Source organism: Calidris pugnax, unplaced genomic scaffold (genome assembly GCF_001431845.1).
Source record: "Calidris pugnax isolate Ruff unplaced genomic scaffold, ASM143184v1 scaffold39, whole genome shotgun sequence".
Taxonomy (NCBI): Eukaryota; Metazoa; Chordata; class Aves; order Charadriiformes; family Scolopacidae; genus Calidris; species Calidris pugnax.
The window spans coordinates 10111021-10180554 of record NW_015090828.1 but is presented as its reverse complement, the minus strand read 5'-3'; the positions used below and the strand labels follow the sequence as shown (position 1 = coordinate 10180554).

General features: G+C 43.3%; 2 protein-coding genes across 2 annotated transcripts in view; both read right to left on the bottom strand.

Moving 5' to 3' along the window:
* OIT3 (oncoprotein induced transcript 3) overlaps window positions 1-4648 on the bottom strand; it is a 27291-nt gene extending 22643 nt beyond the window's left edge. The window contains exons 1-2 of the mRNA XM_014940327.1: window positions 4419-4648; window positions 226-600 (exon numbers count right to left, since the gene is read on the bottom strand). Of these exons, the coding sequence (XP_014795813.1) occupies window positions 226-600; window positions 4419-4482 (439 nt within the window). The 5' untranslated portion in view covers window positions 4483-4648. The remainder of the gene's footprint in view (window positions 1-225; window positions 601-4418) is intronic.
* A 6038-nt stretch (window positions 4649-10686) lies between these two features.
* On the bottom strand, window positions 10687-37093 carry MCU (mitochondrial calcium uniporter). Its single transcript, XM_014940359.1, has 9 exons — window positions 37070-37093; window positions 36386-36502; window positions 25695-25764; window positions 21030-21200; window positions 19981-20085; window positions 16824-16984; window positions 16133-16336; window positions 13869-13985; window positions 10687-12640 (listed from the first exon to the last, which is right to left on the bottom strand). Exons 1-9 carry the CDS (start codon window positions 37091-37093, stop codon window positions 12563-12565), a joined length of 1047 nt encoding a protein of 348 aa, XP_014795845.1. The 3' UTR covers window positions 10687-12562.
* Between the last annotated feature and the right edge of the window lie 32441 nt (window positions 37094-69534).

The window sequence follows — 69534 nt, the reverse complement described above, 5'->3', positions numbered from 1 at the left end:
GAGGCCCTGGGCAACCTGGTCTAGTTGGGGGTGTCCCGGCTGACTGCGGGGGGGTCGGACTAGATGGCCTTTGGAGGTCCCTTCCGGCCTGGACCATTCTATGATTCTATGGGTGAGCCAGCCAGGAACCAGTCACCACCTCTCCCAAGTGTATGGCTGCTCCCTGCCTCTCCTGCATCACAGGGACAGAGGGTTTTCAGAAAAGCCATCTCAGCAATTACTTACGCCCACAGTACGCGTGGAAACAAACGCTGGGCTTGGTTAAGTGATACACGTAGTACCCCCCCGGACAGGCCTTGACGTCAATGGTGGTATTCCAAAGGCAGCAGTTCCCATTGAAGCTGGCACAGGCCTGGCGTGGGACGATGCCATCTGACTCTCGCGGGTGGCTGCCGTTCAGCCAGATGGGAGCATGGGTGCCGCAGTGGTTCTCCGGGATGCAGAAGGTAGGCATGGCATCACCAGCCATGCCAGTGAAGCGATACCATTCCCCGTCAATTTGACTGTCGCAGGTTGGCTGGCCATGGGAACCGTTTATCTGATGATCCGTGTTCCTCCAGGGCTCGTTCAGGCTGATGTAGGCAGAGCAGGGGTCCAGGGCTGAGACATGCAGCGAGACACAAGAGAGAACATCTGGTAGATATCAAATCAAGTTGTTGACTGGTAATCGCAAGGAATGCAAGATAATTTCTTTTTCTACCCTATCTGGTAGATATCAAATCAAGTTGTTGACTGATAATTGCAAGGAATGCAAGATAATTTATTTTTCTACTCCTGACTTAACCGAATCATCGTGATAGAGATCCCCAGGGGGAAATGGCGATGCCAGCTAACTAACTGCTTCATGGAAAATTCTGACAGCTCAACTTAAAGGTCTTGAAAGAAAAAGTAAATTAACAGAGCTCTTACAACATTATGCAACAGTCCGACATGCTGTTTAGCTGCTGTAGAGTACAACAGGGGAAAAAAAAGTAATATGAATAAACTTGAGGTCCAGGGAGTGATTTTGCCATAGGAAATACATCCTGGGAGCACTGGATCAAACCCAGGACATCCATCCACCCTTTGGTGATGTGCTAACTGAGCACCTGCAAGCTCCTCCTGAAGTGACCAGTAACCCTCCACGATGTCTTGGGGAAGAGGATCAGACTTCAAACAAGTTAAGCATCCTCTCTAAAAATCCATAGCCCACGTCAGCCCTCGCGGCTGAGTCGCCATAACCACAAGCCAGACATCACCTTGCAAAGCATCAGTTAAAACATGAACTGTAAGATAAGCAACAGAAAAGCTACATTTACAGTGTACAGAAAGAAAAGATTCCACTTCAATTATTAGACCTCTATATAATGGTAATTATAGGGCATAATTTGTCAGTTCCTACTCACTTCAGGATACAAGTTTAAACAGCTAAATATAAGAACTGCTATCCCAAGTCATAATAAAATAGATCTATAGCCCAGCAGGCTGTCTCTAACCAAGAGTGCATGCTTAGAGTGGTGAGAGAGGAGAAAGAGACCCTGCTCTGTTTGCCAGGAGTTTTGTTCTCCACTGGCTCTCCTACAGCTATGTTCATTTATGCCAAGGTGAGTTGAAAGAGCTGTAACTCAAATTCATGCATTCAGTAAAATTCTGTAATGGGGCAAGAGAGAAAGGTGGCAGCCCCTTGTATTTACAGATCTACTCAGACATGCCCTGCTCTCCTTTACAGACTGTCCCTCATCTCCCTCTCTGCCAAATGCTAACCACCTCCACGATTCACAGTATGCATTGTGGTTTTAGGAGACGTTGCCACCTCCGTGCATCTGAAACAGCTTCCTGAAATCTTTTTATTTATTATCTTAAAATCTAGGAGACCTTGGAGGTCGGAATCAGGATGTTCTGGGGAGCAAAACATCCAGTTCTTTACGCAGTCATGTTCCTTGCAAGCCCACAAACCCTCCTGATCTCCACAGGAGATCAGATGTTTGTGAGTGAAGCGAGTGTTTATGAGGGCAAGATATAAACACAAGGACCTCCCGGTATGTGCATGTCTGTTCGTGCAGTGCTCAAAGAGCGTGTCCCTTTTCAGAGGCCTTTCTGAACCCTCTGCAAACAATTAAAACATAAAAATACCACAGGGAGACAAAAAATGAAGAACTGAAGCGTTCATTACATTTTCAGTCTTCTCCTAATTAACCCCAATTTGGCAGCTTCCTCACTAAAAGTCCAGAGGTTTCATTTTCACTTACATCCAATACGTGATTAAGCACCACTTACCCGAGACTAGCTATTCCCTATTAAGCAAAATGAATGCTAATACTGTCCTGAATAAGGAGAATTGATTGCCATTTGCTAGAATTAGGCTAATAAAACCAATCATTCTGATTAAATGCATCTCAGACTGGAATACCCTGTACTTCCTACACAATGTTTTATTTTTATTGAAGTTCTAAAATTACTTTCTCTGTTTATTTTGTTTAAACAATAGACCGATGCAATTTGGATGGGGGGAGATATTATATTGCTTCTATTAGAATGCTCCGGATGCAGACAAACCTTCTCGGTTCATTATTTGGATTTGCTTCACTGCCTTTGAAGTGGGAACTACAAGTGCTTCAGAGAATGGACTTCAAGTCACCCTTATTTAGCTGCAACCTCTGTAAATACCTGTCTCGCTGACATGCTATCTTGTACCTCCTCACAAACACAACAACTCTCTTGACAAACACCCTTGTGACATCCTCAGCCATCGGCATGTTTTGTTTGGTCCCGACTCCAGCATAAAAGGCAGGAGCAGCTGATGTAGTCCTCAGTAAGAGTGCTGCAGAGCTGCAAGCTGGCAGAGGAAGGTCTGGGTTACAAAGGGAATCTCTAGTGCCACAATTCATGAGACAGACAGAGAAGCAGATTCACCCCCCACCACAACAAGCCCTTCATTCTCCTGAGCAGCAGAGGGAAAACCACAGCAGGAAATCTCTGATGAGATTCACCAGATCCCTTGTAAGCTCTCAATTTCACCTGCCTGTCCTTTCCTCCCCTTGCCCACAGACAGCAGCATTGTTAAATCCCATTCTCCAAAAGCTTGGAGGACTTCTTGCAATAGGCAAAGATGGGTCCTGCCTTTATTTTGCACCCAGCTGAAGAGAGCTTCCTCTGGGCTTCCCTTAGTTTAACTCACTCGGTTTCCACAAGATGATTTGGTCTGGCCTTAGGGTGAGTCATTGACTAAGATTAAAAGGTTTTTCTGTTGTTAAAAGCCAAATGAGGCGAAGCGAGGAATGCCCTGTCAGCTTCCCAGCTGGGGAGCACCAAAAATACACACGCTCTCATTAGCTTTCATATAGTATAATTAACTTTATGAAATATCCTTTGTAGACAGACTCTGCAAATGATCATCTAGGGAGATCACATTGTCTCCTAAACATGTAGAAGATAATTTAGAGACACAATTTACAGAGATGAATACGCAGCGTCTCAGAGGGAGCTGGAAGAAGGGGAGCAAGGGAACAGGGCAGCACACCCTCCCACCTTTCAGTTCTCTGAGAGCTTCAGGCAGGAGTGAAGAGGAGGCAGACAAGCAGAAAAACCAGACAGTGCTCCTTCAAACACTGCAGAGCTTCACGGCCACCCTCGGACTGCCAGGGCTGCCCCAAACCAACCTCCCTGCAGACACCAAGCAAGCAGCCTTTGGCAGCACAGTTTACTGAAAACTAATTCAGTTTCTAAGGAAAAAAACATCACAAAAATACAGAAGCAACTAATCAACCTCTCATCTCTTCTCCCCAAACGACCAAAGCATGGGGGTTTTGCACAAGACATATACCTGTCTCCAACTCCCTCTGGTTTTCATTTTTCTTAGCTCAATTTTTTCCTCCCCAACACTTCCTGCATGGCCTGAGCAATTCAGCCTGACAAGCATTAGCTATGAAGTGAAGCTTTTCAATTTGTAATCTTGATGATATCATTAGTTCTCTACCTGCCATGCTAGCATATATATTGGATGACAAATCAGGCTCTAGCGAGCATTCATAAGCCCACCACTCTGCAGAGAGATTAATCCTCTGTGTATTGTGTAACTAGAGGTCTCTGCTGTGGCAGGACTAAGCAATGAAATGAGCAGCACTGCATTATGACACTCAATTCAGTTAGGATTTGTCGAAGAAGCAGGTGAAAAAGTAGCATAATATTTACTCTTAGAGTCTTTCCTCCAAAGGGAGAGGAAAATCTCACAGTGCCTTGGCAGCAGAGATTCTCCCAATGTGGGAGGCTTCACGCTCTGTAACAGAAAGATCTTTCCAATTGGAAAGAATTTCATCCCACCTTCAAAGCAAAAGGGTATTTCTCATGTCTTTCAGTCTTTCACCTAAGAATACCAAGGCTCAGCATGAACCTTAAAGGTAGAAAACAGGAATAAGCTTGAAGTTGATGCCTCTACTCACCCATCGAAGACACTGGCTGCAACTGGATGATGAAGCAGATACAGAAAAACAAGTACTGGAACATTCCACTCAGCCAAGGAACAGTTACCCCTCAAGGAACAGTTACCCCTCAAGGAACAGAGGCCTGAAAGCCCTTGCACACACTGTGGCTCTTGCAGCCTTCCTCTCGGTTGGAGCTTCTGACCTCAAGCTTTCTGAAGAGCAAGTGTGATAGCTCTCCTGGAAGTTTATCAGAGGAAGAAGCTGAAGGGATGTGAGGTACAGCTCCAGCCTTGACCTCCACAGAGCAGTTCTGCCCCTTATTGACAACAGAGATGTACAGACTGATCAATCTTCTTTTTTTGGACTCAACCCGCTATTGTTTTCTGGCCTGACCGCCCCATAGTGACACCTCCACTATCTTATCTGGAGAAGAATTCTAACTAGGGACACCCGGACATCCCGAAGGAATGGAAAAGAAGAACAGATGGGTGCTTGTTGTTATCTCTGCTCCTTCCACAAGTCATATGACTTCATGGCTCCCTACAGGCAGAAAACACCAGCTAGAGCGGCTTAACTGCCGGAAATAGTGGCCAAAGGAAGAGAACCAATCCTTCCGAGCAGAGATTGCAGATGAGTGCGTGGAGCAGAGCTACAATGGGAACATCAGTCAAAGTAAAAGACTGATGATCCACAGGGAAATAAACTATTCCTATGCTACACAAAGACCCTTTCCATTCCTGGTCCCACAACCTGACCATAGCAACGAAATTATCAAACAAGGCAAATAAAGACATTTTTCTGTAGTAGTCTTATCTTTTTTTTTTAAATGCTACACAAAGACCCTTTCCATTCCTGGTCACACAACCTGACCATAGCAGCGAAATTATCAAACGAGGCAAATAAAGACATTTTTCTGCAGTAGTCTTATCTGTCTTTTTTTTTAAAAAAACCCCAAAACCCAAACCCACAACCAAGAAACCCAACAGTACTGAATTAACTTCCATATCAAACTGAGCAATTAGGAACTTCTACCTTACTGTTTCAAACCAAGCTATGTGGAGTTGTGGGTCATAACTACAAGTGCTGACTATAGATGAGATGTAGCACCCTGAATCTCTTCTCTACCAAGCACCATGACAGGCACTGAAAGATATCAAGGACAACATGAATAAGCAGAAAGGGATCTTCCCTCTCATCCCACTAGCCATAGCTCTTATTATAGACAATAGATTTAAAACTCTGGTTTTAACATATACGTACATATACACATCTACAGGTCCCTGCCTGTTTATGAACAACGGTCACACTCCAGGAAATCATCTGGATTTCTGGCAGGCAGAAAACTCTCCATCAGCAAAGCATAGCTCTTATTATAGACAATAGATTTAAAACTCTGGTTTTAACATATACGTACATATACACATCTACAGGTCCCTGCCTGCTTATGAACAACGGTCACACTCCAGGAAATCATCTGGATCACAGAATCATCTAGGTTGGAAGGGACCTTCAAGATCATCTAGTCCAACCATCAACCTAACTGACAAAAAAAACCATCACTAAACCATCAGTAGGAAAAAAGTAGCTATTTTATTTTCACATCCAGTTTGCGTGAGACAAAGGGTTGGGTATTTGCCTGCTTTGTAGAGATGGTACGTTACAGAAAGTTCTCTACAGCCTCTCTGTTGGGGTGTTCCCTTGGCGGTGAAGTGTTGCCCCGTTCCACCCCAACAGAGCAGACATTTTCAGTGGTGAAAACTCTGACCAAAAAACCATCACTAAACCATCACTACAGTAATTGCACAATCAAGCAAATGTAGGCATTTCCCTGTTCCCTCTGCACCCTGCATTTCTGCAGGAGGCTGGCCTGAGGGATAGCATCAAGGTTGATGTGCAAGCTTCAAACCTAGCAGTAGGAAAAAAGTAGCTATTTTATTTTCACATCCAGTTTGCGTGAGACAAAGGGTTGGGTATTTGCCTGCTTTGTAGAGATGGTACGTTACAGAAAGTTCTCTACAGCCTCTCTGTTGGGGTGTTCCCTTGGCGGTGAAGTGTTGCCCCGTTCCACCCCAACAGAGCAGACATTTTCAGTGGTGAATGACTCTAGAGAACAACAAAGGAAGCTTTATAAATGACTATCATTGCTCACACCACCACAAATTAAGAAAAAATATCTTTGTGGCTATGTTGTGCTGACGGCTACACAGTACCAGAAAAGTTTCTTCAACAACAGGAAAAGCTAGCAAGGCAGATAACCCTCAAAAGGTGGTTATGTAAATTCCCTGAAGAGAAACTAAAATTGAACAGAGAATAATACAGCAAGCCACAGGAAGTTATATTGTGCTATTTTCATTGAGAGTTTGATTCATACATAAGATCCTCGGTAAATAAAACCGACGAGCTTCAATTGAATTTTCTATTTGTGTTAGAGGTGTGTATATTTCTCTGAACCATTTCATTACCAACTGCTTTCATTTTTGTAGGTGGTAGATTAGGTCTGACTCTAGTAATGTTTTGACAGTTATATTTAAGTGAGTGACAACTGACAATTAAGGTAAGGAAATAAACTACATCACAGCATTTTTGAGCCTCAAAGGTGTCACAAACAGGCCCTATCAAGTACTCCAAAAGGGATTAAAGCAGGAAATGCCCCAGCATTCCCAGAGATGATGCTATTCCCAAATCCCTGTAACTATCTAGTTCAAAGAAAAGTCTAAAGCTGGAAAAGACTCAGCGTGCTGCCTCTCAACATTTTTGGGATCCAGAGGAAAAGACAGTCTTCCAGAAGAGGCACCAGTAGAAGCAGTTCTTCTGTCAGGACTTTTTGTTTTGCAAGCTATTTTAGGAGACACATAGCTCCAGTTTCCCCACAACCAACCATAGTTTGTATTAGAGTAGGTCACTGCAAATCTATGCCTCAGGGAGGTAAAGTTATTATTCCTGTGAGGGGAAAGGGAGGAAAAAAAAGCCCCAAACCCAAAAACCCCTCCTACAAACAGACCCTCTGGGAGAGAGGCTATAACTCCAATGGAGTACCCTAGATGCTGTAGGGCCTGCACTCTCTAGACAGATCTGATAAATCCATTGTTCCTGACCTCTACTTCCCCAACCCAAAGATGAGCAAGCCCGACTTCCCAAAAAGCAAGAAGAATCAGGAATCAAGTTAATATTTCTTAAAAGTATTCATCAGTATGGGTTAAAAGATACAAAGAGAGAAAGCAATATTAAAATAGAGGGCTGAGATTTTATTTTGGTAACCCAAGAGATGGAATCTTCTAAACTTGCTGTTGTCTAAGTCTAGGTATGTCTGTTCTTAATGCAAAAAAGGAAGGTAAACACCCACACTTCTCTCTCCTTCCAGAGATTTGGAGGGCTTTACCATCCTTACACAAGGAACTCAAATGATGCTTTGGTGTTTGCTGAAGCCGGCCTTGTCTTTGTCAAGAGTCATCTCTCAAGACACACCAACGTCTGATGAAAGTGAGGTGTGTGAAGAACAGCCCTTAGTGCCCAGAAGGAGCAGGAGGAAGAGCTAATCAGCATTTCCTGTCGCTGAGAGAGAGGAGAACCCGACACACGCGACAGGATCCCTGTGTGCAATTGATTTGAGGATGTAGGTTCACAATGAGCCTTGACAGGCTGCTGAGACGGATTGCGTGAATGTCAAGGACTTCGAGATAGGCCTTCTTTCTGTAAACAACTTGTTCCAGGACATGGTGCCAATGGGAAGGGCTGCTGAGATCAGGGAGTGAACACGAGTTTGAAGAATGAGCAATCTCAACACAAGAACAAGTAAAACACCATTTAAATCAGACAAGTATATAATTCCTAGTGAAGTGTACCAGTTATTTCCTTTCCCTTAGTGCAGCCCTGTGATGCAGAATGCGGTGTTTTGAGAGTGTTTTTCCACAGGTCCTCCATAACCCAGTGAATTTTCCATGATCCTCAGTTTCTAGATGGAGGAACTGGGGCACAGACAGCAGACCCACAATTGCAAAACTAGTGAGGGGCAGAAACAGTAGTAGGAACCCTGTTTTACAAGTTCACAGAGCCACAATGAGACAGCATAACACCAGCTTCTCCCATACTTTAAAGCTTGGATACACTGCAAGTTTGATTTTCATTCCTGTATTTTACTTTTTACCCCTCAAATATCAGTATAGAAATGAAATTGATTTTTTTTTTTTTTTTTCAAAGGGAATAATTGGAATCTCTTGGGATAGGTAGAAAAATACTTAAGATATAAAAATCTCCTTCTTAGGTGAAAATCAAGTCATACAATGTGGCACAGAGGAAAGCAGCGAGGAGCATTTACAACTCCACACAAAAAACACAGAGATCAAAGAAATTGTTCCACTGGCTCAGAAAGACAGGGCAACTTGGGCAGCTTCACCTGATTGACACAGTGCCAAGGTCTGACAGCCAGCAGCAGCTTCAGAGCATCACACAAACCCTCTTAGAGACAATGCGGAGGTGTAAGAACTTGCAGCAAGGGGATCATCATCACTGCCTGCAAGGTCGGAATGGTTACAGGGGAAAAGAAAAAGGGTTTCTTCTTTGCCCTTCAGGAAAAAGAAGCCATGAACACCTCCCCCGGAGAGGCTTGCAGGGCAGAGCCTCACAGGTGTAGCAAAAAGGGAACTTAATGCATTTAGAATCATAGAATCGTCCAGGTTGGAAGGGACCTTTAAGATCATCTAATCCAACCATCAACCTAACTCTGATAAAAACCAGCACTAAACCCTGTCTGTAGGCAATTCCTCCAGACATTTCTCCAGCCAATTTTGAATTTGACATGTATTTATTTGAAAGCTCCCTCCCAGCAAAAGGAGGGAACAGAGGTTAACCAAATGAATAATAAATCTGGTAGAAAAAGCAGCATCTGGACACTGCAATGCACACTGTTGTTTATCCTTCATAGGCTCTTAAGAATGCAGTGTTACATTAAGATTCAGGCAGCACTGCCTGCTCCAAAGTGCTGTCAGTGGGACAGGACCCTATTACCTGCCTGGCTCTGAAGCATGAAATAGTCACTGCAAGAGAGTTTGTTGATGTTGATATATAACAGTGTCTATCAGGAGAGCAAACATCACACTTCCCTTCAATATTACCATTCAAGGGCAACAAAAGCAGAGGCACTGAGGAGGTTTGAGGCGTGTTATCCACCCCTGGCAGAGACCGTGTGTGCACTAGTGGTGCAGAGGAGTGAGACAGCCACCTTCTAGAGGTACAGACTAACAAGACCCACCAGACAGCCCATATTTAAGGGTACAATTCTAAACTCTTACTTTACTCCTTTTCCCACATCATCTCTAGAACAATACTAAAGCACGTGCAGGAACAATTTTGCCACACCATTTTCTTCCTTTAAAAAATAGGTGCTAGATGTCAAAGTCTTCATTTCTTCTGGATGTGTCCTTATGCAACTGTTCCAAGCAATGTGCCTAGGGAGGGCAGCAGCTAATCTGTACACAGGGGGAGACCGAGGGCTGCTTGGAAGAAGAGCATCAGCATCACTGAACTAAATTTCAACACTGATTTAAGGTAGGTCAGAACAACTAACAGCCTTCAGCCCCTCTTCTCTGACTTCAAAAAACACAGGAGAGAGTTGGCTGTTTTAAGAACTGGCCAATCATAGATATTTTTTTTAAATATTATTTTTTTTAAAACAAGAAATGGACATGATAAAAATCTTCTGACACTAAACATCTCAACGTAACATCCCATAAAGTTCGGGCAAAGTACGGTCTGCTGATTCCCAAATTTAAGGAACAAATGATACGTCACCACGACAAATCAGACCACAGCCATTCAAGGGCCCAGAAAGAAAGTAACAAAAGCTTAAAGCTTTGGTTTGCCTCTGAAACAGCCCTTGAATGCAATACAGAACTACGCTGACGCCACTTGGTACATTTTAGGTTGCTGGGCGTTACACACCCATATATATTCTTATCCCGCCACACGTCTCCAGGTTTTGTCAGCCTCCACATGGAGCTACTGTGCCAGTCAAACAAAGGCAGATCTTTGTTAGACCAAATGTCTCTACGTCTACCTCACCACCTCAACTGCTCCTGAGATCCCTGTGTTACGCAGCTAGGCATGGCAGCAAGGTCTCCATCCGCGCGTCTTCAGGAAAGCTATTATCTGCATCATCATGGCCTCAGTCATGTAAGGTGAAGAAGAAACCACCTAAACAAAAAGAAATGGAGGAAACTCAGGAGACAGCTGCCACACGTACAATATGCTCTTCTCATATTGGGAAAATAACATTATTCAAGAGCACCGATTCAAAAATTGAATAGTTATTTATTGTTCCAGAAGTACATTGCTCTTTTATACATATTTCATAAATGATACAGGATTTTACACATGTTCAGGTTTTGTTTTTTAAAGAAGGACTTTTCTCCATGCTCCCTCCCTCATCCCAAACACACACCAAGGATTCAGCTACAGGATCGTGTTCATTTTTTTTTCCCTTTAAAACTCACCACACAAACAGGATAAAACAGATAAAAAATAATCACACAATGTAATTAAATTGAAAGACAGAGGAAAAGGGGAAGGGAAAAAAAAAACCAACTTAGAAACATGCACCCATTCGGTCCAACATGCCATTGAGTGAGAAAAGGCAGCAATCCCAGTTGTGTTTTCACATCTGCAAGGCACCTGGCGTCTAGTTAATACTGATTTGTTTTTTTTCTTTCCTTTTTTTTTTAAAACATGGTTCTCCAAAAAAACCCAGAAGCCTCTTTCCAGGACACAGTGAGGAGTAGTAGTGAAACATCAAAAAAAGCAGCCAACCTTTCTGTATATAAAGCTTGGTGCCCTTCTCCCGCCTTCATCCTGTCTCCACAGTATTTATCAGCAGGATGCTAAAGCAGACTGACCTGCTCTGAATGAAGAGATGTTTATCTGCTTAGAAATCAGCCAGCCTTGGGTAGAAGAGGGGGCAATGGGTTGACTTTCCTTCCTCTACTTCTTTTAGCTAAGAACAGGAGATGTCATTAGCCACTCCTACAAATTTCTGACCTGTGGGTGCAAAGTTCACTTAAAGCTACTTAAGTCAGGGAAAGTGCTAGAGAACTGCAGCAGTTCTGTGTCTTGCACTGTGTAAAAGCCCCAGGCTTTCAAAAAGCCTCTGGGGCAAGGAAAATGATTTGACCATAATATGAGACTTTTTATCCCATTACACAAGCAGTCAGATATCAAGTTTAATTATTCCACATTGCAAAACTGTTCATTTAAGCAGGAGTCACGATTCTGCAACAGTTCCATAATCCTTTAAACATTCATAATTTCATAGTCCAGGTGGCTATCAGATTTGGGGTAGGAAGAGGAGAATCTCCCTCCCTTAAGACTGAATATAAAAAAACCTCTCATGCAATGCTGCCATTGATTTCTAGAAGGAGCTCAAGGGCATTGGGACGCAAAGTTTATATAGTTATTATGGAATAATCCAAAATATCAATTATCAAATGTCCAGAAGAAAACTCATTCCTTCTCTCACTTGGCTACAATCAATCTGTGCTACAAATAAGCAAAGGAGGAAGTCAGTGGAGCACATGGGGTGGGCTGGGAAAAGGAAGCTCACGGTTTTCCAGTAGAAAGCAGTCTTGTAGTAACTTTATAAAAGAGACCAGGTCTGATCAGAAGTGTGCGTGTTAATGGCGGTGGAGTGCAAGTTCTGATCACCAGCCATAGCTCCAGGTGGCTTGGATTCTTTGTTCTTTTTTTTTTTTTAATCCTTTTTTTTTTTGAGAGAGAGAGAAAGAGAGAGATCTGAATCAGGTAAAGGAAAATTTAAAAAGCTAAGCAGGCTGCTGGTGTCTTATCGAGAGGCAGACCCTGCAAAGCTGGAAGAAGACACCCCTACACCCCAGCATTACATTCTTTTCATGAACCCCCCAATCCTGTATTTGTACACAATTGCCATTCAGACGGTTTTTAAAGGTGACTATTTGCCAAGCCCTTTTGAGAACTAACATTCCACAATGTCCCATCTTCAGATTTAAGAGATGCCCCCCCCTACAGTCCTTTGTCTTGATTAAAGGTAAAAACCCTCCACCCCCACACCACCTCCCAGCTTCCACCTGCAATGCTTTTATTAAAAAGGCAAGAGCTATGAACAGGTTTTTTGCCGGGGTTCAGAACTTCTTTGCTGATCAGTCCTTTTCATCAATTTGCTGGATGGGCAGGTGAACCTGCAGTGGGTCTCGAAGCCTCTTAAGGTCCAATTCTGCCTAAAAGTAAAAGATACATTATAAAGAACAAGCTCTCAATACGCCTTCATCCAATACAATTCTTTTTCACTGAATGGAAAGCTTTTCCGTATTTCCTTGTTTTTCCTGTCCAGAAGGGAAACGTTCAAAAAGTAAAGCAAAGTCACAGGTTCATCTTTGGGAAAACCATTTTCAGCACTTACTGAAAGACATTTGCTCTGTACTTCTCTAAACTTGTCTACATGCAGACACTTAAAAGGAATACGGTAGGGAAGATTTGATGCCCATAAACTCACTGGAACTTTTTTTTTTTAAAACAAACAAACAAACAAACCAAAACCAACAAAGAACCACAAAACACCAAACAACTAGATTAATGGGAATGGTTGATTCTAGAAGAAAAGCTCCAAGAAAACACAGCTACCCAAGGGTAAGGTATTCAACATGGCATGAGAAAACCCAGAGCTCTTTTTGGGTTTTCTCATGAAGCCAAGAGATCCTAGCCCTGACCTCCCTCTACTCCTTGCGCAGCTCCTTCTCCAAGACAGAGGAAGAACACATCTTGCCCTGGATATCCTACACTCTCATTTCCAGAGCCTAGAAATAAACAGAGAATGATATGGAGCAGTGAAAAAAGAATGTGGTAGCTCTGCTTTTTCTGCTTTTGCCATCCCTCTTCAGAAAGGCTCACAGAAACACGAGGAAAGATCACTACCTGACTCCTTTGTTGAACAAATCCTGCAATGTGGACAGCCTGCCAAAAATGTCCTTCTCCAGAATATGAGAAATCTGCCCCCATTGCCTCTAACAATACAGCTAAATTTTTGGAACATTATTTTCCAGGACTGCAACCCAGTGCACTGAGGTGCTATGTCAGAAAGATATGAACTGAATGGATGCAAGTCTTCATTTCTCACTAAATCCATCTGGTGTGTAGGAGCTGAGAAGAAAGGAAATCTTGAATTAGGCTCCTCTGAGGCATGAAGTGCCTGAAGCAACTCGAGATTTGCCAGCAGTTTCTAAATGGCCCTTACAGACAGATACAGGCAACCATTTCGCGTTGATTTACACATCCAGCAGTTCTATTCCTGGGCATATCAAAACTAATTCAGTGATTGCACTGGGGCTGTGACAAGAAAATGGGCTGAAAACTTAAGATACATCCATTCTTGTTTGAGGTGCATCTATTAATAGCAGCTAAGAACTAGCAAGCAGTAATTTGTCTTATTTCTGGAAAAATTCTTGTTACCTGAGCAATTGCATCCTTGAGTTGATTGTATTTCTCTAGATCAAATCGTGTCTTTTTGGCTCCTTTATGGAAAAATAATAAGTACTGTCTGTCTCTGGCCTCTGGATAAACATATTCCTAAAAAGAAAAAAAAACAAGAGAGAAGATAGGAATAAAGCCACAACAGAATGCAACACAGGACACCATCAGCACAGTATGTAACAGATGTGTTTGGGGAGGATGACTAGTTTCTGTCAGTGAAGGCACAAGACCAGACAGCATTGTCTGAGCTCGCCCAGTGTGGCGGCGTGACCCCAGCCTGTAGCTAAGCCCCCTCCCAGTCAGTCACACTCCCACAGCCAGATGGGGGAAGAGAATCAAAAGGGCAAAACCCAAGAAAAACTTAAGAGTCGAGATAAAGATAGCTTAATAAGTGAAGAAAAAACCCCACAGGAGTGATGCAAAAGCAACCACTCACCACCTCCCACCAGCAGACCAATGCCCAGCCAGTTTCCGAGCAACAGCCACTTTAGAGAAACTTCCCCCCAGTTTATTGCTGAACATGAAGATACATAGTATGGAATATCTCTTTTGGTCAGCTCAGGCCAGTTGTGCCAGCACTTTAGAGAAACTTCCCCCCAGTTTATTGCTGAACATGAAGATACATAGTATGGAATATCTCTTTTGGTCATCTCAGGCCAGTTGTGCCAGCTGTGTCCCCTCACAACACCTCACCCACCCCTCAGCCTATTCCTGGGGGAGCCAGTGGTGAGGGAAGCAATAACAAAGAGAAAAGATCTTGATATTGTTCAGCCATAGCAAAAACATTGGTGTGTTATTTGTGGTCACAAATCCAAAACACACACCATAGCCAGCTGCTATGAGGAACACTGACTCCATCCCAGCCAGACCCAGTACAGTCAGGCATTTGCTTCTCTACCAGTATGTTACACTCCAGCAGTGAGTTACCATCACCCTCCCTCCCCTCCCCAATGTGTGAATCCTTCCGTGCAGGGAGAACAAAACCTAACACATTTCAGAGTTCCAACTTTGTGGGGAGAAAAAACTATAAATATCAGAATAAGCCTTTGTAAGATGGTCCTTATTCTCTTTTTCTTAAGGTCATAAACATGCAATAGTTAATCTTAACGAAGCTAAGCAAGCGACAACAAGAACCCAATACCACAGGTTTTGCCAGGGATAATCTACTGCAAAAAGTCACAGCTTTTTAGAGCGTGCAGAGCTGTTCACACCAAATCCCACACAGCCTCTACAAAGCACAGGTCTGCCTCTGCTGAAGTTAACTCTCCCTTGCACTGGAACATCACACAACCTGCATGTCTGATATGTGTCCAATGATCAGGGCTGTCGGTGGAGAACAGCTGCATCCAGAATCAAGCCAACCCTGAAACACTGAGATTTTAAGGTCTGGCAGAAAAGGTACTAGCTGATACAGATGACAATTAAAGCATCAAATCGGAGTTCAAACATGGCAGAAGTTCCAACTGCACTTGGCAAAAGCTATGGCAGCACATGTGTCTTCAGCCCTTGAAATGATGCAGCTGAAAGACCCCTGGGACAACCACTCTGGAACTCCTGCAGCATCTGTTCTGATGATCTTCTGACAGCAGAGACTCTTTGAGCCCTCTCTCCCTCATTATTTAGGTGGGATTATGAAGTATAAATGGGAGTGATGAGACAAACTGTGCACTAGAAACTCACACAGAGTCTGTCACAACTACTGGGTTCCAGAGAAGGATCTTTCATCTGGATGCGAGGCCAGATCCATGAAACACCTACACAAAATCATTTCCAATGTGATCCCTGCGTGTTTGTCTCTTTAAAAAGGCCACCATCTCATGTCAGAATGTGTTTTTCCTTGGAACTCAGAAGGTACCTCATGCACCCATAGTTTATTTGGGCTGATAAATCACAGCACTTGGAGGCCCCCAGTGCAAGTCAATGTTTATGTGTGTGTGGGTGGGTGCAGAAACCATTACCTGTCAGCAGATGAAACTGTACAGCTAAAGCAGTCAATCATACAACATACATAAGCATTTATAGTAAGACAAGCAGGAAAGCAGCAACGACCACCACCAGAAGAACCCATAATCATAGACCACCATCCTGGACAGCACAAATTAAATCAAGTGGCATCTAGGTTCTGACAGGATAAGGAAGGGGCAAAGAGACTTCATACAGGCACAATTTTCCTATTTTTCTAGGGAGTAGAGCTCAAAGCAAGTCTTCTACTGAAGTGTCAACGTCAGCACAACAAGTCCTACCTGGCGAGTCATTACGAAATAAGCGTACATTGCCATGGCACTACCATAGGTGATGAAATAGGTGACTGGTTCCATAATGTCCCAAGAATACTCCCACCAGGTGAGGCGGGCCAGAATCCCAAACTGAGTGGCCATGTAAGCCAGGCCTCCCCACAACACCAAGGTTGTCCTCTTCTCTGCTTTCCTGCTGAGCTCCATCCTTACCTGCAGGAGACAGAAGTACACAACTTATATTCTCAAAAATAATATGTTAACATAATTATGAGATACGTTAAAATAATACCTTGTATTTATATTAAATCCTAAGTTGTTTTAGACATTTTGATTTGAATCTAGGTTTTGCAAACAAATCCAGACACCTTTTCTATCAGTATCTTGCCATCACCCATATTTTAATCTGAGCATGCTCTGGATACCTTGCAAAGCTGCTTATTTCTCTGTGTTCAGAGATGTTCTGTTGCATTAATCCCAGTCTTTATTTACTACCAAGTTCATTTCCAATTATATAAAGCAAGGAAACAAAATACTTCCATAGAAACCAGAAACAGACACGGCTTGGTAAACACTTACTGCATCTTCTGCTTCAGTGTTCTTAAAACTATTTGAAGCATGCCAGGAACCTAAATAAAACCCTGAAATAAATTAAGGCTGCATTTGGAGGACAGTTAAAACACAATGAGAAACTTCTCACTTTTTCTAGTGGTGCTAGTTGCTCCTTCAATTCCTCTAGTCTCCCTATCAGCTCCTTCTCTTTGTTCAGCTGGTGCTCCTCAATGCACAAGGCGGTGTACAACTGCTGAACCAATGTCTTGACATCATTCAGCGTCGTTGCATTTTCATGGCTTAAGAGCTCTAGGAAAAAAAAGAGACTGTTTTATGTACATTTACCCATGGAACTTCTCATATACTCTTCAGAAACTGCTATTAGTCTACGCAGGAAATGCAGGAAACTATCTTTTCAACAAAGAAGCCTTTGGAAGAGCTCCAGCACTCTAAGACAATACAATTTATTCCAAAGGCTTTATTACAGGATATTCCTAAAATTTGGTAAGAACAAGGAAAAGAGATACATACTATTAGCTTGCCAGATTATCAACAGCTACTTCCGATGCATATTTATATACAAGACTTAACACAGACAAGTAAACAACTGAACTTGTATGATGCATCACACCAGCTGTCAAGGAACAGCCAGAATTCAGACCATCAGTAACCACGGTTACTGATGATGGCGGCTGAAGATCTTGGGATAGTGACCCCAGAACATGCAGTTTTATGGTAATTATTTTGAGTACCAACGCCAGGAATTGTTTCTCTGTGGGTAACCCCATGCTGTGGTGCCTACAGGACAATGACATTCTCCCTCACAGTATATTTAAATAAAGACAGTAACAGGGCCACTAACTGAAACTGCCTTTATTCCTGCATTTCAACACAAAAAGGATTCCTCAAGGAAATCAACTTGTGAAGGAGTTGTGACTTGTGGCATATTACATGCTCCGTACAGAAAAACCACCAAGTTTCAAATTAAAGCAAAAGAATGTGACATTAGCCAAATTATCTAAAAAAAAAAAAATAAAATAAAATTCCTGCATTTCAACACAAAAAGGATTCCTAAAGGAAATCAACTTGTGAAGAAGTTGTGACTTGTGGTATATTACATGCTCCATACAGAAAAACCCCCAAGTTTCAAATTAAAGCAAAAGAACTTGACATTAGCCAAATAATCTAAAAAAAAATATTTTTTTTTGTAGCTTCCTTAGGCTTGGACCTTAGGTTGTCTTATCAAAATATGATTTATCAACATAGAAAACAGATCTAACATGGTAAAGCTGCAGCAATCCTTCTAGACTTGGTCTGCAACTCTCAAATGAGCAACAAGTGAAAGAGTTCGGATTTATAAAAACCTCTGAACAACTGAAGTTTTCATGCTAGCAGCTCAGGGGAAAGAAATGCCTCAGTTGTCTGTGCCAAGGCACACAAAGCACACCATATCCCCCCTCCCAGCTAAAGGGCTGCTTTTCCTCTCTCCCCCCCTCTGTGTTCCTACAGAAGCAACCATCAAAAAGTACTTAGTATTTAAGATTATAGTGTTCTGGCACTTATATTTCAAAATACCCAAGGTGATTTTGTGAAAATGGAAAAAGCAATAGCTGCAAAGTCTAACAGAACTAATCTCAGTGCCTATTTATGGGCACATTCATTTTAATATAAGCTAACTATAGAAATCTCCTCAGCAAATGAATCAGAGGCAGCATTTCACGTAACCTAGGTGATCCCGGAGCTCATGTACCAGCGCACAAAGGGTATATCACACAAGTGAACTAACCAAAACCACATCAACTCACTGGCACAGGTGTTGCTCTCCCAAACATTAGGTAAGTGGAACGCATGGATTGCCTTACCTTGGGACAGCAATTTCTCCAGTGCAGAAACAGACACCGTGCTTGCATTCTCATTTAGTTGTATTAAAAATTACAGACTAGACCAGCTAGCCTTGAGACCATCATACACTCTCAGGGGCTAAGAGTTGGAAGGGATAGCTTGTTAAAATACTCACTCCACTTCTCTGGCTTGCAATATCTTATAGGTGTGTGAAAACACTCCATTCAGGACACACAGCAGGGTGAGAAAGCAGAGAATAACTCTGTGTGTGTGTGAGATATCCAGTGATTTAGATGCCCAGTCTTAACGGAGAGTTTTCCGTCAAGGTGCTCTTAAGGAGACTGGAAAAAACACATTTCTAGTGGAGATCAGTCTAATCCACAAATCAGGGAGAAACAACATCTCATCCAATGTTGCACTCCCAAGTTCCAGACACTCCTGCACGCTACGGACAAGTGGCTGCACAAAGTTCCCCAAGTCAGATACCTTTTTTTTTTTATATTGTGAACAGTAAAAAGCTAGAATACATTTTTATTATTTTCATTGCAAAAATGTCCTTGGAAGCTATCTACATCTACAGAGGAAGATGGCATGTATCAGCAGATCTTCCTAGAAGTCAGCTACCCAGGGTAGGCCAAGACCCAAAAGATATGGTCAGTCTCCTGATTTTTGATAGATCAACTTCCTGCATCATGTTGTCTTACTCAGGCTGCCCAAGATGGTAAAAGGAACATTAACACTTCCTTCACAGATTTCACTTATGAATTATTTTGTTCATGATCTACTGCTTGATGAGAGGCATAAGTGAGGAAGGCCCAAACACTGGGGAAAACATCCAGATAAATAGGGGAAGGTGTTTCTACCATCTAACCTCAACTGGACATGCAAGTCAAGTTATAGATCCTCACTAATTTGTTTTCCTGTCTACAAGGCTAAAAATTCCTTTTAGAAAAATACTGCTTGCAAACTTCATGTCATTGCCCACAGCAATAACAGAACAATAAGGTAGACAAAAATCCCCCACTATCTGTGAGCCAAACAACAAGCAGAGATATGCTTCCAAAACTGGTCCTTTTGTTTAAGTTCTCAGAGGTAAGTATAGGCACATGGGAAGCTGGTGCTTTTATACTGTACTCCTTGAGAATGAGTTAAATCAATTTTTTTTCCACAATTACTGAAAAGTAATCAGAAAAATTTATAAATGAAAAGAAATTACATTTATTTATTTCTTTTATGGCGGGTACTGGCTTTAAGCAGAATGAATGTTTGCTTTTCATCACGGACTACTCTGATTACTTGGATATCACTAAATTAGACTCCAAGGGCAGAGTTAGAAACTACAAGGTTTCCTTTAGAAATAACACTTCATATGGTTGTACAAGTTAATAAAGCATCCTGCAGTTAAACAGGGAACTCAATATTGAAATTTGTTATTGACGTTTGCCAGAACCTGGCTGGTTTACCTCTCTTTGGTGGTCTAACATGATATGTGACATCATTAATGATCAGCTTGAAGTCATCCAGCAGAAGCAAATCTATGCCCGTGGAGGAGGCGACACGCGTGCCATCTGCAAGGCAAACACAGAGGACTCATTAAATAGTAGAAACAAGTACCTAAACATACAGTGGCTAAGTTATAATGCCCTCTCAAATCCAGCTGTTGGACTTCCGCATTTTCCCACAGACAATACTCTTTGTCAAGACAGATCCATAGATTGGGAAACCTTAAATGGCAAATACTATGTCAGCTATGTATGCAGCTGCTTTTCTAAATTTGTAATATTTTGGGTCATCTTACTAAAAACAGTTCACATCATCCCCCCCAGTTTTAATATTTTACTATGTTTTGCAAGACAATCCACTTACGTGACCTTCCTCTCTCCCCACCAGCATTAGAAATGCTTATTTCAATCTCTGGTATCAGACAGCTTTGACATCACTAACCTAGCAAACGCCTCCCTCTCAGACCAACACTTTTAAGGAAATATCTGCTTTGATGGCACTTTCATAAGGCATCCTCACGACGTTTCAGAGCTTTGGTGGCTAGCAGACACGTAGCAACTAAGCAAAACATAGCAAAATGTGACAGTAAGTGAAATATGACTGAGTTTTCCTAGCTAAGCAAGATATTGTTTCACTTGTACTACCTATTACACCCCACTACTTATGAATTGATTAGAATATTTACATAGGTCCATTTTACATGTGCCTTTCATACTAAATAGTGGGAAACTCACCAAAAACATAGACATTAGCCCTAATGGAGGTAAGCTAAACATTATGAATGTTTTCTGCCTCCTCCCCTCTACACTCAGATTTCCTTGGCAGACCTGACTGCCTCCCCGACAGGGACAGCTCACAATATTCTTACTCTAGGAATGGCATTTCTACCTTCTAATTTCTCAGGAACATCCAAGAACTCGCACCATAACGAGCCTTTACTTAGAGAGCAAAACCCTGGATGAAAATAGCTGGCAAGCAAGTAAATCAATCAGTTTGTAAACAATGGTACCTGCTGAGTAGATTGCGACCCGATCAATTCCTCGGTCCTCTGCTTGCAGCTGTTGTAAGAACACACCAACAGAGTCCGAGATGGGTTTCAGCGTGAACTGGCACCGCTCACGCCGGGATGGAAGATTCACAGAAATCACAGGTAACCCGTTTTGGTAAACCACTGTCACTTCTACAAAGACAACAAAAATGCAAGTTCATCATTAAAAATTAACATACCTTCTCTGAGTCCAGCGAAGGGCAACAAAGATGATTCAAGGATTGGAGCATCTCCCTTATGAGGAAAGACTGAGAGAGCTGGGACTCTTTAGTCTGGAGAAGAGAAGGCTGAGGGGAGACCTTATCAATGCCTACAAGTATCTCAAGGGAGGGTTGAAGGAGGAGGGAGCCAGACTCTTTTCAGTGGTTCCCAGTGAGAGGACGAGGGGCAATGGGCACAAGTTGGAACATAAGAGGTTCCACTCAAATATGAGGAAAAACTTCTTCACGGTGAGGGTGGCAGAGCCCTGGAACAGGCTGCCCAGGGAGGGTGTGGAGTCCCCTTCCTTGGAGATTTTCAAGACCCGCCTGGATGCTCCTGAGTAACATGCTCTAGCTCTAGGCAATCCTGCTTCAGCAGGGGAGTTGGACTAGATGATCTCTATGGTCCCTTCCAACTCTAAAATTCAGTGAAATTCAGTAGTAGTTCTGTATTCGTCCCGTGGAGAAAAAAGTAAACATGGTTACAAGCTGAACATGAAAGAGACTTTTAAATCTTTGGTTCATCTTTTATCAAGAGATGTGCCCAGCAAAGAAAAATGTAGAGACAACAGAGGTTTTCACTCCTGTTAACTTGGCAGTATCTGCTAAACTTTCTGGACTTTGTGGAAAAGTGTAAGACATTTAGTCTGAGCACAATCACATTTATACCAAAGGCAACATGATATCTAAAAGCTGCAATATGGCATCACAGTGTGTTTTGATTAGTTTTTGAGAATCAAAGTATTTTGGACTAGAGAAGACAAAACACTGTGCAATTTATCAGGATTTATAGCCCGTAAGACAAAGGCAGACTGTGTATAATAGTAAGCATCAAGGAAGGACCTACTTCAAACCCTTTTATTCTTGTCTATTTCTGGTTTCCTCCTCTTTCTCCTAAGACAACAAATATTTAACAGAGCAGTCAGGAGTATGAGGTTGTAGGAACAACGCTCTGACTTTAAGCTTCAAGGTCATTTCATCTAAAATTCATGGGATCGACACACTTTGTACTTTAGAAGACGAACATCATTATTTAGGTGTAGGTAAAACATTTTCCATTTCTTTAGTGCTGTCAGAAGCTTTTGCAAGAGCATTCTTAAGGATTTCAGTGCACCTCTCTAAAATTTATGGTAGTGACCTGTACGAACTGTTATTATTTTACTGCCAAAAAGACAGCCTTCAAAAAGAAGCCTGTGTGCTTCAAGATACCCATACGCAAAAAAAAAAAAAAGTTAAGAGTTCATATTCCCTAAATCCTCTACTGAGTCACAAACAGTCGAAATTTTCCCCAAGTGCTGGAGTTGCTAAGATATAGCAGCATACCTAAAAATGATTCACTTTGGATTGCTACGTATTTTTCTTATGTAAAAAATGTAAGGTCTTTTTCATCGCACAGAGCATTTGCTGTGTCTGAAGTCACACCCACCCACGCTGCATCTGGCTTGGTATTCCCACCTGTTGTAGCTTTGGCCAACGCTGTGAACCCCACCATCGACTTAAAACTCCTCTAACTCACGTACTGACACGCCAAGTCAATATAAGCAGCTAACATCAAAACTAGCTGGGTCAAAGAAGTCAACACAAGTAGAAATAGAAGCAAATAACGTAATTTTAACCGCTGAAGGAAACTATTTCTCAGCATGCCCCTGTACTTCTCCTTTCAGTGATTTGCTGCCAGATGATGAAATTGTTTATCCCAAGATCATTCGTGTATTAGGACAAGTCTTGGGGCAACATGCCTTCCTGAAAAGGGAGGCTGTTGAGAAAGGATGCACCAAGTACACTTTTATAAAGCCAGAAGAGTTCTCTCGGCCTTTTCAGTTTACTGTCACATGCCTTCATGGATTGAATCAAACATACAAATGTTTTGTCCCCTCTTCCAGGGGATTGCTATCCAGTGCTGACACGGAAATCCTCATGTCATGTTTACAGAGTAGGTGGAAGCGACCAAGTATGGACATCTCAAACAACTACAGCATCCCAAAAAGCCCCAGTATTTAAGAGCCTCTTCTCAAGACTCGGACTCCTGAGAGGATTTTAGGAGCTTTAGTGTTTCGAAGCTTAAAGCTCAGAGACAACAGTCAGATATTTACTGAAAAAAAAAATAAAGCAAACTGTCAATTTATTTGGACAGTTAGACAGAATTTTAACCTCCTTATCAGCAGCTGTTATGACACCAGCTATCAGATTTTTGCATTCTTTCACTCAAGTATTTTAGCAAGAGACTGGTAAGAAATAGATTAGCATTAGCTACACTTGTGATAGCAGGCTCCGATGGAATGATCAACATGTTTTAGAAGCTTAAAATAGCCACTTAAGTATTGAATTCTGTGGTTCTCTGAGCAGCATACACAACATGAACTTGTGTGCTGTCTACATAACCACAAATCATGGAAAACGTTATTTAAAATACCTTGATTACACAGGCAGCAAGCCAGTTTATTGTAGAGCGGAACAGATAACGTTTCCACCAACACTGTCCTGTGTATCCCCATTGGCACAACACAACAAGGACAGCTCTGTGGAGGAAGTGCCCACCAGCACCAGCCCTGCTGCAGTTTCATCCTCCGCTGACCAGAGAGAGACCTCAGTGATAAAACGCAGTCGGTGACACTGCACCAAGAGTCATCAGCATGGGTAGCACACGCAAAAGCTTGCTCAGACTTCCAGCTTAGGTGAAGTGCTAAAGACCAAATTATTTCTCTCGGGGGACAGGCTCAGTAAAGTCTAGAATTACGGCTGCTTTATGTTCTCCTTACAAAAAAAAGCTTGTAGATGTAATTTTCTAGCCTAATTCACTGGTGGGGAAAGTCCATAATTCCAGTTTGATCCTCTCATCACCTCCCACACAAGTAATGTCTGGTCAGATTTTTACTGCATTGGAGAGGGAAGAGCTCAGAGGCAAATAAAAAAAACACACACAAAAAAAAATCTAAAGGACATGTCAGTAACACAAACCTAAGAGACAGCTCCAGTAGAAGTTATTAACAAGACAGTGCGATACAGCTGTCTGCCTTGCTCTCCTCTGCTCTGACAGCCCTGCCTGCACCAAGGCAACTGCAAGTTATTAAGCAGACAAAGCATTTTGGCATTTTACTAATTATAAAGCTAAAATTTTGACTAATCTTCACTGTTAAAATTTTAAGCCAGTGTTTAAATACACAGGACAAGTAAAAGAAAGTAACAGTATACAACGGTATTTCACTTCCATTTACAGGCACCTACAACATGGCCAAGGATGCTGCTAAATAAGACAACTGAGGATTTTAAAAGCTTTACGTGCCACATTAAGCGTGAAGTTGCTTTGAGGTATGAATTGCAACCAAGCACTACAAAGTTTTGACTCAACTCTATGTGCACCAGTAACAGGTCATTAGTATTTCTTTAAAGATTTCTGTTCTTGAATAAGAACAACTTAAAGCAATACATTAGGCCAAAACAGGGTACAGTAAAATAAGGGTGTGGCCAAAGAAGTCATGGTTGAACATTTACTGCTGGTAAAGGTGAAGTTACTGGAAGAAATAACAAGAGAAATATTCAGGCATAATACAAGGAGAGCTAAAAATCAGCTACACACTTAAATTATCCTCTCAACCTTTCATTTGTCCTCTACACTTCTGCCTATTTAAGCCTTCACGTTTTTATTTTGAGTTCTTCACTGCAGTCACGTTCTCTTTGTGTTTGTACACATTTGCCGTCCTGGCAGGGGAAGCAAATGTGCCAGAACCCTTTATTTGATTAGCTTTGAGGCTTTATTAACGAGCCTTAATGGGGAGAGGACCCACTAACTGCTCGTGTCAGTCAGCATTAAGTGCTCTAGTCTTCGTGCATGACATGCAGATGTTAAGCAGGCAGCGATCTCAGCTGCTTGTTTCATCTTTGCATGGTAGCATAACTGAGATTTTTTAAGTTCCATTAGGGCATTCTATTGCTTTATGTTATGACCACCTTATTAAAAAAGCTTAATGTCTGAGCTGTCCCAGCGTTTAAATAAAAGAATAAAATTGCCTTGGCTGCACAACTTATTCACTGCAGCAAACAGTACTTTTTAACTGCTTGAGCAAGTGGCTGGTGTGAACCGCACTGTCGTTACGTAAATTGAACAGGCACAGGGTACACCGAAAGGCAGGCATCACACAAGTCCCACAGCCACATCAGGAAAAAAGTCTGACAAAAAAAAAAAATATTGGACATTTGCACGCAATCTTTCTTTATAAAGCCCGTCTGAATTTTTAAGGACAGTTATTAGAAAAGTCGAGCGTTTCCTTAATTTATCTTGACTGACTTTGTTCTCTGTCACTTCCTTAGCTCAAAACTGGATTACCTCCTAGCCAAAAAAAGCCTCAACCAGAAAAGGGGTCAGTGAACATGATTTAAGTTAGTGAAGTGAGAAGTGAGCCAAGAGTTTCTGCACGTCGGTACTCACCATCAGAGGGCACTACCGTACTGCAATAGACCACTCTCACACTCTGCCAAGGAGAAAGCCTCTGATGCACCTAGAAAACACAAGCACAGCAAAAAGGACAAATGTTCAGTGCCGCTCAACAGTCTGGCAGAATCGCACCCCAGTGCCACCTCCTGTCCCCCCCTCTCGCCATCACCAACCCCAATGCCCGTGCCAGGCATTGCCTCCCATCCGCCGCAGGGGTACCCACAAACCAGGAGCGCCTGTCAAGAACAGCCTCTTCTCTTACCATCTGCCACCCAGCAGGGTTTCCCCCCTCAGCCAAGTTCACCTCTACACACCTCGCTCTCAACGTACATAGTTTAAAGTGAGAATGTATACATGAACAGCTGTGATTTCTTTTTTTTCCCTTAATGTAAAAATGTATTTTTAAAGCCACATCAAGTTAATCAGTTTTAAGAAATCAGTGTCGATTACTACACAGACATGGAAAGTACAAATCACAGAAATCACGAATCAGTCTTGAAAGGTTTTCTAAAAAACAAGTTTTAGCATAATAGTGGGGAAGTTAGGGAATTGTGGATAAAGATGTTCATTCTCGTAGGTTGTTTTCTCTGCTCACATGTACTTTTTTCCTTGCCTTACAAAGGGAAGCCAAACTCTAAGATAAAAGTAGTAAACACGCCTGTTCATAGAAGAACAAATTGTTCAAGATGAAAACAAGAATTGTGATACTGAGCTACATGAAAAAAAAGTCTAATCGGAGAAGAAAGCTCATGAATAGTTCGTACGTTCTGCAGCCTTTGCAAGGGACTAATGTGTTCATGAAAAACGAGAATCAGACTGATTTAAAGTCCATCTTCTAGAATAAGTTATACTAGCTATATACTAATCCTCCCCCTACACTGACATTACAGTACCAGCACAAAAGAACCCAATTTTTAAAAAGAACCAGGTACAACACCAGGTCTCATCTGGCTACGGTGGTATGTATTTCAGTGACCAGCACTCAGATTTTTTTCAACAGTTGCAATCCAATATGGGCCTTCCTATGGTCTGGGATTTTTTTGTCTGTTTGTTTGTTGATTTCTAAAATACAGCTGCCAAACCTGCACTTCTATAAAGGTATCTCACAGGTAGGGTTTGATTTTTAAGTAAATTTCTAACACAAGTTTGCAAACAAAACACAGGCTGTTGATTGTTTCTCTGCCAAATTGCCCCGGCCTCCATATTTTGCGAGGTTGCTTTCAATAATCAACTTTAAATAGCATTATCTGCTATTTCACTTTTCTTCTGAAGCCTGCTATGCAAATAGAGAATAGTTTCAACTACACTAGTCTTTCTTGAGAGCAGGACCTATGGCCCAGGAGGTCAGTGAACTAACAGCTCTGGAAATTCACTCTCATTTATGCTGTATTTACACTCCATTTTTCTCGGTCTTGAGAAATGAAAAATCAGTCAAGTCATTTTCTATTTTCCACCTTGCAATTGCATTTCCAGCTTCCCACAGCCCGGCCAAACAGGCAACTAACAGCAAAAGAGAAGTGGGCATTAAACAACTGTAGCTGAACTGAAATGGGAAATTACATGTTTTGGCAAAAGTAACATTAATAAAACCCACCACACTCCTATGTGTTGGGAACCAAAGGGCAAATTTGCCTTTTTACATTTGAAAATAGCAAGTTGTCTGGACTGACAAACACCCACGTGTTACTGGTGAACAACCAGGAACCCCCTCCCCCAAACAAAAACAGTTTTAAAATTCAAAAAATAACCCAAGTGAAATGCAGATACAGCTTCACATCCCAGACAAAAGAAGATCTGCTGTCTTGGAATCACTACTGTATTATGAAAAAGTCAGAAGCTTCAATGATCAGAAGTCGCACCACATGTAAGCAAGTTTTCAGAAACAAATTTGACCTAAGGAGGTAAAGACCCTATGGGAAATTAAGAAAAAACAACAAAACACCTTTTCCTATTTTAATCCTTCTAAAAATACAACAATAGGTGGGCAGAATTTATACAGTTAGACACAAAACCACCTTGTCAGAGAGTACTGCACAAAGCGCTGTTTATATACTTATTTTACCTGACCCCATGGCAGAGCTGGCACTTTCAGAGACATGCTTTTCACTGCTTTACTCTTTTCTTTTACATATCATTAATCATCTATTTTTGAAATTCTGCACATCAAGAGCATGCCCTTCTATCAGATTTGCACGACAGCCGAAAAATTTAGTAGCAGTTTTCAGAAAATCCTAAAACCTACTAAACCCAGTGTTATCCCATTGCAAAATAGCTACATAACCGAAAGATATTATCAGTTAAGCATTTGCAAAGACTTTACCTTAAGGCCATAAGTATTTGACAGGTATAAGCTAGCTCCAGAAGTTTCCTGCCCTCATACAAGAGAGGCAAGGCAAGGGGGAAAAGGCAAAACAGGTTGAAAAACTGGTCATGTTAGGTGACTCATCAAAAAGCTGAGGTGTCCCGGGATTTAAGCTCTTTGACAATTCTTTTACCTTGATTCAGGTCTCCGAAACAACTCTGTTTCATTAACCCCAGATCAGTATGCTGCCGTTTTGTTTTTACAGAAAGAGACACTGGTTACACTACACATATCTCTCACTCCTGCAGTCCTGAACTGCGCCTTGCGATACAGGCTGCCGTTAGAAATTCCGTATCTAAGAAAACAGTCTCTACCGGTTAAGAAAAAAAAGGAACAAATGAACTCCAAGGTCAGCAGAGACCTAAATGCCATCTCCCATCATCTGAGGTTAGTGAGAGCTTAAGGAGTCATCAATCATTTTTATTCCTGAAGGGTGGCTGTAGTTTTAAAATTGAGATGGGTAGGAACGTCTGAACCCTTTATCACGCATCTGCAATTCAACAGTTCTAGACAGAAACGTGCCAGAAGGCTGAAGCTCGGGACTGAAGCAGTGCGGGATGGAGAAGAGGAACTTGTTTCAGGCTTTGCCGACCAGATCTCACGACTGTTTGCCTGCAGACAGCTCACCACTTCAGCAACAAGATGCAGAATAACTACATCCAGGTTTCAGTTAAGACAGACTTGTCCCCCACTTCAAAAAATAAGCAGTATGCGAAGTATGAAAAACACCGAATCCAGACCACCAAAATCAGAAGCTTTAAACACCAGAACACTTTCTGGGTCTAGAGAGAACAGACGCAGGAATTCACTTTTCACATCCATTTGCTTCTGTCTTATCTGCAGTAAGATGCATGTTAAGAGGCTTGGGTTACGCAGCAGCTTTGCTCCCAGAATGATTAAGGGAGCAAGAGGGGGAAAAAAAAAAAATCCCAGTCCTTTGTCTAAAACTAATACTTCCTCCAGCCTTGTCTATACTGGACAATCCAAAGGTAAAAATAACAGCATCTCTATAGGTTCCAATGTAGCTATCTTAATTCTATGTGGGTAACAAAGTTAATCAAAGCCCTATTGGAAAAAACAGCCTTTGAGCTATCAGTGAGTGCTCTCTGATGGGACAAAAGGGAGCAATCTGGCAGAGCTCCTCTTCTGCATTTTATGGAATTATTAAAGATAGAGAGGTAACAACAACTTTGGGGCACCAATTCTCCAAACCCTAATTAAAATCAGAAAAGAAATTATCCAGAAAAAAAAAACCCCACAGCTCAAGCACCGAAAAGGTGAATATCTTAATCTAGAAGACAGGTAAAACATTCTGCTCACTCGTTACCTGGAATATCCTGGAGTTCTCAGTTTAAAAATTTCTTACCATTAGTGAAATCTTCAAAAGACACATTTGAAAGTGCCACCTGCAGCACTTAATTTTCCAATGTATGAAGGGACTCCTTTAAATGAGGCTGCCTTAAGTCAGAGTGAAGCAGCTCACCTTTTCCAACAAGCAACAGCTATTTTCCTCTCCATTCCAACCCTCACAGCATGAAAAACTGAATGTCTTTCCTGGCTCCAGCAGCAGTTATCCTAAAACCTTCTGGCCAGCATCTCAGTGACAAAAATTGCTGCGAGCTTCCCTGTGCAATCACAGTAACCCAAACCACCCACCTCAAAAGTGCCGAAGAGCTCAATTTATCGATCTTTTCCCTCACTTCAGGGCTCCAGCTACTTCTGCTCCTGTACTCAGCCTCACATTTTGATCTCTCTGAAATGGTACTTTCATCTAAGTCGTTGGATCCCCTTTTGTCCTCCCATTTTGCTTCCCCTCACACCAACTGTGTTTGCCAAGCAGAGGAGACACAGAGCAAAACCCTGTTCTGACCAGAAATCTGCTGCCCAAGCTCCACGACATATAACTTATCATAACTACTAATATTTTTTGCACCACTAGGTAAGCTTCTACCACTGGTTACACTACACATATCTCTCACTCCTGCAGTCCTGAACTGCGCCTTGCGATACAGGCTGCCGTTAGAAATTCCGTATCTAAGAAAACAGTCTCTACCGGTTAAGAAAAAAAAGGAACAAATGAACTCCAAGGTCAGCAGAGACCTAAATGCCATCTCCCATCATCTGAGGTTAGTGAGAGCTTAAGGAGTCATCAATCATTTTTATTCCTGAAGGGTGGCTGTAGTTTTAAAATTGAGATGGGTAGGAACGTCTGAACCCTTTATCACGCATCTGCAATTCAACAGTTCTAGACAGAAACGTGCCAGAAGGCTGAAGCTCGGGACTGAAGCAGTGCGGGATGGAGAAGAGGAACTTGTTTCAAGCTTTGCCGACCAGATCTCACGACTGTTTGCCTGCAGACAGCTCACCACTTCAGCAACAAGATGCAGAATAACTACATCCAGGTTTCAGTTAAGACAGACTTGTCCCCCACTTCAAAAATAAGCAGTATGTGGAGTATGAAAAGCACCAAATCCAGACCACCGAAATCAGAAGCTTTAAACACCAGAACACTTTCTGGGTCTAGAGAGAACAGACGCAGGAATTCACTTTTCACATCCATTTGCTTCTGTCTTATCTGCAGTAAGATGCATGTTAAGAGGCTTGGGTTACGCAGCAGCTTTGCTCCCAGAATGATTAAGGGAGCAAGAGGGGGAAAAAAAAAAAATCCCAGTCCTTTGTCTAAAACTAATACTTCCTCCAGCCTTGTCTATACTGGACAATCCAAAGGTAAAAATAACAGCATCTCTATAGGTTCCAATGTAGCTATCTTAATTCTATGTGGGTAACAAAGTTAATCAAAGCCCTATTGGAAAAAACAGCCTTTGAGCTATCAGTGAGTGCTCTCTGATGGGACAAAAGGGAGCAATCTGGCAGAGCTCCTCTTCTGCATTTTATGGAATTATTAAAGATAGAGAGGTAACAACAACTTTGGGGCACCGAGTCTCCAAACCCTAATTAAAATCAGAAAAGAAATTATCCAGAAAAAAAAAACCCCACAGCTCAAGCACCGAAAAGGTGAATATCTTAATCTAGAAGACAGGTAAAACATTCTGCTCACTCGTTACCTGGAATATCCTGGAGTTCTCAGTTTAAAAATTTCTTACCATTAGTGAAATCTTCAAAAGACACATTTGAAAGTGCCACCTGCAGCACTTAATTTTCCAATGTATGAAGGGACTCCTTTAAATGAGGCTGCCTTAAGTCAGAGTGAAGCAGCTCACCTTTTCCAACAAGCAACAGCTATTTTCCTCTCCATTCCAACCCTCACAGCATGAAAAACTGAATGTCTTTCCTGGCTCCAGCAGCAGTTATCCTAAAACCTTCTGGCCAGCATCTCAGTGACAAAAATTGCTGCGAGCTTCCCTGTGCAATCACAGTAACCCAAACCACCCACCTCAAAAGTGCCGAAGAGCTCAATTTATCGATCTTTTCCCTCACTTCAGGGCTCCAGCTACTTCTGCTCCTGTACTCAGCCTCACATTTTGATCTCTCTGAAATGGTACTTTCATCTAAGTCGTTGGATCCCCTTTTGTCCTCCCATTTTGCTTCCCCTCACACCAACTGTGTTTGCCAAGCAGAGGAGACACAGAGCAAAACCCTGTTCTGACCAGAAATCTGCTGCCCAAGCTCCACGACATATAACTTATCATAACTACTAATATTTTTTGCACCACTAGGTAAGCTTCTACTGGATTTAAGTACATATAACTGTGGTGGATTGACTGTAGCCAGCTGCTCTGTCCTCCATCTCCTCAAGAGGAGGGAGGACGAAAAGATGGGTCAGGGAAGATCACTCACCAATCACCACCACCACTGGCATAAAAATCTCCACTAGGGAAAAGCTGATTTACAGGTGATTAATGTAAATAATAGCAAGAAAGAGACAGAAATTGGCACACCTTTCCCCCCACCCGACCCCTTCATTGCCAACTCCTTCCCCTGCCTTGAGGGGTGCTGGGGAATAGCGGTTCCTTCTGGAAACATCCGCATAGCAGCCCATGGAGGACCCTACCTCCCTTCCTCCTCCCACCTAACTGCTCACAGGGCTGTTCCTCACACTTTTTTCCTCATTCCTCTCCTTCTTCCAGCATTTCCCCCCTTATTTTACCTCAAATTCCCCAAGGCACCACCATCGGGGCTGAGGAGCTGGGCTGTACGTGGCTGTGGAAGGAGGACCCCACCTCCATTCCTCCTCCCGCCTAACTGCTCACAGGGCTGTTCCTCACACTTTTTTCCTCATTCATGTCTTTTTTCCAGCATTTTCCGCCTTTTTTTACCTCAGACTCCTCAAGGCACCGCCATCGGGGCTGAGGGGCCGAGCCGCGCGTGGCTGTGGAACTGGCCTGAGGCAACCCCAGCCTCTCCTCACAGAGACCCCTCAGCCCTCGAATACCCAACACAGCAACGATTAAAGCAAAGGTTGCCAAGTCCTTCTCTTACGAACCAATGCACGACTCCAAGCACAGACAAGACCCTTCTAGTCCTCAGATGAAAAGGATACCTAAAGCAGTCCCTCACGTGGGGCCTGAGGACAGCATGGGGACAGGGAGAAGACATGGGCCCTGTGTGGACATCTTGGCCTGCTTCCATGATTTCCCTTTGAAAAAAAAATATCTTAATCTTCAACATCCGCATAGCAGCCCATGGAGGACCCTACCTCCCTTCCTCCTCCCACCTAACTGCTCACAGGGCTGTTCCTCACACTTTTTTCCTCATTCCTCTCCTTCTTCCAGCATTTCCCCCCTTATTTTACCTCAAATTCCCCAAGGCACCACCATCGGGGCTGAGGAGCTGGGCTGTACGTGGCTGTGGAAGGAGGACCCCACCTCCACAGCCCCAGAGCACCCAACACAGCAACGATTAAAGCAAAGGTTGCAAAATCCTTCTCTTACGAACCAACGCATGACTCCAAGCACAGACAAGACCCTTCCAGTCCTCAGATGAAGAGGACACCTAAAGCAGTCCCTCATGTGGGGTCTGAGGACAGCATGGGGACAGGGAGAAGACATGGGCCCTGTGTGGACATCTTGGCCTGCTTCCATGATTTCCCTTTGAAAAAAAAATATCTTAATCTTCTCCTGAAACTGAGACCAACTTTGCCAGGGTAAATCTCCTCCAACCTTTTACTATGGCCTCTGGATATGTTCGCATAGTAAATATTACGTGAAGTACTTCCTTCGAGGCACACACAATGTTTCCTTTTGAGAGCTTGGTATGCAATAAAATAGCACAGGCAGCACTCGCACCACACCACTTGGCTGCCCTGTGGCAAACGGGCATGCAAAAACCCCAAAGATTTGGCCAGAGAGAGGAGGGAACATGGCATGGAGATCCCTTGTACCTGCAGCATGGCTGCAGGCCCACACCCCAGCACCATTTTCTCCCCCCATTTCCAACAAGTCCAAACTGATGCCTTTTATTTTTTTTTAAAACCATACACCTCGTCTCCCAGGACCCAAGCACTTGCCTGATTAAATCCCACTGTCTTGAACTCATTTTTCTTGTTCTTTTTGCCAGTACGCCCACTCGAGAGGTCAGATTTTGCCCCTAAAAGAACATTTCGCACCCGCTGCCTCCGTAGGGCAATGTTTCTGCGGATGAAGGTCAAGCAAACGAGAACCCATCTGAACTGCAGAGCTGTTTCTCTTTGTTTTTTGTTTTAAAAATCAGGCTCAGGAGACGGACACAAAAAAGGCAATGCCAGTAAGATGTGGGAAGTGTTAATCTTTGCATGTGGAAGCACTTTGCAGGGACCTACACATTAGCAAATGGTCTTCATTTGCCACACTTCTCGTTCCTGCCTGAATTTTCTCTTCTTCCATCTTTAGTACAGAGCCTCATCACATCTGCTAGGAAAGGAACATAAACAGGGGGTGAGCTATAAATATTCCCTTCTCATCCTGCTTCCTTTGCCCATCTGCCTAAAGAGAAACAGGTAATCCACAGTGTCCAGGAAGAGGTGGGGGGAGGAGGAAGGAGATTCATTCTTTGCAGAAAAGGGGGGGGAAAAAAAAAGAAAAAAAGAAAAAAAAGGAGAGATAAAGGAACTGCCCATTGTTCTTTATTGTGCCTGGAAGAAAGGTGTTACTGGTGCTGTGGAGATGCTGCAACCATGAGTCTTGTAAATTACTGCATTTCATGGCTTTGATAGAGACGCTTAAAGGCAAGAGAGGGAAAAGGAGGTAATGAAAGGGAAACAGTTTAACAGACACGTTAAGTACATTAATCAAGCAGTCTTTACTGCTTTTAACATGTGCTTCCCTTGCCACCATCCACACTTTTCCCTCAAACAACAAACCAAACCCCCCCCCCCAAAAAAAAACTTCTCTCAGTCTATATTCTTAGTTTTATTGCAAATGTCAACAACTTCCCGAGACTTACACTATTCCTCCTTTACTTGAAACATATGACAGCCATGGTACACCAGCCCACTGTACTCCCTCTTTCACCTGAACTTCGCACAATCCTTCCTACCTGTATAGCAGGCAACCCAAAGTGGGGCTAGAACCTCTCCCTTGCAGTTTGTGACACCAGATCATGGTTTCGCTGTTAAAATATTTTTGTTTTACTGGAGTAGGATGGTTTGAATTCCATTTCTTTAATATAGCCCCCATGGTTACTGGGGAAAAAAAAAAAAAAAAAAAAAAGGCTGAGAATTTTAATTCCCTTGCATTCTGAAGGCTCGAAACACAGAAACCAAACAAAATACCATGATACATTTAAGGCTGTGTTAGCTTTGAAACCTGAGCACAAAGACAAGGCAGAGCTGAATTCCTTTCCCTAGTCTCTAGATTCATTACTTGAATCTTCCTGTACTGAAAAGGACAGTACCTCCTTTCTCGTATTAAAAGGGCTCCCAACCCTGGTTTAAAAAGCAGTTTGAAGCATTTAGTGAATTTCAATCCCACTGATTTCAGGGTGCATGGTTTTGTTTCCCTCAGCCACTCACAGCCGAAGATTGTATAACCAGAGAAAGAGAAGGTATCAGATGGATTACCCTCAGCAGTTCCCCCAGGGCAGCTGACTGTTGCTTTGCTGTTTGGTTTTTACTGTTTGTTTTTCTGCCTCTAGCACTTATCAACCCCATTAGGCAATTCCTTTTTGTCTTGGTTATAGCCAGTTTAGAAGAAGTCCCTCTTACCCCTCTTCTCCCACCTTGCTGTCATACTGCATAAAGAGGAAACAGCAGCCGACTGACACATCCCTGGCACGTAAAACATCAAGAATGAAACAACCAGCAGAGTTATGAAGTGAGATTTCCACAAGCTCAAGGAAATTCCTTCTGCCTTGGTGCATGCTGGGGAGCAGCCAACTCGCACTGGTTTTCCAGGGAAATAAACTCAGAAAGGAGGAAACCTTGCTTTCAGCTTTTGAAAAGAAACAGCAGGCTCTTGCAGACTTTGGAGTCGGCGCCAGTGTACGTACAGCTTCAGAGAAGCAGCATGGTTTGAAATATAGAGAGGTACAACATTCTGCAAGCCACGGCAGCCCAGTACGTCCCAGTACTGTGGGGAATCCCACACCATCAATCCCCAGCTGATTTTCATGCAGGAAAGAAAAACACACACACAAAAAATTCAGCTCTCCATCTAACCTTAACCGGGTTCAGTCCAAAAAGGGAACCAGTGGAGCAGAAATGTCAGTAACCTCTGCTGAGGTCACTCCTCTCTGCCAGATGATGAGCTTTACAGGGTAAGTTTGGAGACCCAATTAGCTTTAGGACTGAATTCTTTATGAGGCACTTCGTCAGGGAGTTTTGCTAGAAGCGTCAGATAAATTTTACAGATACTCTCGCATTCATTTCAGGTCATAAAACAAAAACCATAGGTTTGGTAAATGGCTACAAACACCTGTGGTCAATTAGCATTGACTGGGTTTCTTCTGTAAGAAATACCAAAGCATAGGACGTTCAACTCAGCGTGCTTCATCTGCATTCAGTTTGCATCAGCTCACTACCAGGTGTGATTAGAACGGCAAAAATCAATCCTTTTGCTAGTCCCGCACACATCTTATCATGAAGCCCTAGAAAAATCTTCAATTTGATTAAGAGTGGATGCCAGACATTTTTCCCCTAGACGTGCTATCTGCCACGAGGATTGGTGCTGTGCAACCCTGACTTTTACATTACTTATGGTCCCTGGCAAGTTGTCATAGGAGAGCAACAGAAGAAAATGAAAAAAATTCCAACAAAAATATATGAATATTTTAAAGCCATCAAAGACCACTGTTTCATTGTGCTACCAGACCACAGATCAAGGAAGCTTATATGCAAACTTAATATCCCTATATGTTAATGTTTAATATCCTTTAGTTAATGATGTACCTTGTACCTGACTACATGATGTACCTTGCTCTCTCCAACTCCCTGAAAGGAGGGTGTAGAGAGGCGGTGGTCGGTCTCTTCTCCCAAGTTCCAGGCGACGGGACAAGAGGAAATAGTCTCAAGTTGTGCCAGGGGAGGTTCAGATTGGAGAGTAGGAAAAATGTTGACAAGGAAAGGGTTCTGAAGCCTTGGACTGGGCTGCCCAGGGAAGGGGTTGAGGCCCCATCCCTGGAGGTCTTTAAAAGCCAGGTTGCCATAATGCTTAGAGACATGGTTTAGTGATGGGGTTTTATCAGAGTTAGGGTGATGGTTGAACTAGATGATCTGAAAGGTCCCTTCCAACCTGGACAATTCTATGATTCTATGGCTATTACACAGGATGGCCTCCCACCTCCACCCTGAGAGAGGAAATGCGGAATGCTCACCTGTGATGAGCACCATAGGTACGTGCCTAGAGAAGACAACTTAGTAGAAGTTAAACACAAGCAAAACACAGTGCTCTGCAGAGGCAGATCTTGATTGGCATACTAATGAAGTGCAGTAAGAACAGAAACACGCTTATTTTGAACCCGATGTTTAAATAGCATGTTAAATTCAATTTTGAGGGTTTCCTAGCTAGGCTTTTGTCAGCTCATCTCACCTGGCCTCTCTGTGAGGAGATAAGAAACTGGGGTTCACCCGTACGTACAGCACAAGGAACAGCCACATGATACCCTATAGCATTCTGTGCATGATTTCAGAAACACAAACTTGGCAGTATTTCCCAAGCTCCTTAAGGCTGGTGTGTTACAGTTCCAGCCTGGCCAGGGAACGCACAGAAGAACCTCTTGGGTCTTGTTCCTCCAGAGGAGGCAAAAGCATGTATCATCTGTGGGACTGCTGCCCCAAACCCCCTGTTCCCAACCTCGGCAGCCAGTGGGTCTGACTGGAACTACAGTGCCTGCACCGACTACTTCATCATCACTCACCTCTGGGAAAATTCCTTATTTGAGACCCAGAAATCAAAAGGTTTTTATTTATTTGACCACTGATAAAGGAAACGACTGTAACACCATCTCCTAGTAGCTGTCACTACCTTCTGCACTGAATAACATAATTACACTTAAACACGTGAAAGCACGACAGAGACACTAACAGCTAAACAAAGTTTCAGGAAAGCTAGTAACAAAAGTCAATCGTTTCATTGCAAGCTTGGTCATGTCCATCCCTCCCACAGGCTGAGTGTGGTGGGACAAGGGGCTGAACCTCTGCTTCTCCCCATTAGGTGCCACCACAGAGCCTGCGGGCAGGTCCTCATCAGCACCAATTAATTCTGTCACTTCCTGGACCTCCCTCCTCTGTCTTTCAGAAACTAGTTTTATGGGCACATGCACTATGCACAAACACACCTTTCGTTTGTATAATGATTAAGTCAATTCATCTCAGTTAAATCACTAGTTAAAGAGCCTTAAAGTAAAACAAACCAACAACTTTCCTACACGTTTTGAATGCTCATCAAGTTATCCATTGTCAGCGTATGTGATAAACCAGGATTAGAAGGGAGCATTATGAAAGGAGTTCTCAAACATTTGGTTCTGTTTTGGGTTTCGGTTCAAAAATACTGTTTTATACTAGTTCTGTATCATCCAGATCAGAAGGATTGTGTCAGTAGGAATTTAATTGAAATTTTTCAGGTTGTTTCAGCTCAAGTACTTTTGTTTTAAAATTGTTCCACATCTTCTGTGTTTATACCTCTAACCATCTAAAGATTTTTCCCTCAGAAACTGTTGCAGCTTCATCCAAATAGTAAGACATGAGGAAGAGCCAACACCAAACAAAACAGTTTTCAACAGCCAGTCCTGAAAAGCTAATTTGAACTACTTGCCCAATTATAATCTGTAAACCACACATCAGGGATACGCATGGTACAAAGGGGACTGCAGTCCACACTTCTTTCCAATGTGAACACTGAGGCTTGATTCATATTAAGAGACTGAGAAGCCTTGGAAACAAACCACAAGAAAAATGACCATTTTCCTAGTCATTAAGACCATTTAAGACTCAACAGCCCTGGGAAGAGAGATTATCCTAGGAGAAGGGGATTTGGAATGGAAAGTAATGGGAGATCTTTGGCTAGGTCACTTCCTTAAAGCTTTTCCAAATCAATTAAACCGGGTTTAATATATTGTGATAGGTGTTCAGTGGCCTAGAAGGCAGCAATTTACAATTTGGCTCTGAATTATACAATCTGTCAGAGACACCTTTCCAGTTTATGTTTTCATTGACAGTCTCAGCTAGTTAATAAAAACTGAATCATTGTTCTCAGCAAAATTAAAAACACACGTGAAACTGAGCAATAAGAGCCTCCCTGGAAAAAAAATATGAAGGGACAGGCATCAAGGCAAGGACTTCAGAAGATTTCCTTTCAATCCAAGCAAGGAGGCTCAGCTCATGCAGAATAGGTTATTTTCCACACTTCTTTTTCCAAGAACCTTTTTAATGCTTTATCACTAGAGTAAACAGGCCTGGGAACCAGGACTTTCCCTTTCATCCAATGCTAATAATTACTTAAAGCTCTTTCAACCTTGAATCCCAGGTTTCTTCTCTACAGGGATAGTCTTAAGAGGCCAGAAAACCCCATCTGCCTTTCTACTCGGAAGACCATCACCAATTACAAGTTTGCCACAAGCCCCTGCTCACACCAAGGGGCTGCCACCTTCACCTACTTCATTAAAAAAAAAAAAAAAAAAGAGTATTTAAATATTTAAAGTAACAGCCACAACAAAGAGATGAAGTGACAGTTTTACAGGCTAGAACTTAGTGTGTTAGTGGTCACTGGTTTGGAAACATTTGTAAGTGAAACATGTTCTATTTCTCCTGGTAGGTACAATTTGTTATTAATATATACAGCATATTTAATAATAGAGAAGCAAAAAAAAAGAGTATTTAAATATTTAAAGTAACAGCCACAACAAAGAGATGAAGTGACAGTTTTACAGGCTAGAACTTAGTGTGTTAGCGGTCATTGGTTTGGAAACATTTGTAAGTGAAACGCGTTCTATTTCTCCTGGTAGGTACGATTTGTTATTAATATATACAGCATATTTAATAATAGAGAAGCAAGTTTGTCATACCAAGTCTGATCAGTAATAACTGCTGTCCTTGTCTTCTTCCTTGCCTATTGCAGGCAGGGAAGATGCATTAAATTTAATGAGTTTGACACTACGACTCTTTGGATTACAAAAAGCTTACCAGATCTCCGTAGAAGCAAGTTTATCATACCAAGTCTGATCAGTAATAACTGCTGTCCTTGTCTTCTTCCTTGCCTATTGCAGGCAGGGAAGATGCATTAAATTTAATGAGTTTGACACTACGACTCTTTGGATTACAAAAACCTTACTCTCCATCCTCCAGACCACTGAAAAATTCAGAAGCACCATCTCTGAGACCACTGAACAACCACCACCTTTTTGGTTTTGGGAAAAACCCATTGACAAGTTTTTAAGAAAGGATGTGGCAGATGAGAGGACTTCTTCTGGGAGTTTTCCCATGCATGCTTATTACTCTTAACTCAACTAATTTGAAAATCCTGCCTTGGAATTCTGCATCTTCCAGACAAAGTTCTTGCCTAAAGGATAGAGGACAAGTAAATACCTCGTTTCACCAAAGGAGCAAGATCTCTAGGAAAGCATCCTGTCCAAATCACTCCTCCTCCCCAAGTGTCAGTTGTGTACGTAATTTTCCTGGATTTCTACGGCAGCTTCTACGATGTTTAAACCCCCTGAACCTCCCCAGAAATCGCAGCAGGAAGTCAGAGCACTCCCTGTCCCTGCTGGCTGCAGGCCATGAGCACGCAAAGCCAACTGGGCTTCACGCTGTGGTGCTGTTACTTCACCGATGGAGGGTACAGATAGCATTGGCATCGCGGTCCCTTGCTGCGTACCAGGAAGTTGGTATTAGCTGCAGGAGCCCCTGTGGACTTTTTATTTTTTCTCTACCAAGTCACAAACAAGCCCCTGCAATTTTGTAAAGGTCTATCTTATACCCTTATACGACTGCCCCCCGCTCAAAAGAACCGAACGGGAGAATTGATACCTCTGACGCTTGCTAGTCTTGGTGGTGGCTTCGTTGTGGGCAAGAAAAACAAGTACACGTAGACTTCCTATATGAGGAAGTTAGAAAGATAAACAGAAATAAAGCCTGCATAGCCCAAACCAGACTTCAATAAGCTTTCCCACACCATTTTCAGCCCAGCAAGAGGCTTAAAATGCTCTTTCTGATCTGCCTAGAGGTAACTCACACAAGTGTCAGGCTCACCTTAACAGGGTGACACAAACTTCCTTTTATGCCCCAAACGTTCCTTGAATTGCATTTAAATGCAATCTATTTCCCTGCTTCCCTCCTCCCCCCACCAGCCAGGATTTCTTTGATTCTCAATGTAATTAGGAGATAATTTTAACTCTGTCACTAGATTGATTGCACTGGTGCTTAACTGCGCTATTAAGCAAATCATTAGCTGACATGTGGTATCTTTTCCATCTGACAGAGCAATGCTCAACGTTAGCAGAGAAACAGCCAGCTCTGATCCTTCCACTGTACGGGCATACGGCTGCAGCTGGGGAAGCGCTGCTTGGGGAACCATACACACTTTATCCTTAACAACAGAGGCAAGACAAGCAGCTGTACCTTCAGCCCAACCTGCATCCACGGTGACCTGTAAAGGACAACACAACAGCTAGATGTTGGAACCATCACTGGGTAACTTCAACAGACCTACTTAGATGTATGAGCTGTAAAAGCTGAGCAGAAGACTATCAATTTTCTGTAATTGAGCACCGACTGTACAAAGAGCCTTCCTACTTCATTTTTACAGTCCTGAAGTCTGAAACTTTCTGTGGCATGTCCTAGCAAAGGGTATTAGAGCCCATCGGCTCCAGCTTTATCTGTTTATCCACCTATTCTCCCTGGTGATTTCTTCAAGGATCCTAAATTAAGTTAACAATAAGAAATCATTTAACAAGTCATTGTGCACAAATCAATTGTCAGAACATCAAGGAGTCATAAACATAAAGTTCAAAATGGCTGTTTCCCCTTCTAGGAAAACCTTCTGTCCAAATAGACTTTGCAGGGAGGAACCATTTGGCCAGCCTGTGACACCAAGGCCTTCTGCTGGAGCAGCCACAGCTACCGCCTTTGCCAACTACCTGCTCAGCAACTCATTCCCCCCCGTGCCTTCTGAACCACCAGGTCTTCCTTCTTTGTCAGGGCGAGAGTCAAAGGCCGTTACAAAGTCCGGATTTTGTTGCAGTGGATTTGTAACCACAACAGCAAACGTCTTGCGGCCTGGCCCGTAACCGAACCACAGCTGAAATTATAATGTTATTTCTGAGCTGTGAACCTTTCTGCAATCGGATCCTGTTTGCTCAGCTGAGCTTCCTCAAAATTCACGTCTACTTCGCTCTGTATCAGATATCACCTAGTTATTTGGTTGGAGTCTCACCAGATAACGTTGCAACCTCAGCCTCACGCTATACAGAAAGAGCAGATGTGCAAGGCCCCCCCTCCAAAGAAAGATGGGCTCGTGACGTTCCTGTCAATGGCAACCCAAGCTGCACCAAACACGGGCACCCGCGTAGCGTTTGTACAGCAGCAGGGCTAACCAGCTTTTCTGGCTTTACAAACTACCAGACTGACACCAACTTTCTCTGTAGCAGCAGACCACATGAAGAGCTTGGGACCATCAGTTTGCTCAAGGGGACACGTGTCCCCAATGAGCTGCCTTCTGTGCAGTAACTGGCTTTGTCTGGACACTGGGAATGGTAAGAAAAAGCAAAGAGCTTGCTTGTAGTGAGGATTGAGATAATAATGGAGGTTTTAAACTAGTGTCAGTGGTTCCTCTTCACAGAAGGAATATTTCACAACAGCTATTTGGGTGACAAGCACCTTTGCTTTTCCTCTCTTATGCGCTATAGCACCTGGGAACAAGAGAAGTCTGGTGGGAGACCAAAGATATTCCTTAGCCCTTAAAAGGAATCTCGCATGATAGAAATCACTGAAGAATTAGCACAATGAATGTTTCTCATACTATTTTACCACATTGCAAGAAGAAAAATCCAAGTCCTCTCAGCAAGCCGATGATGGGAATCCCTTCTTCCCCTGCTTTTTGTCACAACAGCAGAGTTTACAACCCCAGGCCCTGGAGAAGCAGCTAACCTGGCACAGCTGGGGAACCAAATAAAATTCCAGATAGGCTTCTAAAGCTCTCCTTTACTGGCTTGACTTTAAAATACAACTTTCAAATACAATGCCAGCACTTTGGGCATAGAGACCACAAAATGATAGTTTTCTGGTTGACAGGAGTCCCTTGGGAGGCAGTTCTGAAGGGCAAAGGAGTCCAGGAAGGCTGAACAGAAGGGAATCCTCAAGGTGCAGGAGCTGGCTGTTCCCATGTGCCAGAAGACATGCTGGCATGGAAGAATACCAGCCTGGCTGAACAGAAAGCTTTGGCTGGAACTGTGGGGGAAAAAAAGTGATTTTCTGAAGGGCAAAGGAGTCCAGGAAGGCTGAACAGAAGGGAATCCTCAAGGTGCAGGAGCTGGCTGTTCCCATGTGCCAGAAGACATGCTGGCATGGAAGAATACCAGCCTGGCTGAACAGAAAGCTTTGGCTGGAACTGTGGGGGAAAAAAAGTGATTTTTATGACCTTTAGAAGAAGGGGCAGGCAACTCAGGAAGACTACGAGGACATTGTGAGGTTATACAGGGAGAAAATTAAATTCTAGTTGGGCTTTGGCCCTCCTAATCTGGCCACTGCCATAAAAGACAAAAAAAGTTTCTATGAATACCTTAACAACAAAAGGAGGGCTACAGAGAATCTCCATCCTCTGTGGGATGGGGGGGAACATCGTGACAAAGGATGAGGAAAAGGCTGATTACTTCTCTGCCTCAGTCTTTAATAGTAAGACTGGTTATTCTCCGGATGCCCAGCCCCCCAGAGCTGGAAGACACGGAGCTGAATGAAGCCACCATAATCCAAGCAGAAATCATTAGCAACCTGCTACACCACTGAGACACACACAAGTCTATGGGCCCAGATGGGATCCACCCGAGGGCACTGAGGGAGCTGGTGGAAGTGCTCACTGAGCCACTCTCCATCATTTACCAGCAGTCCTGGCAAACTGGGGAGGTCTCACCTGACTGGCCTCTAGTAAATGTGACACCCATCCACAAGAAGGGCCGGAAGGAGGATCCAGGGAATTACAGGCCTGTCAGTCTGACCTCAGTGCCTGGGAAGGCCATGGAACAGACCATCCTGAAGGCCCTTATAAGGCACATGGACACCCAGGCCATCAGCCCAGCCAGCACGGGTTCATAAGTTTGCAGAGGACACCAAGTTGGGTGGGAGTGTTGATCTTCTGGAGGGCAGAAAGGATTTGCAGAGGGATCTCGACAGGCTGGATGGATGGGCCGAGGCCAATGGGGTGAGGTTCAAGAAGGCCAAGTGCTGGGTCCTGCCCTTGGGTCCCACCAACGGGGCCCCTGCAGCGCTCCAGGCTGGGGGCAGAGTGGCTGGAGCTGCCTGGCAGAAAAGGCCCTGGGGGTGTTGGTGGCCTGTGGGCTGAACAGGAGCCAGCAGTGTGCCCAGGTGGCCAAGAAGGCCACCAGCATCCTGGCCTGTGTCAGGAACAGGGAGGGGAGGAGGACTCAGGAGGTGATCATCCTCCCCTGTCCTTGGCACTGGTGAGGCCCCACCTCAAGGGCTGCATGCAGTTTTGGGCCCCTTCCCACAAAAAAGACACTGTGGGGCTGGAGCGGGTGCACAGTTTTGGGCCCCTTCCCACAAAAAAAGATATGGAGGAGCTGGAGTGGGTCCAGAGAAGGGCAACGGAGCTGGTGAGGGGTCTGGAGAACAAGTCTCCTGAGGAGAGGCTGAGGGAGCAGGGAGCGTTTAGCCTGGAGAAAAGGAGGCTGAGGGGAGACCTTCTGGCTCTCTCCAACTCCCTGAAAGGAGGGTGTAGAGAGGTGGGGGTTGGTCTCTTCTCTCAAGTAACAAACAATAGGGCAAGAGGAAATGGCTTGAAGTTGTCCCAGGGGAGGTTTAGATGAGATATTAGGACAAATTTCTTCACCAAAAGGGTTGCCAGGTTGCCCAGGGAAGTGGTGGAGTGGCCATCCCTGGAGCTATTTAAAAGACACGAAGATGTGGTGCTGAGGGACATGGGTTAGTGGTCAACTTGGCAGTGCCAGGTTAATGGTTAGACTTGATGATATTAAAGGTCTTTTCCAACCTAAATGAGTCTATAATTCTATTTGCCTTAACATGTCAGCCAAGTACAGCTGGAACTTCTCTCTGTAGAAGTCACCATGACCATCTTAGCAGTGACCACTTACAGCCATGGAACAAACTGCACCAAGAGGAGAAAGCATGCGGTCAGCTGCCTCATTCTAAAACAGTTGCTAATAGCACATATGATTTGTGGAGCTACAACTAATCCCTGTTGTAAGAGTTGTGGTGTCTCAAGCTTCTGCCACCATCATTTCTGCAGCCATCATCTAGTGGCAGCTTTAATAGCTATAAACAAGAACAAGACGAATAGCAAATTCATGAGCTATCAAAGATGATACTATTAGGGCAGCTTATAGATGTCCATGCTGCTAAAACACAACCAGTTCTGTAAAACCCTCCACAAGCTGAAAGAGCAGAGAATTTAATTTTTTTTTTTTAATTATGAGAGAGAAAATTAGGGGCTTTGAGGAAACCGCAAAGTGTTACAAACATCAGTACACCAAAACCAAAAAACCCAAAGGTGAGTGACAGGACTACTATACTATGAGTTTGTTTTTCTGAACCAGTGCATTTATACTCCTGATTTTTTGTTTCCCCTTAAGGAGTTTCAGTTTACTGCATGTGGCAAACAACTAATACAAGTCATGCACACGTACAGGAGAAGGGAGATTTTATTCAACCAGTTCATATATATTTCAGATAGCATTTTTCTAGTTTGTTTGGGGTTTTGTTTGTTTTTTTAAATGCAGCTTGTAAACAAGCAGCAAGGTCTTCAGTACAAGTTACACAAATCTTTACAGTCCGTGTGGCATCCACACCTGACACACGAGAAGGTGCCTAAAGCAACAGTCACACTGCAGTTCTGGACAACAGGCTCATCAGTGACCAACGTGAAGCGAGGGGTAACTAGACCTTCAGATCAGTGCAAACAGAAGAGGGACAAGCACCTCCAAAGCACCCACACAGTTTCTACAAGCACCAGAGCTGTTGTCATCCTCAACACAGAATCATAGGATGGTTAGAGTTGGAAGGGACCTTAAAGATCATCCAGTTCCAACCCCCCTGCCCTGGGCAGGGACACCTCCCACCAGACCAGGTTGCTCCAAGCCCCATCCAGCCTGGCCTTGAACCCCTCCAGGGATGGGGCAGCCACAGCTTCTCTGGGCAACCTGGGCCAGGCTCTCACCACCCTCACAGCAAAGAATTCCTTCCTAACATCTAGTCTGAATCTCCCCTTTTTCAGTTTAAAACCATTACCCCTCATCCTAGGGCTCCCCTCCCTGATCCAGAGTCCCTCCCATCTCTCCTGTAGCCCCTTTAGTGACTGGAAGGGGCTCTAAGGTCTACTGGAGCTTTCTCTTCTCCAGGCTGAACACCCCCAGCTCTCTCAGCCTGTCCTCACAGCAGAGGGGCTCCAGCCCTCTGAGCATCTTTGTGGCCTCCTCTGGACCCATTTTCCACGAGCTCTCCCTAGACAAACCAAGCTGAAAGCAAAGATCTTTACAGAGCATTTCCATTCCATCACAAAACCCCAGCTGAGTCCTTAATCCCAAAGATATAATCGATTTCAAAAGGCAGTGAGCAAGCATGTCTCAAACTGGACTAATAAAGCAGAGTCATCTGGATTTATTCATAAAATCTTTTCAGAGCAAACTGAAAATACAAGAAGTGATACACAGTCAGGCTATGCCACATATTGGGCAACCTCCTGTGTGACATTTGCAGCTGTTTCATCAGCTGTCACCAGTCATCTGGCACTTCTCATGTACAAGAGAGGCTGCCCTTGCCCTGTTTACAGTGTCTGCCACCACGCTTGTGACCTCAGCATCTTCAAAACATAGTTTGTGACACCATACACTATACATATCCTTCCTAGCATAAGCACTTCATTTACTCCTCCATACAGAGAGGGAGGAATAAAAAAAAAAAGCAAAAAGCTTTCTCTTCATAACCGCATGACTAGTCAAGGGTTACAGGATTAGTGTCAAAGTGGAAAAACCATGTAGTTTTACCAAAGACTACCAGTTTGGGCTTAAAATTTGAGTGGAACACGCCTCTGCTCACCAGCAGTTTACCCAATAACATATATAAGAGCTCAAATCATATTGCATAAGGAAAACAAACTCTGCATTTCTGGAAGAGAAAGAAGATCGAAGAGGAAGGGAGGATATTTATATGCAGAAATACTAAGTCGCTTTGAAGCAAAGGGTTCAGGTACTTCATTTTGGGGAATTTGGGTGGGGTTTTGGTAGTTTGCTTTTGTTTCTTTTAAAGCTGTGCTGTTAGAAGAATAAAACAGTGGAAAAGAATTTTCCATGCTGCTCTGTCAGAGATAGTGGCGCAGCTGCGGTTCTTCAGGAGCACATTTATGGTGAGGAAGCGTGCAGAAGGAAGGAGATGCACATCATCGGGCTCATGAAGTGAGTAGGAGAGACAAGGATCAAAAGCCAGCTCAAAAAGGAATCAGTTACTAAGTGCCAGGTACAAACTCAAAGCCTGTTTCTACGTGGCACTGAAAAAGATTCATTTGACCCTTACCACACCTTATTTTGGGGCTTTTCAACAAGTCACAAGGAAGATGTGCAAATGTCACCCCCATCCCCTTGCACTGAGCACACCCCCTGAACGTTTGAGAGTGCACCAACTCAACCTGGAACCCATCCCTCGGGAGCAGAGGACACATCCCCAAAAGCAGCCTCAGCGTTTCTTTTTCACCAGCGCATCCGCACGTGCTCAGCAAGCCAAAACCCTCCTCTTCCTACAGCCTGCCTTCTGCAGCCTCGCCAGTTCTTTTATTCTTGTTAAGCTTTTACTTTTCCCAGATAACCAGCTTTAAAGTATTTATCATTTCAGAACTGCAAGGCAAATTTGCAGATATCTGGACCGTTCCGTGTCGTTATCAGCCCAGTACATCCCACAGCAAAGCACCAAATCCCAGTACTGCACACAGCGTGATGCTCTCGACAGGCTTTCATAACATCCACCCTCTTCAGGTGTCCTTGTCTCCCGTCATTAGACCACTCATTGCTCTTTAGGACAACCCAGGGAAACTTCTACAAATATTTCCCTACAGCAGCGAGGCTGAGAACAATATTTTGCTGAACTGCGTAACCTTCATTAGCTTCTTGGCTCACCGACATCAGGAAAGTTATCACTGGCTCATACAAAGATATCCAAGGATATTTAATGCAGTTAAAATATTTCTGGCATGGAAACAAGCAAAAAAAAAAAAAAAAAATGAAGTGTTTCAATGCTTGGCTACATTTGCTACAATAGTCGAAAAAGCACTTTCTAAGCGAGTTTATCCATGAGATCATTGCGTTGTGATGTACATCAGCAGTTCGATTAATCACAAAACTATTTCCAAGGACTTGCCAGAAAAGGAGAAATAATAGAACAGACACGGCAGAACAGTTCCCTAACGCAGGCACACGTGTGTGGACACACGCACTCTCACTCTTTATCCTCCTGCGTAAGGAGCCATTCAAGAGTCAACTCTGAATTGAAAACAGTTGGGTTTTTTCCCCGTTTAAAGTAACTAGTGAGTGTAAACTGGCCGTGCCACTACTCAAGTGGTCACTGACTCACTCTACAACCCTGTTTGCGCAGCACTTCAACCGTTCATTCGATTCTTTCAAATGAATAATTTCGTGTGGAAAAGCACCAAGAGAGGTAATTCAGGTACACAGCGTGTGATTTATCACTGTACCTGCACACAGAAAGTGTTCTTCCTCCAGTCAATAAACTTGATTTCTCCTTAGGAAGGATTTGACACTGACATCAAGCAGAGATAGACCATCCAACTCTGAAAGCGGGAAGTTCACAGGTCAAGATACACTACCCAGCTCCAAATAACCACTTTTATGTTCGTCTTGCTCCCTGTAAAATAAACTTCTATTTTATACTGGAGGTGAATTCTCAGTAATACCGGCCCTTACTTTATTCCCCCAAACTCCTCATTCACCCTCAGCCATCTGTACAACCACACGCTGCTGCCAGGACATTGCTATTACTGAAACCCTCCAGTCTTTACGTGTGCTGTTCTATATGATTTAGGTTGAACCTCTATATGTGGCATTCCTCGGAGCACAGCCCCTCAAGCTGTTGCACAGGGCACATGCATTGCCCAGGAGTCACACAGTCGCTGTGCTAAGCAGGATAAACTGCAGGGACAAACTTCTTAAAACAGATATACTGTGCTTTTTGGCACTAGACAACTTCTGGTATTAGGCAGACTTATAGAATCAAGGAGTATTCATCAGTATTCAAAGATGATTCATCAGGGTAAGATTAAAAGGAACTAGTTTTTAAATATTGCCAGTAAAAAACCCATTGGTTTGTAGAAAAGACAACATATAATCCTCAAATATAAGTCCTTCTTGCTCCGCTTTACCCTCAAATGGGTGCTGTCATTTTGATGCATCAGTGGATGTTGGATCAATGCAATTTTACACTTTGTGTCTTCAAGAAGTTATCTTCCCAATCTGTCTCGGAATTGTTTAAATATTACACAGGCTGAAGAAAGAATAAATCAAACCTAACTATTGAAAACAGAGGTCATTTATCTCCCAAGATGAGAACAGAGACAATAGGCTATGAATAATGCAAAAGAGGTAAAATACAAAATATTCAGTTCAGTCTATTACCTGCAGCCTGAAGTGGGTATAAAATAGTTGATTAAATTGGAGAGCAAAAGCTGCTCAACCCAATTACTGAATAAATATTTCAGCGCAATTTTCCTGTTAAACATTTGGAATTCATCTACTAGCCTGCATTTTGCCCAAGGACACTAGGGGAGGGCAGGAGGCCAGAAGCTCGGGCTCGCCTTAGAGAAAGGCTAAACTGAAGGATGCGTTGAGTGAAGGCTTCTAGAGGAACGTCTGCCCTTTCCAAGGGTGGCCCGCGAGGGCGCGCGGGGTGAGGAGGGGTGAGCATTCACAGGATACACTGGCAGGCTGCTGCTCGGGCTTCAGACAGTTGCTATGAGGCCAAAGATTCCAGCCAAAGCACTCAGACCCAAAGTAAAAAGCCAAAGCTCATTATTTTTTTTGTCTAACCACGACTTCCATATCTATTTGCTGCCCCTCTGTGCCGCACGCTGCATCTTGGCACTGCATTTCAGAGTTATCTGCCTACCAGAGCTGAGAGACATGCTCTAAGAGCTGATGGGAATCTTCCACTCACTCCCCCTGACCAGTTCCCTCTTTGCTGAGGCCATAACCCCCACCTTCAACCACAGCATCACCACACCTTGCTGTCTTCACCAATACAGCCTTACTAAAAACCTCCTTAAAATCGGTACGCCATTTAGCAAGTTCCTTTCTTACCCGTGGCTTCAGGCATCTGTTAAGGAGAAAACCTCAAGTTAATCATTCTGCTTGTGAACACACCATTTCAGGTGCTGCTTTGGGAAAGCATCATCCTCCTCCTTGCCCTGTTTTAGCTGTTGAATGAAATTAGAGCCCGGAGAATAGATACCACAGATCATTTAATCTACATTTGCCCACTTCATTTAATCTAAACACCGCGCTATCCAGTGGTTACAGGGATAATAACGAGTACCATAACAAAATTGCCCCCTAATAATGCCAAGGTAAATCACTTAAACCAGTTATGATCCATGTTATTTCCATCCAATTTGTTTCAGAGAAGGACCGGGCACGTAGTTAGCTGAGCAACTCGAAATTCTGGAAGACTATTCTTAATTGGCACTTCAGCTGTAAGGGAAGTATTTCTCAGTGCCCACAGGAGAAAAATAACTGGTGCAAAGACAGAAGCAACCTGAAGCCCAGGATGTAATTAATTCTAGTATCAAGACTTCAGGCATTTTTCCCCAAAAGACCTATACACCTGTGAGGAACTTCACGGTAACTTTCAGCCTGCATTTGGGAAGGGGAGGGAAAGAAAAACGCTCCCTACAGCTAATCTAACAAAAAAGTAAGTTTCAAATTATGACTTCTTAGCCTCACCTTCCCCCCTAGTCCCCAGTATTTAGGAGCAGCAAAGATATGGAAAAAAAAAAACTCCAGTCTACGTGAACCCATTTGCCTTCAAAGGCACAACCATGGCAAAGCATGAGGAGCACGGAAGGGAAAAGGGATAAAGCTTCAGTGTTGGGTCAAAATTTTAGTTGAAGATCTTAAAGATCAAACACTCAAGAGCAGAAAGGTTAGTAACACCCACTTTTAACTAAGTTAAAAAATAAATGTTACTGCATTTCATCAAGCCTAGCAAAACCCGCGTACCTATTCTTTGTGGTTGGTTTAGCAGTACTGCAACACAAAAATTAGTTTGGGGATACATGACTTCAAAACCAAGCGATTTCAAGAATCTCTAATTTCAGTAAGTCAAGTCATCGAGTGGGAAAACTCATTTTAAATAGTCAACCCTAAATACAGTCTGCTTTATTTTCCTGAAACGCTGTTCATGTCCAGTGACATGATGTGTACCTACACTCAGGTGCACTGATCAGACCGAGTAATCATTGCTCCCAGTTTAGTACTATGCTTATTATCTCAGAAAATACACAGCATGCAAATAGCTAGGCAGTTATTAAACTTTTGGATACATTTAAGCCAAAGATATTTACTAAATAAGATATGTTTATGACATTCAAATTGAAGTTGAAATACAAATATTCAAGTCACACTCTAAACAAACATTATTCAGAGCATTTAGGTTAGGAAATATGAAGCAACTGTTAACTGTAATAATAAATACACCGAAAAATTTAGCATACTCCAGCTAAAAAACCCACAACCAGATACTTTTGAAACTTCCAGAATAAATATGGCAGGTGTGATGTCTGACTTCCACAGAAATTGAAAAGGAGCACAAATGAACAGAAATAAACCTATTCGCCTTTTAGATGCCCAAACACCTAAGAATCTAGTCCAATATGCTCCCTGATTTTTAAAGGGAGATTAACCTGTTTCTTATTAAGTTTTTTCATACACCAGGAAAAAAAGAAAAAGCGCACCCAAAACACCCCCACGGAGTTAAAGAATCAGGAAAGCTTTCTTGTACAAGACAAGTGAAAAGTACAAATGCCTGGGAAAAAGTGGACTACCTGCATTTCCTGCTGCAGGTCCAAAAGGGATATTTAACCTGGTATATGCCATTCTGACTTTTTGCAGACTGGAAGGTGATCTTCACAATGAGATATAACACCTTCTCCCAGCCTGAATTTACAAAGCAGCTCCCCTTCAAAACATGAACATTCCAAGGTTTACGAGAATATAGTAATTAAAATACTTGGCCCATACTTAAGACTTTTTCTGCTTATTTTCCACCAAGAAATAAGCCTGATAAAGTTAATGTGCACAGAGAGACACCTTTAGGCATCCCTATCATGAAATATTCAAAGCCTAAGACCCGATTTCTGATTTTGACAGTCAATAACTTGCATTTGGCTTTACATGCCTTGTGATCAAAAAAATAGAGCTGTAACTGCCCGAGACTAAAGAAATAGAAAGATGCTTCACTGTGGCAGAGGAAAACTCATGCAAGAAAGAAAAATAATAGTCATTGACATTTAATTCCACAGAAACCAGCTCCTCCTATTTGGTATCTCCCGAATTTTAATAAATAAGCCAATATCTTTCAGCAGACCCATCACCCCATCCATCCCACGCTTCAGACAGTGACTTTAAATCTGTCTGCAAAATTTGTCCAAAATGATTGTGCTAAAAGGATGATTTAGAGGCTGTTACTGTGCTAACTGCATCAGCACTGAATGCTATGAAAAAGCCAACTGCCCCATTCATGCTTTGCTGGGAGCGAGCTGTGTCTCTCTCCCTGTGCCCAGTGCTTTCTCCTCCTGGTTGCTTTCAGCAGCGCTTGAGCTCTATAAATAAATAAAGAGCAGGGAATCCCAGTAATGCTCAGGGCTCTGATTGCTTTTTCTGCCAGCGAGGCTGATAACCAGAACTAATGTTTTCAAGTCAAGGCTACCTCCTCTCCCTCCTACCAGCCCGGGGAGAGCTAACAAGCAGGAGAAACCCGAAAGGAATACACTTTATTTCTGTGTTAGGATTTTTGAGCAAAGTCTTTTTCTCGGGGAATGACTCACCGCTCAGATTTCATTCATATCGAATGCCCATCACTGGTTTTATTTTGGCAAGGACGAGCAGTGCACGCTCAAGGGAGGAGGCTTCCTCCACCTTTAAGCTGTGCCACCTGGGGAAGATGTTGTCCAAAATGTTTGGGGAGAGCATCTGCCTGCGCTAGCAGCATCGAGAGGAGCTTGTGTGCTGCCAGCCAGCTCAGCAGCCCTGCTCACCCAGGCAATGCTGACCCATCCGTTAAGGCTACTCAAATAACTCCTTTTCCTCCCAACTTGGCACTGAACTGACAAATCCATTAAAATAGTTTTGAACCCTGTCAAGAGATGCCACTTGAAAAGCGTTACTGTAGTTACCGTGGTCCGTGGGTACAGAGATCCTGGTGAAGGCACTGAGAAACAAGCAAGGCTTAGGGTTTGTTTTTTCAAAGTATTAGTTGTCTAATAGCGATTCTCGAGATCAGATCTCATCTTTTTTAAATTTCAACATAGAACAGCCTTAGAGATGCAGAAATTTCTACACGGGCCAGCTTCACGAACAAGAGGCACAGCTCAGAGAAAATCATGACCTGTCCTTACACCAGAAGGGCAAGGACCCCAGTGACAAGGACAGACCTGTCCCTGCCTGCTCCAATGAGTGTCCCACTTACAGCACAGGTGGTTTTAAGAGAGACTGAATAAATCCTACAGCATGAGAACAGACTGAATAAACCCTACAGCATGAGAGCTCAGGCTTTCACCATAAGACAAATGTGTTTAGATCCCATTTGTGAACAAGCTGAAACGCCTTAGGGTTTTCCTTGTGTTGTTTTTTTTGTTCTTGTCGTTTGTTTCTGTGTTTGTTTTTTTAAAAACACAGGTGTCTTGCATCCTGAAAATTAATCCACCTGCTACATTACAGAAAACTCAAGTACAAGATTGCCTCAGTCACTCCAAAAGGCTCAAAGCACCGAACATGAACTGCTGCAGTGAAGCATTTCTTCTGAGTATTCCCTGAACTAAGCCAGCTCTGTCAACAAGTTGGCAACTTTTTTTTTTCCAAATAAACATTGTTTCCCAAAGAAACCACCGCCAAGAGGTGCAAGGATCAGAACTAGACTCCCACCATCAAGATCCCTTCATCCCAAGTCCTACTTTTTGCCCATATTAAGAAATGGAGCAACCACAGCTCCACAGTTAAGAGACATCACAAAGCTTTCCTAACGCTGCTGATGGGTGGCAGTTACACCAGCAGCACTGGTATTGCCTGGCAAGGGTTTTTTGGACCTTCCAGATATTAGTTTGAAGTCAGTTTTGAAATCTTTTAAAAAGTCAGTGTGAAGTTTGAGGCTTTGAGTCCAAAACGTCAGACTGTGCAATGTCACTAAACTCTGCCTTTGAGAAATACTCCTCATTTGGTACCTTTAATATTCCATCTGATACATCAGCATCATTTTGACCTTTACTTGCTTAAACTTCCTTACTGTTGGAAGGGCTCCAGAGGAGGGCCATGAAGATGATCAGAGGGATGGAGCATCTCTCTGCTGTGAAGACAGGCTGAGGGAGCTGGGATTGTTCAGCCTGGAGAAGAGAAGGCTCCGGGGAGACCTTAGAGCCCCTTCCAATATCTGAAGGGGCTACAGGAGAGCTGGGGAGGGACTCTTTGTCAGGAAGTGTAGTGACAGAACAAGGGGGAATGGTTTTAAATTGGAAGAGGGGAGATTTAGTTTAAATATTGGGAAGAAATTCTTTGCTGTGAGGGTGGTGAGAGCCTGGCCCAGGTTGCCCAGAGAAGCTGTGGCTGCCCCATCCCTGGAGGGGTTCAAGGCCAGGCTGGATGGGGCTTGGAGCAACCTGGTCTGGTGGGAGGTGTCCCTGCCCAGGGCAGGGGGTTGGAACTCAATGATCTTTAAGGTCCCTTCCAACTCTAACCGTTCTATGATTCTATGGAATCTCTCACAACCCAACAGTTCTTCCCCCTCCACATTAATTTTCAAGACATTTACTTGGTGTTCTGTGAAATCAGCACATTTGACCCAGAATCATGCCCAGCAGTGCAGCAGATAGGAAATCCTGAGAATCACCACATCACCTCCCTCCCGGGTCTGCATTTTAAACAAGGCTGAGCTCTGGCATCCCTCTCTGAGTCCCCGCTGCCTGCTTGCCAGCACATTCCCCACAGGCTGTCAGCATGCTCCATCCATCTCACACCGCTCTTCAGCATCTGCAGAGCATTTTACCTTCAGGGTAAGAAGAAGATTCAGGGAACAAGTTTCCCTGGACCAGTCAATGCTAACACAATCATGGATTTTGCGAATCCTGAGTGTTGTTCCTCTAAAATATACCTCAATTTACTATTTGGATGAAGCCTGGTGGCTACCAGAGAGCAATCTGTTGCATTACCTTAATTAAGGAGACGCCAGGCTGTGGAGCTGCTGGAAGGGGCTGCCTTCCCAGCTCCTGCCCGTGACGGTACTCTGATGTCCTCTTGTGCACTCAAGCTCAACCATTTTTTCCTTGGGGACAGCTATCAGCTGGATAAGACAATCCATACATCTTGCTGCCCAGCCATGCAACTGCTGGTTTTCCAGCTTGGGCCACTTGCAACTGGAAGATGAAAAATACCCCACCGTCCTTGCTCGCTTCTGGGGCTGACATTTTATTTCTAAAGAGAAATTAAGGCTTGCATTAGGGGAAGTTTATAACCTTATTAAGCACCATGCCACTCGCTGGCAGATCTTTGTTTGCATTCATCCTAGTTCCCCAGTGAAAACCACATTAGCGCTGCCAAAAGCAGTGGCTGAAGCTTTGATGGCTTCAACTGAATAAAGCTAAGAAAAACTGAAGCCCTGAATATTACGTTAACTGTTCAGAAGTACTCTGTTTTCCACGACAGGAGGACATGAATTCCTCAAGATGGATTTTCTTATTTTGCTTCCATAAAAGCACAGTGGTGACATTCAGCCCTCACAAGGACAATGCCACATGGCTGGGTCAGACCTTTGTTTTCTCATCACTTAGAGAAGACCACTGTATTCATGAAATATAAACATTCATTTCAGTCAAATTTGGGGGGTTTAAACTCCCTCCAGGCAATTTAATAGCGCTGTAAGAAACACATAGAAAAGCTTGTTTCTCACCAACCGCAACATCACACTGTAATAAACCCAAGCCTGCAGCCAAACTCAGCTTTCTTCAGAAATGTGCACGCGTTTTGGGTGAGCATCTAACTATCCTTCCCTCAGGCAGAAGGAGGCTTGTCAATGCTGCAATCATCTAATCTGAATAAAATCCATATTGAGCAACCCCTTGAGCTTGCTTCCCTATTGAAGTTCAGGGTTACCTTTACCCACAATTAACCCCAAACCCTTCCCCCAGTCCAATTTCTCACAGTTCAGTGGGCAGGAAACACAAAACACCTGCCCAACCCAAGCACTGTTATCTGAAAGAGCTTCTGAATTTCTGCTGAAGAGATCGGTTCTATCCCATTTCAGCTGTCTCCTAAGGCTCACCTCACCCTCAGCCAACATCACGGTTATGTGCTTTATAACTATATAACTTTATAACTATATTTATGTGCCCTTGTGGCCAAGTAGGCCAATGGCATCCTGGGGTGCATCAAGAAGAGTGTGACCAGCAGGTGGAGGGAGGTCATCCTGCTGGGTCATCAACTGGGCTCCCCAGTTCCAGAAGGACAGGGAACTGCTGGAGAGGGGACAGCAGAGGGATACAAAGATGATGAGGGACCTGGAGCATCTCTCTGATGAGGAAAGGCTGAGGGACTTGGGTCTTTTTAGTCTGGAGACGAGAAGGCTGAGGGGGGATCTGATGAACACCTATAAATACTTCAAGGGTGGGTGTCAGGAGGATGGGGCCAGTCTTTTTTCAGTGGTGCCCAGGGACAGGACAAGAGAATATGGGCACAAACTGGAACATGAGAAGTTCCATCTGGGAGGATGGGGGGAGGAACATCTTCACTTTGAAGGTGGCAGAGCCCTGGAAGAGGCTGCCCAGAGAGGTGGTGGAGTCTCCTTCTCTGGAGACATTCCAAACCCCACCTGGACATGTTCCTGTGCAACTTGCTCTGGGTGGACCTGCTTTGGCAGGGGGTTGGACTGGGATCTCCAGAGGTCCCTCCCGACCCTGTAGCATTCTCTGATTCTGTGAACAGGACCTTTCTTAGATTTCCAGCTGCAGAGAACCGAAAGTTCAAACTGGTGATGAGTTCCTCCCTCCTTCCAAGAACTAACAGAGAACCAGCATCACACCACCTCACTCTGCACCCTTGCTGTGTGACCATACCGTGGTTTCACCACCAAATCTCACAGTGTTTAACCCATAGACTATGACTAGGGTTCTCTTCCACGTATGGGGCCAGCATCCTCGCTAGGCTTAACAATCTCACAGTGTTTAACCCATAGACTATGATTAGGGTTCTCTTCCACATATGGGGCCAGCATCCTCGCTATGTTTAACTATGTCCCTTGCCACCAATATCTGTTCCTGGGCTCAGCACATTGCATATTGCAAGTCCCTACACGTACACTTAAACTTGAATATTCTAACAGGGGTTTTGCTGATTAACCTGCACCTCATATGCAAGAAATTTTGGCAATAGCGCGTAGAAATACGTAGCACATTTCATAGAAACTTATATCCTCAAGTGCACATGTTAACACGTTCATATTGCAAGTCCCTACACGTACACTTCAACTTCCAGCATAAGCTTTTCATCCATGGTTGAGAACACAACCAGAAGACTCCCTACCCAAGTTGAGCATTTTTTTCTTTAAAAATCAGATTTCCTAGTTTTAAAGTGTTGAAAGTATACGTAACTTCCAGTGCTCTCATACTGAACTCGCTCTAGACTAGATAAAAATAGATTTTTATATTATTTTTTTTTTGTACACCAATGCCTTCACCAAAGCCAGTGCCAAACCACACAGGTATTGATGAAGATGGGAGCTGTCAAGAGGCGAGTCTGAAAGCAGCAGGGCTTGGCAGAGTCACCAGGACCTGGGCTATAGTCACACCACCTGAGAATCCACATGCAGAGAAACTGTATTGAAATCCCAGTATATTCTACACAACAAGGCCAGTTTGTAAACACTCTCACACTAATTCTGACATTTCTAGAGTAATTTTTCAGTGCAGATGCTGTAATTTAGTGTCTGCGTGATACTGGTTTATTCCTACAACATCTGTTTGATGCTCAGATTTGTTATTTCAGGTAGTCTAAAATTATGTACAAATTATGTACAAAAATCTTACTTTGTCTGCAGAGAACAGAACTGAAGTCTAGCTAAGCCAAGGGCTACAGAAATACTATCTAATCTCTACTACACAGTATCAGTAATGCACAGGACAAGAGCTGAGACTGTGACGTTAACATGCAAATAGGCAATAATCTAATTAGCACTGACCTTTTTGGTTTTTTCCTCTGGCATCGCCTAGGGGTCAAAATGTTTGAGTGGCTTTGAAAAGCAAGACAACGACAAAAATGGCTGTTCTGGGAAAGCCCTACATGCAATAATTGTTTTAACCAGCCAAGTCACACAGCAAGGTTCACGTCTCCAAATGAAGAACACTTGACTGGTGCAGTGAATACAAACAAAGGGATTTCCACTTAATGTGCACCGCACGGGAAGCGAGTTCTTCATGATTAAATACCTCCCTTCTCTCCCCGCTCCACGGACTCCCGGGATAATTAATGCTCTGGGACGAGAACACTCAAATCACATCGTTTCTAAATTCACTGATCACACCAAACACACTGAGACCATCTGTTTCAGCCTCCTTATCACGTATGTGTTTCCCTCTTTTAAGAAAGGAAAGCTACTTGTTAGCAGGAGGCTTTCTAGTACCAATTTTGCTACTCCAGCAGCAACGTTTTCTACAGAGTTCTCTGAAAGGAAAGTGCAATCCTCTTTTTTTATATTATTTTAAACTGGGGGTGGGGGGGCTTGCTTTATAGACCAAGAGCCTTCCAAAGAAACCCGACATGGGGAATTTAAGTTATAGTTTTCAGCCCATAGGAGCATCAACCTTGCTGCAGGAGCGTGAAGGTTATCAGCAGAGCATCATCAGAGCATCATCAGCAGGGGCAGCCCGTGGCCAGGGAGCGTGGGAGGGAGGTGGGAGAGGGGAGACACCCTTTGATGCAGCTCTCCCCGCACGCAGAGCGATGCGATACAAGGAATCCCAGCTCCCCTGGCAACAAGGTGTCTTTGCTGAACCCATTTCAATAAGGTGTAATGAAGGAAGGCTTCGAAATTAAATTAAACCCCATCTCCCATCTCTTCTCTTTTCCTTCCTTCTCCCCTGGCAACGAGGTGTCTTTGCTGAACCCATTTCAATAAGGTGTAACGAAAAAAAGGCTTCGAAATTAAATTAAACCCAATCTCCCATCTCTTCTCTTTTCCTTCCTTCTCTCTCACGCTGGCAGCAACCCCTGCTTTGGGGAATTACCTTTGCTGCAGGGAACTCCCCCGCTCGGCATGGGAGGCGCAAGGCAGTTCCGCAGTCTCATTTTCCGCTGGCTGCGTGTGTTGGGGGTTCCCTCACTGCTCTGAAATCAGAGCCCGAGCTCTGCATTGCATTTACAAGCAACCACAGGGAGGTAGGGATGCACGAGAACACACCAGAATATTTTTGTTATCAACTCCCTCAGTTCTTAGCGTACTACACCATGCGATAGCAGATATATTAATACTTCTTTTTTTACACTCCTACCTCATCAATTTTCTGTTTGGAAATTATTTGCTCCCAGAAGTAATTACACTGCTTTAAAAACAAAAGCAGGAAAATCCACAGAATACCAGAAAAAATCAGCGTATAGAAGAGATGGTGGTGAAAAAGCAGTCGAGCGATTTGAGACTGCAACAAATTACCCTCCCAAAACGACGCAGAAATTCTGCACATAGAAATAATTTGCATATTTATATAGCACAGATGGACTTTGTAAAACTAGCTTTAAAATATTAACTCTTTAAGATCCTTTGCATTCACCCGTCCTGCTAAAGAAAGAATAATTTTTCTCTGAAAATCACGTTTACCTAAGTGTGAGCATAACCCAGAGATGCATTAAATAATTCTGTTCTTATACTACAGCTAAATGCTTCTACTGTAGCTATCACTGCAGAATCAAGTCTGTAATATGCTATAGTATCTGCTAAAACTGAGAAATAATTCTTTTCATAGCCTGGTGCACCTATCAATGTAACATCTTCTATCCACGTGTAACGCTAAGCAGCAGAACTAATTACAGCGACTGCATTAAAGAACCAACACAGAGAGGGGGGTGGGATGTGCTTCTGTTCCAACAGATGTCTTTTCCTTCCAAAAATTAAAATAATCAAGATTGAGAAATGGACAGTATTTTTAACTGCATCCAGAAATTGGTGGGCAGAGTGCCTTAATTCTGAGACACCGTCAGGGATTTTAACTAGAAAAAAAATAAATATATAAACTTGCACACCGCAACCTTTACACTAAACAGGAAGTTCCTGGAAATTTTACTTTCTCTTGAACATTCATACTCCCCTCAGAAGCCCACTTCTCCAACAGAACAGTTCCTTCTCCTACAGCTGCTGTTTCACCAGCCCCAAAAGTGCCCGAGACCTTCACCAAAATCCCCCGGGCAGGGAAAGAGACGTGTCCCAGATCCCAGACCGTGTGCTGGGCTCCAGGGCTCCCTCGTGCAGGACACCACAAGTCCTGGGGTTGCATCAACAGCTGTGTCCTGTGTAGTAACATGTTGCGCTCTGCAATTAATTCATTATGTATCCCTGCTTTTAATTATATTGTATTTGATAGAAGTATCTGTTTAGGGGCCTGCAGCATCTCTCTGATGAGGAGAGGCTGAGGGACTTGGGACTTTTTAGTCTGGAGAAAAGAAGACCGAGGGGGGATCTGATCAACACCTATAAATACTCAAAGGGTGGGTGTCAGGAGGATGGGGCCAGTCTTTTTTCAGTGGTGCCCAGGGACAGGACAAGAGGAAATGGGCACAAAGTTGAACATAAGAAGTTCCACCTAAACATGAGGAGCCCTGGAAGAGGCTGTCCAGAGAAGTGGTGGAGTCTCCTTCTCTGGAGACATTCAAACCCCACCTGGACACGTTCCTGTGGGACCTGCTCGGGGTGGACCTGCTTTGGCAGGGGGTTGGACTAGATGATCTCCAGAGGTCCCTTCCAACTCCATATCATTCTGAGATCCTGTGATTCTATTTAAATGTTCATGGTGTAAGATATTGAGCAAATGCAAACTGAGAAGTCAAGACTTCTCACTCCTGCACACCACTTCCTTTTGAAAAAAATTTAAGCAGATGAATATTCTTAATATGAGGAGCTTGGTTCCACTTCTTAAGCCCAGAGGAACTTCACACTCTGCCCATCAGCAGCTACGTGATGCCAGGCATCAAAGCTCGCCCACTGAACTTGGTAAGGCTGGAGCATTTGTTGCAGATGTACCCCAGGACTGTGGGATGGAGCCAGGGTGTCTGCACCCAAACCCCACAGCTCCGAGCCCCTCTCAGGACGCTGTGCAGGAAGGCAGTGGTGATGGGGAACCCCAGCGGTTAAAGGGAAGGGAACCAAGAACGCCACTTCTCATCCTTATCCCGGCCACAGCAGAGGTCTACAGGAAGGGCAGGGGTGAAATCAGACCTTATGTGAAGATGCAACATCAGCCATTTGGACTAGACATTATTTCAATAAGCTTATCTGGAAAATCAGCCTCCCGTGCTTCACGTCTATTGGAAGCCAGGAGGAATGCAGCCTTGCAGCCCCACGATGCAAGACCATGCGATGCAGTCAAGAAGGTCACTGCATTTCATAGACTCATAGAATGGTCCAGGCTGGAAGGAACCTCCAAAGGTCATCTAGTCTGACCCCCTCGCAGCCAGCAGGGACACCCCCAACTAGACCAGGTTGCCCAGGGCATTGTCGAGCCTCTCCTTGAATATCTCCAGGGAAGGGGCCTCAACCACCTCCCTGGGCAACCTGTTCCAGTGCTCCACCACCCTCACAGTGAAGAACCCTCTCCTAATTTAAAAAGTGCTTTTCCCCTCCAGGTCAGAATCCTAGTCTTCAAAGAGAAGAAAAACATCCTTTTTGCTTGCTGCACTGAGGACAGAAAAGGCTCAAGAAGGGACAAGCTTGAAGACCCCCACAGAGCCTGTGTGTACAACAAAGAGCCCATGGGGCCACCACCCACACAAAAACACCAAGGGCACGAACCCATAGGGACTGTCTGGATCTAGAACTCATCCTCCCCTAAAGCCCTCAACTCCTTTAACTAAAGTACAGCTTCTTGGACAACAAGCACCGATGTTAAGAATTAAACAATTTATCACAGTTAACACCTCTCCCTATGCAAAACAAGAAAAATGGAGGCAATAAAACACAGTGTGTTACGATGCACAAAATTTCCACCTGCAAGCAATAAGCAGCATCTCTCTACGTGGATGCTCAACACCTCAGAGACAAGAACAGGAGAACACGAAAGGAAAAGCTGCAGACAAACCACAAAACTACATTTTAAAACTTAAAATTGGTTGCTTATTGGGTTCAGGAACATTCTGCTCAGTGAATTTATCCAATATCCTGTTATATAGCTAGTTTTCTGAACACTCAGGGAGAATGGCAGCATGACACTGACAGATATCAGCCACGTTTTGGATACCACGTATTCAAAAAACAACTTGGGAAAAAGCAAAAAAAAGTAGAGTATTTCTAATTTTGCTTATTGGGTTCAGGAACATTCTGCTCAGTGAATTTATCCAGTATCCTGTTATATAGCTAGTTTTCTGAACACTCAGGGAGAATGGCAGCATGACACTGACAGATATCAGCCACGTTTTGGATACCACGTATTCAAAAAACAACTTGGGAAACAGCAAAAAAAGTAGAGTATTTCTAATTATTCTTCACAAGAAATAATGTGTCTCTTTAGCCAGCTGTAGTACCTCTTACAAAGAGTGAAAAATTCATTTTCACAGTATCAATGAGTTTAAGAAAAACGCATATGGTGCACGATGAGATCGTTTCTGTCTATGTAAGGTAATTTTATAGATCAGAGGGAAAGTAAACACAAGTGTTGCCCTCACTCTTTCTTCCAAAGCTCTGCTACACCATTTCCCCAAAGACAACAGCTCGCAGGGTATGATGTAGCTGGGGGAGCACGTTTGCAATGACACGTTCTGTGTCAGAGTGACATTAATACCATGCAAGTCAAGGGAAAAACTCATGTCTTTTAGTCTGAAGGTTGCACGAGAGGCACGTTATATCTTCCTGGCTCTGTAGCCTTGCTTACAAACTGTCTTCACCACTCTTGCACGTTCACAAGAGCAACACCACGGAGCTTTCTAGCATGTAGGGAGCACAGAGAGATCTGCTGCCAGCCTCGTGTTCACAATCTCACTCCCGTTTTGCTAGCAGCAAGCCATGGTTTTGGTTGATGGAGGTGGCAGGGCTCGTAAGTGCAGACAAAAATAAACTCATATTCACAAGCTCATAGCAACCAGCAATGCAAAAGTTTTATTGAAGCTGCTCTCAAAACATTCAGTCCTACGCAGCCTGTGAATGAAAACACAGCCCCTCAAGAATAGCACAGCAAGAAAATCGAGACTCCCCAGCCTTGGGACAAGACACTTCAGTTTGCAGATGTGTGAAAGTGGGAAATACAAGCTACGGTCTCTCACGGCATCTAATAAAATAGTTTCTTCCTCATTTCTCCAACATCATTTACGAAGGAGAAATTGATTCCAAGAGTCACTTCTTCAGCTACTTACTTTGATGTGCATTTACAAAACCTGTGCCAGTACTGAACAGCCTCAACCACCACCATCCCTTCACTTAGCAAACACAGCCGTAGAACCTGCAGCACAATGCTGGTTTATTAACTTAACAGAGCCAACTCTAAAACGCTCCTCTTCCACCCCCAGAGGCTTTTCCACAGTCCACCAGGCAGAAAACACCAGACTTTCCATCCAGCCTCAGGGAGAAGAAAAGCCACTTTCATTACTCCGGGTCTACATCACTCTTGCTGTAATTACCTCTGAAGTTGACAATTACATGCCACTGTTTTGATCTTCTTTTTATCCTCAAGTTACAGATTTTCAGGAGTGACATGCAGATAGAAGTATAATGGAGAACAAGGATGAGGAGACACCCCCCTGACACCTACCCTGCCCTACCCTAGACTCCCACACACCAGGTAACATACCTCAAGGCTGTTCTGCTCCTTGTCCCACAGGCAAGTTGAGATGAGATCAGTTTAACTCCACCAGCACTAGAAGAAAAGCATTTGCCCTGAACAAGTAGGGCTGAACGGACAGTGCCACTGGAGAAAGATTTCAAACACACTGAAGGGCTAAAAAAAGCCCCAGCCAACATATTCACTAGAGATCTTGCAGGTTTTTGCAAGTGCTTCATGTTTGGTGTGTGGTTTTTTTTCCAACTTCAAACTCTGATGAGCAGGCAGAAAGACATCTCCTCTTTGTTCCCATCTCCTATGACTATTTTTACATCACACGACTTCCTATCTTTGCTGTACCAGAAAGCTCGCACTGTTTTATTATCCCTGGCATCTCTATTTATTATCAGGGAATCTGTACTTCAGACAGACAAGAAACAGTCTCTGAATTTATCTCCCTCCCTGTTGCGAGGCTTAACTATCCTCAGTTCCTTCACATCAGGCACAAGAGGCATCAAAACATCACTTCTGAAATGACAGTGATTTTTTCTACAATAAAATGAGGGGGTAGACATGTTTTCCACTTAAAGTGATGCTCTCCACTGCAATAGGCACCTGCTTTGACAATGAAGGGTGCTAAGAGAAAGTCCCAACCAATTCTCACCAATTAATTTCCATGTTTGAGACCTCAGACAACAGCTGTCCCTACCGTTAAATAAGTGAAGCCCTACTATCATGAGAGCCACCCAAGGCTAATCTCCAGTCAACCCAGCTGTGGTTCCAGGTATTAGACTAAGAAAAGTTTCTCGAGGCATTTCGTTAATCAAAGGTTGTTTTATCTTCTCCAGGAAAGCATCTAAAATGCGACATAAACCCCTCTTGTGGGAAGGAGCAGGGGGAATGCAGGTATTTATTTCCAGAGTACCCAGAGCCACCTTCAGGGCTTACTTTACCCGAGTGAGTATATTTAAATGCCACCTGGTCATCCCTTAGTGTTTATAAGACGACTTCTGCTCTTGAGGAGATTGTGATTTTTGTGTTACGGTTGGACAAGATGATCTTTAAGGTCCCTTCCAACCTAGAAGATTCTGTGATTTCCCAACAGATACTCCCGTTGCAAGGTGACAACCTTTTGAGACAAAAGTATGGGGCACAGGGGGAAATGGAGGTGGGGACCCCCCCAAACAACACACACAGCAGCAGTTTCCTCACCTTCCTGTGCGAGTGCAGCCATCTCAACCACAAACTTCCTATCAACAGAATTCAAAACTCCGTCACCAGAAAAAAAAAAAATATAAAAAGAGTCAAGAATTTTGATTTTTCCATCTTTAAAACAGCCTCAAAAGGGCCATTTGGTCAAAGACCACGTAATCAGGATAATAGGAACAAGATGATTATGAGATATCTCTTAGGACTATAAACTGCCAGCCTTTTCATAACTCCTTCAACAGTCACTATCGCCTGGAGCTGCCACTGTTCCTTCAATCAAATCCAAGGCAGCTATAGCTCTGAAGCTCTCTTGGGTAGGCAGTTAAGAAAAAAAAACAAACCAAGGAACAAGCTGCTTTTTTTTCCAGCATTATTTCTAGCATCTTTTTACTAGGGCTTTAAATGGAATATCAAAGATACCGAAATATTTCATTCAATAGATGTGAAAAAGAACACAGCATTCTGCAATACGGCTAAAAGGGAAGAACAAAAGCATTAATTTCTTTGAAAATATTTACAAGAGAAGTCTGTCCAAATAGATCTCCGCATGGGTAAGTATTCCAGGCAATTAAACCTTCTTGTTAACAAAATAATTTAACTTGGGCAACACTGTTACAAAGCTTGATTGTACGATGGTTTTTAGCATCCATCGTTAGAGAGCCTATTTGTATCTAAGTGTCTTTTGCAGGATGCTCTTCAATTTGACTTCCCAACAGGCAGGCAAGGCAAACCAGGGGCATTTCACACAAATTCACGCAGCTGCTGTCAGCTGCCTTACACAGATGCTTTAAATGAAACCATTTCCGTTGCCTTATCACCTTCTAGACATTCCTAGCTGCCTATAGGAAGGGCTAAGTTTAATACTGTGCATTAAGAATATAACCATCTCCATGTGAGATTTTGCTTTCATTTATAGATGGCTTAACAGTTCTGCAGCTAAGAGATGATAGAGAAAAAAATAATGGCTATTTTATAGCTTTTATAGCTGTAGTCTCTCATTTCAGCCAAAATGAAAGGATCAGCTCCAGAGAAGAAAAATAAATAAATAAATAATGGTGTTCAGCAGCTTTCCTCTTGCATACATCCGCAGTTGTCCATACCACACTGCCTTTATCCTTCTGGGAAGGGTCACCCCCATCCACTTCACGTGTTCCAAATGACTTGAACGTGTCCCAGAAGTGGTTTCCATCAGAGCATCTGCCCCGTGCGAGCTGTGTCAGCCTCCCCACAGGCTGTGCCAACACCCTTCCCAAAGCTGCACCAGCAACCTCCTGGGACACCCCAAGACCTCTTACTCTTCAGATCAACCCCATGGACTCTGAGGCAGGCACACACAACGGTGCCCAAACAAGCTGTGTAGAATGGGAAACACAAGAACATACCCTTAACCATTGGGTTTGTAGGCGATTTTTAGCAGCATGCTCAACTGATGTTGTACATTGACATTAAAACCATCTCAACTAAATTCCCTCATCTTGTGACACCCGAGAGACGACTTTCAGAAAAGAAAATTCTCTTTTTCTGCATTTGTGTAGGGCAACTTCACAACACATGATATGATCCCATTATGCTGGCTACAGCATCGCCATCATCTCCAGCTTTTCTACAAAGAAACAGATTTCAAGACAATTCTTTTCCACCTCATACAGCGACATCAACTTTCACATCATGTGCTTTACTATTAAAGCAACAGTTTTCAGTTCTTGTACTAGCACAAATAAAATACCCAAGTAAAATAACCTGTTCCTTGTTACTGCAACACCCACAAATTGGGCAGTTATACCTTAGGCCATGGGCAGCTCAGCAGATTATGCATTTGTGTAGGGCAACTTCACAACACATGATATGATCCCATTATGCTGGCTACAGCATCGCCATCATCTCCAGCTTTTCTACAAAGAAACAGATTTCAAGACAATTCTTTTCCACCTCATACAGCGACATCAACTTTCACATCATGTGCTTTACTATTAAAGCAACAGTTTTCAGTTCTTGTACTAGCACAAATAAAATACCCAAGTAAAATAACCTGTTCCTTGTTACTGCAACACCCACAAATTGGGCAGTTATACCTTAGGCCATGGGCAGCTCAGCAGAGTCCCAGTGGCCCGTGGCTACCACCTCCCTTGCAAGAGAAAGCTACTGCTTTTTATGAGCCTGTCAGGCCAAGAGGAAAACTGTTCAGTGTCAAGTAACCTCTGCAAAGCTTGGGAAGATGGTATTGACTTTGGTGGAGATGCACTTCAACTATGGGAAACCCTGAGTCTTCTTCAGCACTTATTAAAATAGATAGAAAATAAAAACACTCACACATTGTCACTTCAACTATGGGAAACCCTGAGTCTTCTCAGCACTTATTAAAATAGACAGAAAATTAAAACACTCACGCATTGCGTGACTGTGCCCTAAAGCCAAGGGATTTTAGATTGCTCCTCTTGGATATTATTTTCAGGGGGAGGTAGCATCTATTCGTGCAGTTAAACCCATCAGCAAGAATCTAACCTCTATCTTATTTCCATTAGTACAAGTTAAACCCATCAGCAAGAATCTAACCTCTACCTTATTTCCGTTAGTACAAAAATCATAGAATCATAGAATGGTTAGGGTTGGAAGGGACCTCAAAGATCATCGAGTTCCAACCCCCAAATCTCTGCAAGGCCAGTGGAAACTCATTTATGGCAGTAAACTGTCATCATAAACACTTGGGAAGCAACATCTTAGTCCAGGGCTGTTTTGTTAAGCAAACAGAGATGAAATCACGCTCTCCCTTGAAGAGTTCTGTTCCCGGTTTGCGTGGTTATCCAGGGTGACTAGCCTCACTCTTTCCCATTTCAGGAGCTGAAGGGCTGTCTCAATGTTGGAAAAAACAACACGGTGATGCCAGTTTTTTTTGAGTTGATGTATTCAAGGAGTACTTGACCGCTATCAACAGCTCCAAGTATTTTGTGTCTTCGGCCTCAATTTAAGATGACACAAGCAGGTTAAAAATAATCTTTTGTGAAGTTGTTTCCCTGCTTTTATAATACCTACAATAGCCAGGAGAGCAGCAGCAGGCTATTCATGCAGGTCCTGCTACGCTGCATCAGGCCAAGCAAAAGTTATTCCCTTCTTTTGCCCTTCTCTCACCTTCACACCAGCCCTAGAACGTGAGGATCCACACCTTCAGGTACACAGCACTGCGTATATGTATACATTACAGACAGTAAATAGCAAAACACATTATATACCACCACTTGCTCCTAGGCAAGATCTGTCATTATGCTAGCAATAGCTCTTTCTCCAGCTTGATTTCTTAGACTGTTTGATCACTTTAATGGTCTCTCATTATGAAGCAGTGTCAGCAAAACTGCAATTTTGGTTTTCTTTTCATTAAAGCTTAGAAAGCCATCCAAGTCCTTTCCACGTGATATTCTTCAGCTCCCCGGTGGCGCAGCTGAATGCTGAAAGCCAAGCTGAAAACCATCTAGCACCATTAAAAAAGAAGTTCCCATCAGAAGGCATTCCCAGTTTCCAGAATGACTCACCCACCGCTCTCCAAGCGTGCTGCTAGCACGGAAAAGCCAGCCGCGGTCCAAGACAAACTCCTATAAGGTCAAAGATACTAGAAGCCAAATTTCTATGTTGGGCAGCTGCCTGTCCAGTCAAATAATGATTTTTCTTTTAACATACTTCATTATATCTCCTATTACAGTCACCTTCCCACTCCGCAAGGGTTCATATGAAGCTATTTGTCTCAGCTAGCCACCTCCTTCTGAGTATGAAGATACTTCTCCAGAGACAGTCTGTTAAAGAGAAATTTTTTTTATAATTCTATACAATAAGTGCCAATAGCAAACAACACTCCAGAGTAGCAACATATGGCAAAACATAAAGAAGGCAATTATAGCCCAGCAGCTTTGTCTCTTATCTAAGCAGCTTATAAAGAAGCAAGTCTTTACGTCTCCTCTCATAGCAACCAGGACAGGTTACCAGATCCATTGTATTCTGGGCTGTACAGGATGAAAAGCCCTGAAGAGCCTACCGTTTAAAGCTATAGCCAATTCCAATATAGCTTCCAACCTATGTACCCTAGTTATTTATTCTAAATAAACTGGATGGATTTACTTCAGGTAAGCTGTTCCTGTCAATCCCGTGAATTAAGGAATCTACAAATCAAATGACAAGCAGCATTAGTGCTGCCCTCACTCAGGACATCTTTAAGGAGAGTTGCATCATGCATTAATCATTGTTACTGCAGCCACTGAAGTAGGAAATTAATGTTTTAAGAGACAGAAATATTTCCATATGTGGGATTTGTGAACCCTGAGGTTTAGAGAAATAAACCGCGTGCAACAAAACTTAGAATAAACAGTTTTGGAAACAGTACGAGCATTTCATTCTGCATTTGGAGCCCTGGAAGGTTACCCTTATCGTGGCAGTGTTGTTGCTTTAAGACAGA

Excerpts from the sequence above, each read along its gene's own strand:
- MCU (XM_014940359.1), bottom strand. The coding sequence starts at position 37,093 with ATGTGGCTGTTCCTTGTGCTGTAC. Across the intron at positions 25,765-36,385 it reads ATCATGTAGTCAGGTACAAG|GTGCATCAGAGGCTTTCTCC; the intron begins GTACATCATTAA and ends TGTGTTTTCTAG. Across the intron at positions 12,641-13,868 it reads TCAAGGATGCAATTGCTCAG|GCAGAATTGGACCTTAAGAG; the intron begins GTAACAAGAATT and ends TTTTACTTTTAG.